Here is a 72,089-nt window from a genome sequence, read left to right as displayed (position 1 = left end):
AATCTTACTGAATGGGCCTTAAATTCAATCATAAAATAATTGGTTAGTTGTCAGAGTTCATAGCTGGGTAAAACTGTTAAATATGCTTCTGTTCTAAAGAATGTATGCCACCTCCTACTCCTGTGAAACATAGCCAGTAAGGTTCTTTCAGTTGAAACCTTACAGGCTTGCACTAGTTTGAGTTTTCCAAGTTCTTAGATTCAAGAGCAGGGTATCTTAATTATTCTCATGACTAATTTTGTGTTCTTTATCTTAAGTTTCAAAGTCCTTGAAAACTCAGATCTGCTGCACAAATTAAGCAAGTAAAAAACTTTTCCTTCTTTCCTTTCTTCCTTTCTTCTTTCTTTCCTTTTTCATTCTTTTGGTCTTCCTCCTCTTTCTTCTCATAGCTAGGATATTGAAGAATCTGAAAATCTAGGATGACTCTCCAACGTCACAAATACTCAAAACTAAGACAAGATAAAGTTGAGATTTGTTGCACTCAAGTAAAATGTGCTTTGTCTTTGGAGTTACTCAGGATTGAACTAATAAAATTCACTTGTGTGTTGGTGCAGCTTTGGTGTGTTCTGCTTATCATAAAACTTGGCCATATTTACAAAGTTCAATCTAGCCTAGAGTTCATGCTCTGACTGCATAAAAAAGTGGAAATAGAGCTATAAACCAATAATAAAATACATATAGACTGATTCAAAAATTATCTTTTCAAGAACTAAATGATTTTATTTCCTGAAAACGTAGTCACATTTCACCCAAGCCATACATTCATAAAAAGGATGAAAGCATCACACAGAGGACATTAAAACTTGTATCTAGCGAAGTCTGTATAATGCATACAAGCTAGTAACCTAGTTGTTCAGTGTTGACCATTCACATTTGTAAATCTCAAGTTCAAGGTCCACAACTTCTATACTACAAGCACTCTGATGAATTAAGATAATGTGAGCTATACTTGAAAATCTAACTCTCTTCACTATGTTTGGTCTTCATTATTTAGTCTCTAAATACCAATTACTCTGATTACAACTCAACTATTCCTAGATAAAGAAGCATATATTTGGAGAGTTGAGTTGCAATAACTGATGATAGCTTTGCTGTCTGTTTGGATCTGGAATGGCGTGAAAATTAAGCAAGGATGATTTCAGAAAAGTAAATACCAAACTTCAGGTATATTACTTAAAATCAGAACAATCAGACAACTCCTGCCTGTAGTCCTAATACGTGGAAAGAAGAGGTACGATGATCACAAGGTAGGCTGGTTATATCCAGGTCAATCAGAAAACAGAATTACAATTACAGAGTCAGACTGCCTCTCTTCTCTCTCTCTCTCTCTCTCTCTCTCTCTCTCTCTCTCTCTCTGTCTCTCTCTCCCTCTCTCCCTCTCTCTCTCTCTTTCTCTCTCTCAATAGATGATAGATAAACACATAATAGACAATAGATAGATGGATAGATAGATAGGTAGATAGATAGATAGATAGATAGATAGATAGATAGATAGATAGATAGACAGACAGACATTAGTACACACAATGAGTTAGATAAATGGTTTCAATGAAACATTTCATATACCTTTCAATCTCCAGTTTATTCAGCAAAAGAAAAACAAATAACTTCAGGTATGCCCAGCAGAAGGATAGAGAAAGAGAGAGAGAGATGGAGAGAGAAAGAGAGATTAGAAGAAAAGGTAGAAATGAAGAGAGAGAAGAAGAGAGACAGGCATAGAGACAGAGAAAGAGAGCTAAAGATAGAGGAGAGAGGTACATAGACACACACAAACACACACACATACACAGAGAGACAGAGAGAGAGACAGAGACAGAGACAAAGAGAGAGAGACAGAGAGAGAGAAACTTATTCAAAAGTACTTTAGTCCCATCTGAAAAATATAACATGGGAAAAATTGAACAAATTTTTTTTGCTCCAGACTTATGCACTAGATAATCTTTATCTACCCCAAGGCTTCCCAAGTGAATAGCGGCAGAACAGAAAAATAAAATCTGCAAGGATCTTCCTTCTAGCACAGCACAGGAATGAGAAGTTTAGAGAATGTGCGTTGTCTTGTTCTGGTATTGAAGGCTAGTTACAAAGACTGTCCAGAGATTTTCAATTTTATAACAAATAACTCCATTTCCTGAAATACATTCAAAGAAAGCTAATCTATGCAAATAGATATGGCATAATATGCTCATCTTAACAGTAGGAAAGGAAAATAGCAAAGCAGTAAGGGAAAGGAATATTATATGCTCACTGGCATGACTTACAAATGTTTTAATGAAAGAAAAGCTCAGACTGCAATAGTAATTATTTTAAAGACAACAAAATTAGATTCAATATAATCCCAATGAACTATTTAAATGTTTGTAAAAGCATAGATTCTAAAAAGTGGGCTAGTATTTTTTGATATATCTTTAAAATATTCTGCAAGAAGTGTATATTATCAATGTGATCATGAAAATTTTATTTTTTCCTGATTCTTTAATTTTTCCACATATTTAAATTCATTCTTTATCTTATAGTCTAACTTAATAAGATGAAAATTGCTCATACTCAAGTATCATTCTTTAATATATTAAATTAAAACAAAGCAAACCTTGTAACCTATACAGCATATTGTTATATACATAAAAGTAAATGTTCACATCTGTATAGACATACCCACTAATTTTATATCAGTGAGAAAGTAAATATATCCTACTGTAATTTATCTACAAAATTGAGACAAACGTCTAAAACACCTGTTGCTTCTATAGAATATTATCAACGATAAAATGAGCAAATGCTTTGAAAGATCTAGCAATATTCTTAATTATTCAGACAAAATGTAGTGGGCTCCATCAGATTTGAAATTCAAATTTGAAACAATTAACTTCTTTTCTTTCCCTATTCTCCTTCCATTCTTTTCTCTCTCCCTTTTTCCTCCCCTTTTTCCGTTCTTTCCTCCCTCTTCTTTTCATTTCTTCTTTCCTCCCTTTCTCCCTCCTTCCTTATCTCCCTCTCTTCCTCCCTTCCTTCCTTTCTTCTTTCCTTTCTTTCTTTTCACCTTCCTCCTTCCCTCCCTCCCTCCATCTCTTCCTCCTTTTGTTCCTTCCTCCTTTCTCTCTTTTCTTCTTTTCTTTTTTTTATAATCCTGCCAATCAATCTGAGGAATGCTAGAATACTGTTCTATCACCGACTTACACTTACACTCCACAATATTTTTTAAACTATGACTTTTGTTTTGAGTGGATAATGTAGTATTTGGGAACCAATTTTCTATGAAAGTTTTCTTATATATCTAGCATACTAATGTAGCCCCTGTGTGTGTGTGTGTGTGTGTGTGTGTGTGTGTGTGTGTGTGTGTGTGTAGAGCCAAATGATCTACCACTATGCTATATTCCAACTTCATCATCCTAAACTTATAAATATTAATCTGGCAACTTTCTTCATAATTTCCTTTCAAAACTACATTCTCTGCTCTGAATATCCAACACTTAAGTTCCTGCAGAGGACAGAACAATTGAATTAACCAGAAACCAGTTCATCAAGATAAAACTAGAGCTTTCTAATTCAAATGGAAACTCCCAGAGAGGGTACTTAAAGTGACTCCATGCTTGTAAAACTTATAATGTTTGCCACACTGTAATTGCTTTTGTGGGGCTCTCCAGACTCCCATCCCTGCTGCACAGTCTCAGATAAACCAAGAGCAGCAGGGAATCCAAGTGTCCTCATTTCCAACTAACCCTAAAAGGGATGTCTCCAATCCCCCCTTGTTTGAGACCAGCCCCAATTGCACTGCTACATCAATGGACCAATGATAGTTATCAAAAGACACTAGGAACATGACTTACCAGAGCAGGGAAAGGAGCAGAAACAAAGTATTTCGATTGTGACTTTCTTTGCAGTGGGTAGTAAGGATGTGTCCAGGAGAGGCAATAGCCAGAGAGCAGACACTATAGAATGTACAAAGGCCACATGTACTCTATCATTATCATTCACAGATGAGCTGAGGGCAAAGGAAAGTCATGGAATCACTTGTGTCTCAGTAATATGGAGCAAATGTACAATAGAAAGTCAGTGAGACCAGAGGTTAACAGTAAATCCAAGTAGGAAAGCAGCATCAGAGAAGGGTAAGGGAAGGCCAAATTCTGGGTATAGTCTAATTGTAGAGATGCCATAACTTGAAATCCCATGGAAAGACACTGGCTAGGAGGTTAACTTCTTATTGAGCTTAGGGCTAGTACTTACTACAGTACGGAGAAGAACCAAGATCAAAGGCTGGTGCAAAATACTCTTCCCCATAATGCAGTGCAAACTAAACCTGCCTTCTCAGACCACCAAAAGTTCTCAGAACAGAGAAAAGTCAGCATCAGGAGACTCTTCTTTAGGTAAGAGCAAAAGCTGTGATTCGAAATCAATGCCTTATCTTAAAACAAGCCTTTTAACAATATGTTATAGGCACCAAACAGATATGTTACACTGAGAAAAAGATAGCATGTTGGTATTTTCAGTTTGTTTATATTTCTTCTAAAGAAGAACACAGTTCTCCTCTCCATAAAAGCCCCTTCCAATCAATAATGTGGTTAGCTTCAACTTTAAGAAGGTTTTAAAATTAACACAGGATTCCCTAGTTCATTTGTCCTGGAGAAGTCCCACAGAGTGACTTTCTAAATATTGCTTTTGTCTGGGCCAAATCAACTCACCATGCCAGAAAGACATTACCACGAGGTTGCATTATGAGACAGCACCATCATAACAAAACAGTGCACAGCAGAGCGAGTTTTTATTAATAACAGCAGAATGTAATTTCGTTGGTTTTAATTTACCATTTTCACATTTTACTATGACATTATCCAGATATAAACTGTTATGATGAGAAACCATTCACTAGGGACCAAAGAAAGTTACAACTCTGCTTTTGAGAAAAAGACTTTGCATATATCAGTGAAGGACAAAGTAATAAAGATTGGTCTGGAACTCTTCTCTTTATGACGATTGACTTATCAGCAATAGTTCTTGCAGCACAGTTGGAAATTAAATAATTGCCAGAAACTGTAGATATTTGACTTGGCAAAAACCCTAGGTTTATCTGATTTATTTTTGTTAGAATTGGGCCCTGTGGATATTTAGAAATGTTTCATGAAAGAACAGTAGAATATAAATGAAACAAGCAAAAATCCTCTTTCAAAGGCTGCCTTTAACTCCATCCTCACTGTTGTGATAACACAAATAAACCAAAGACAAACCTTTGGTGATGGTGTTGGGTAAAAACACTACTCTAAATTAAAACATTATGGGTTGCCGACATCTGGATATTTTCTCCCTCTTCGTAATCATTCTCACCCATTCGATGTGTGCTCTTTGTCAGTGGGCACTATGGAGTGACACGGAATCTTGGAACACATGCCTCATATATATATGGCTACAAAACAGGAAGAGCCTTACCCTAGTAGGCAGGCTTTCCCGACCTCTGCCTGCACTCTGAGACAAAGCCATCCATTGTCTACTGAAAGCAGGAGACAAGTACTCTGCTAAGATCCTGGCTCACTTTAGTAAGGATGAGGCTTATAGTTTTAAGTTTTGAAATTTTGTGCTTTAAAAGTAGACACTGGGGCATAAAATGGGCTAAGCACTGTGGGAAATTCAAGGACATGAAGATTCATGGAATTCTACAGTTTTATTTGAAAGGAGAAAAATCTTGTAGACATTTGTAGTAATACAGATAGGTTTGAAAAATAGTTATAATTTTTATGAAACATGTAGCTCATGTTTAAGTCTTCTATAATGACTTTCCCTGATAGTGTTTAATTTGTAAAAATTTTGAAGATTGACGTATATTTTATGGGTGCATGTGAGTGCCTTCATGAATGTATCCATGGCATGTATGTACCTGGTGCTATAGAAGCCAGAAAGGGAGTCACGGATGGTTGTAAGCTGCCATATGGATGCTGGGAAATAAACTCAGGTCTCTAAAAAGGCATCAAGGGTACTTAACATCTCCAGTACTGAATTCATTAACATTTTGAGGAATTTTCTTCACATTCCTAAAAACATTAGAACTCCATTAGACAAAAGTATTTGGTCATGAGAGTAACCTCAGGAAACTGATTCTGATCGTTCCTAGATCTACACTTACTCAGATATTCCTTTGTATTCTTTAGGACAATTTGATAACTATATCAAGAATTTTTAAAAGGCACATTCTTTAAGAATATGACAACATACATGATGAGGTATGCAATACATGAACCTCCTCTGCAATCCATGAACCTTTATTCTAGTCAACCAGATCTGATGGATGTGTTCTATTTCATTAGATGGCACTAACAAAAATAATCAAAGCAGAACTTACTACAAGGCAAGGAAGCCAGAAGCAGGCAATATTTGATCTTTCTGGAATACATTGCTAAATGTTCCCAGAGCAGGTAATAATAGAATTATTATTTGGGGGATGAGTAGATTAGATCAAACAGAGACAAGTAATAGCCTCCTTGAAATTGAGAAGTGGTGAAAAGAAGAATAATTCAAGGGAAGGCAAAAAATGCACAAGTCATAGGTACTCATTGTGGGTTGTTCAGAAATGGTGGGAAGTCTGGTATCCTCAAAACCTCAATAAGAAGAAGATAGCAGAAAGCTTATATTTAGTTAGTAGAGGACCAATGCTATAATAAAAGACATGGAGTGTGTTTAAACAGGTGAGTTGTAATGGCAAAATTGAAAGGTTGTTCTGGTATGCATGTGGAGGTAAGACACTGGGAAAGATATATTAGATGCAGTGAGAGAAGGAAGTTCTTAGCTTACTCTGAAAAATCTCATGGTACAGATGTTCTTATCTCATGTGCACCTTTGGAGTAAAGCCAAAAGAAGGAAATTAGAAGTATGAAAACAAGGAATATTTTAGTGAACACTGTATAGCTGGACTTCAGGTGGAGATACAAGTATAAAGTCATGGCTTTTATTGCCACAAACTAATAAGTACACAATAAGATACAGAAATGATAAGATTCTCTTTTTCTCCATGTTTGCATGTGCATGCCTGTGTATGTGTGTTTGATCAAAAAAGTATATCTATCTGTTTAATATATCCATCTACCAATACATCAAATTATCTCAGCATAATTAGAGATTTAATAAGATAAAGTATAAACAATAAACAAATATACATAAAAATTTCCAAGAGTTTGTTTCATTGTTAGTTTTAAATTATACTTTAAAAAAAATGAAGTGTATTGTGCATGTATGGAATTTCTTGTTCCCAATAACACATGGTCATACAAAAAGAAAGACATTTAAATAAATACCTAAGACCTAATGTGTTAATGAAATTTTACTCACACCACATTAGCCACCCAAAATAATCTTCTTCTGAAGTCTGCATCCAATGTAGATGTCTCTGTTGATGTGAGGAGAGGAAGAATAAGTAGCAAAGGAAGGGAGGTAATGGTGTCATTAAGAGACCTGAGCGACCCAGTGACTGTCCGATCTGGAAGAGGCTTTATAAGACCCTCTTGTCCCTGCTCAGGGCTCCCTGAGACAACAAATGTAGAACAAAAAGATTTTGTGGGGCCCCCAAATAAGTCCATTTTGAATCATATCAAGCTTCAGGTATCTTCAGTCATGAGGTATGCTCATCCTTAAGTTTCTTTAGAAGGGCTATTATTTTGCTATTCTGAGTACACTAATCAATTACTGAGGATATTTTGGCTGACAGTTTTAAAAAGTACAAATGGCAAATAATAAAATAAGATTGAAGGCTTTTTCAGGTCTGAAAAAATCCCTCCTCAAACCTCCATCTGCTCTCTGACAGAGACTTTCAAGTGAGAAGCATAGTATTTTATATTTATTTTTTAATGACAGATTTTTCTCTGGGTATCTCAGGCTAGGATTATAGACATGCACCAACATTTCAAAGCCAAAAACCTAAACTATTTCACTAAATATACATTTGCTCATTTGTAACACCAAATTACAAAATCTAAGAGGGACTAGATTCAGGACTCCAACCTGAGATAGGCTGCAGTCAGAGGCATTCATCACAGACTGACACTTTGTAGTTATGTCAGTGGGTAGTAAGGTGACCTCAAGAGTAAGCTGCTTGCTCCTCAAATAGCAAGCACACATATTTTCTCACCATGGAGGGGGCCGTTGCTAGGAAATCACACAGACCAAGAATTAAAAACAGGCCAAAGAAAAACAGAGAACATATTCCCTGTCTTTTGTCCATAGGTTACTGGGGTTCAGAGCAAGGCCCTCTGTAGGTGGCCTTGGAATTCAGAGGAAAACCCAGCCACAGCCCCTGAAACATATTTACACTTCCCTTGTCTCTTTTCCCTTCTGAAGTCAGGATCATTCTCATTCCTGTTTTATAAAGGTGGAAATGTGAAGTGAGAGTAAGAAACTTACCCAGACATATAGCAAGAAACAAGCTATAATGCTGCTTCATTCCTTCACTACATGTCACTCAAGGAGGTGATCAGTGTCACCTAGGAGGTCACTCTTCCTAGAAGTGAGGGCCACTGCCATGCAGAAACTAACTTAGTGACAGTGAGGACACAGCATGTTGAGCTCTGTCCATGTGCTGATGACTCAAATTCTCTGCATCTTTCTCTGAAAGCTGTCTAATATAGAGACCATTTTATCTCCCCTGATTCCTTCTTAGATCATAGGTCTCCCTATTACATTAGTAAAATACCGATCAGGCCAGAAGGCATTGCCCAATATTGTTCTACTAAAAGCTTGCTTAGAAAACCAAAGCATTAGGGTGTCACGTAGAATGGGTCTACATACAGACCAACTTCAAGGACACATGTCTATCTGTCTATATATACTGTATTTCCAGTGTATATACATAAGTCCCATTTAGCACTTGCTCAACTGGCCAGCCTGAGTAGGAAACCCCCACCCCTGGATGAGGCATATAGCAAGTTGATTAATGATGTGAGGTAGGATTGGCTGAGGAGGGAAGTGCTTCACATGCTTTTTTGAAGAGAGCTGTAACTGGAATGAGGAAATAAAGGTGTGCTTTGTAAGTAGGAGGTGGCAGGCAACACTTAATTAGGGTTTTCTTAAGGCTGCTGGGTGTTGAATATTCCTGCTAATGGCTGTTACTAATGGGAGAAATGGGATCATTTGTTAATTTTACTTATGAGAGTAGATATTGAAGGCAAGATGGAAAGGGGAAAAAAGGTGAATATGGACCATTTGGGCTAAACTGAATGAAAGTGGAAAAAACAGGTCAGGATTTTTTTTTTTTAAGGAACAAGACACCAATTTCACACAGGGACCAAGCTGTCTTGTCTTTATGTAAACATGGTCACTGACTTCTATATAGCCAGGCAGATTTCCAAGCCCTTTGGCTGTCTTCCAATTGATCTGTAGATAGATTTTAAATACTGCTTGTCTTGAAAGTTTGTGTTATTAAGAATGTCTAGGCTGGGGATGTAGGCCATTGATAGAATGTTTGTTTAGTATTTGACTTTTGAACAGATACTCTGGTTTAAAAAAAAAAATCTGTGAACTCCTATGTATTTTTATTTCCATGACTACATTAGCTATCAGAGTGGTGTGTGTGTGTGTGTGTGTGTGTGTGTGTTTGTGTGTTTGTATTTGTGTGTGAGAGAGAGAGAAAGAGACTGAGACAGAGAGACAGAGAGACAGAGAGACAGAAAGAATGGGAGTTTAATTTCTATTTTATAAGTGGGGGGATTATGAATATTACTTTTTTTAAAGTTTTATATTTTATAGAACATCTTCACATTTGAGATCTCCCCTTTGGTAGAATATTTTTAAATTATCAGTGTTTTGCATTAAATAAACAAACAAAAAAATAAAATGAACTATCTTAGTACATCAAAGGCAGGCCATCTCAGTGTTCTTAGCCAGAGTTCTTTGGCTCTCTGACTCCATGGTAACTCCTGAGTGTATAAATAACTAGTATGGACTGAATCAAGAACTGTGAACTTCAAAGACAACTGATTGTTCACTTGGGATTTCTGAAGAGCACACTCACCTCTCTGGATAGGCTCCTTAGAACTTATATTTCATAGCCTTGGTCTACATAAGCGTAAAGTTGATGTCACCATGATTTAAGATGAGACTGGTGTAGACACATTGGCCTTCAGTCAAAGTTTTAGACAAGAAATTTCCACTTGCCAGCTTTTGGCAACAATATTCTGCAAATGTGCTGAAACAGGGACCATACGAGAGGCTTCTCCTTAATAGTACCCTGAGATTCAGAGAGACACAGCAGCATTGGTAAAGTTCCTACTTGGAAATTGCAAATAGGTCTAATCCGATTCTTTAGTCTCTCTATCTACCCTGGATTTCACATGCCTTCACGTGATGACTGATAGAGAGGACAAGGCTACTGGAGAAGAGAAAAGATGGTTAAAAATGACAACCACTATAATTATTAGAGGCCTATAGAATCCTGACTCCACCAATTGTCACTTGGGAACCTCAAGAAAATTGTGTTGCTCTATCCTGCTGGGCAATATTTTTTTAAAAAATGGAAAACAGTGTGAGCTATGTACATGTCTTCATATGTTTAAGGTTTCTTGTGCTCGCTGTCCATATTTTCTCAGCCATGAATGTTTCAGCCCAAATTCAGGGTAACATTCCCTGGGTTAAAGCACTCAAGTACTTGCTGTGAATCCCTAAGGGCTTCAAGGAATCTTGTTACCTCGCTCCCTAGAAACCTGACCAACTAGATATAATAATGTCTGTTTTATAGAACACACACACACACACATACACACACACACACAAATGAGACTCCTAGATTTACCATGTAGATAGTAGCAGTTTTTTGTTTGTTTGTTTGTCCTCAGAACCATTAGATTTTAAAAGACATAATATTAAATTGGATAAACTGTGTATGGTGATGTGAACCTATAATCCTGCACATCAGAGTAGAAGACAGGAGGATAGAAAAACTGAGGCTAATCTGGCCACATAGTGAGATCCCGTCTAGAACAAGGAGACTGCAGGGTTTCAGAGATTTTTGGAGAGCAACCATGAGAGGTAACTCCATTTATACAGAAAGCAACTAATAAGAATATATTATTTTTATATTTAATTTTGGAAGTATTCAAAAACTATCTTTGCTATGTAAATTAGGTATAAAGGATTCCTTTAGGTTTAAAGAAACATTTAGACCTATTTAATTCCAGTCTGGACAAAAATGACCTCAGAGGAGGCAGGAGACAGGAGAAGACATACAAATAAGTCCAAAGACATCCAAATAGAAGAATCTAAAGGACTTAAGTATGTGCTTCAAAACTTCTGTACATATTTCCTTTCTTAGGCCATCCTCTTAAAAAGGAGTAGCATCTTCAAGTCAAGTACCCAGACTTCTTTTTATTTACTGAATTAATAGTGATCATCATTGATTTCAACCCTAAGCGTTTTTTAAGTAGTTCTCTACTTTAAAAGCTCAAAAAGGTAAAGTCAATTGAAGAAGTATGTGGTAACATCTTGTAACAGTGTACAGCAATACCACAGCTAGGATACTATCATTGATAGAATCAAGGTACCAAAACAGATCGTCCATGTTATTTGGTTATAGCTACATCCACTTGCCCTGACTTACTTTTGAACCCTAGCAACTACAAGTCTGTTCTCTATTTCTACTGCTTGGTATTTTAACAATGGTATTCAAATGTAATCACACAGTCTACTACTTTTAAAGATTTAAATTTTTTCTCTAGAAAGTCACCTAGGTTACTGGCTGTATTAGTGGTTTGCTCTTTTAATTATTGACTAGCACTCCATGCAGATATGTCATAGTTAAACTATTAATTAACATATAGCAATCTTATTTTATAGGTTCTCCAGGTAATCTTCTATGTCTTCTCTAGTATGATAATGACTAAACTCTGGATAGCTTGCTTACAAAAGTAAGTGAGAAAAAGAAGTATAGCGAAGAGTGGTAGAAGAAGGAGATACAGGAGAACCATGAGATCAAGGCCAGCCTGGACTAAATACACATTTAGAAGCCAGAGAGATTAACTCAGTGATTAAGATCAGTTATCTTCCAAAGGACCAGAGTTTGATTCCCAGAATTTATGTCATACAACTCAATAACCAGTTATAATTCAAGATACAGGGAAGTCTGATACCTCTGACCTCCTAGGCATCACACACACATACACACACACACACACACACACACACACAGACACACACAGACACACACACACACACAGAGTCTTCCCCCCCAAAAAACACTAATTCTCTTATTTCATACCCTGTACACTACTGTCACTTTTCTGAAGCACAAGAAAATGACTTCTCTTTTTCACCTGCCCCACTACTGTTAGCATAAGCCTCTGTTCCTTTCTCACCATTGATAAATAATGCACTTTTTAAAGAGATCAATGTGTCCATTAAAAAATCATTTAGTAAAGTACCTGCTACTAATTGTTCTGAAACATGAACTATCAACTGTGAGAAAGGTATGCAAGTTAGGTCATTTCTCAAAAGTTGCTTTTACTCCAGTGAGACCAGGAAAGGTGATCAATAAATACAATCTCGTGAAATAGAGTCAAGTCAAAATAATAAAGATAAGACAGGCTGAGGGTTCTAGAATGAATGAAAGGTGGGTGCCTATTTTAATGACAGAGACTTTTGTGATATTTCACAGGTACAGAAATCCAGCTGAAGTGAGCAGTTGTGCCATGCAAATGTATGAAGAACATTAGCATACAGAGTAGTAAGTTTAAGTGTCTTAACTTGGTTTGGAAATACTCTTAATTCATAGATCTAGAGACAGTAAAAAAAAAAAGAGAACGCTGCAGGATATGAGATGAGAGCTATCTGTAATGGACTTTGAGCTTGCTTATGTGCATTTGGGGAAATAGTATTTTGAGTACAATTCAATTCACTGGATTACTAAGTCATTGCTTTTGTTGTCTTAGAGTAGGAAAGAATGCATGTGAGAAACCAGTGACCTACTGAGGCACCTGTCTAGGTAAAAGCTGATGAAATTAGTTCAAATCAGGTAGTGATATTTATGGTAATGAGTGGCTGAACTGAATATATTTAGAAAGCAAAGTAGTCATGATTGACTAAAGAGTTTAATAGTATGAGCATAGTAGACTCAAAGACAGAGCTAAGATTTACAGTCTTGAAAATGGCTGGGATATCATACATGGACATGGCAAAGCAAGTTGAAAAGATTAAATCAAGCTGGTCTCTGTAATATGCCAAGTTGAAGATGCTGTAGCTACCTATTGGAATTACTAGTGTGAATAGACTTCATACTTCAAAATTTTTACTCTGGTTAAACAAAGAAGCAAGGAAGAAACATAAAAGGAAGAAAAGTTGGAGATGCCCTCAAAATTCATGCAAGGAAAATCATTATGTAAATTATTGTGTCTTCAGGCAGGCAGAAAGTGACAATATGAAAATTATACTTAATATTATGAAAGAAAAATACTGAATTACATATGCTATCTAATTTTTGCAGTATCTGACAGAAAGGTTAAGTGAGATAAATAAAATCTACTAACTAAATTAATATAGAAAATTGAACATTGTTTCCTTTTTATAGGTCTGATTATTTTGTCATCTCATAGTATTTACTTTATGGTCTTTGATTCTTTATTTTTTAAGTAAGCTCTTTTGATGACAATTCCATGTGTGTTTATAATGCATTTTGGCTGACCACTCTTTCTACCCACACTTTTTCTTTTCTTCTGCCTGTGCTTCTCCATCTACCTTTAAAAATTGCAACACATTTAAGCCTGTGTTTGTACATCTATGAAAGCACTGTAAAATAACAATGAATACTGTTGACATTTTTTATGTGTTCTTGTGTCTTTAGACTCAGTAAAGTGTGTAGATTTGTGACAAAAAAACAACCATTAAAGCAATAAAGCACGTCTCACAATGTTGATTTCTACAGAACTGAATGAAACAAAAGAAAATGTGCCTTTGATGTCTTCCCTGAATGGCAATTCCTAGTTGTAAGTCTCAATCTTTCCCTTGCACTTTGAAAACCTCCAGACTAACCAATAGTCTCCTAACATCTCCAAAATTGTCAAGTGATATCACTATTGTCCCTGAAAATAAGAATTAGAGAGAGTATGGCCAAGTGGAAACTATATCCCAGAAAACGGTTTTAAATACCGTGCTAAGCAGAACAGTGCCAACACAAAGGGTAGATCATCTTTGTACCCATGGCAAGAACTAAAAAGTATTTTCTCCAAATAGATGAAGAATGCAGATTTACAACTATCCATATTTGTGGTTTTCCAACATTCCTTTCCAATCCTTTTATGGATCTCTTTTAAAAATTATATACAACTAAAACTGGCAATGGCAATTAAATCATTAAAACCAGTCTGAGGTAGTCTTCAAAGGCCACACCCAAAAAAAAAATGCCATAATGATGTTTTAATTTGCCTTTATGAGCAAGGTCAATGTCTAGAGACAGTGATCCAAGCCAAATAAATTACTTAACTCCTATACAAGTGTGTTTTTCCATGCTCTATAGAGAACTTATAGAGTAGAGAAGAATAAGGAATAAGAATAAATAAAGAAATCTGAAAATAAGCACAAAAGAACTCTTTAATGTCACCATCAGAACTTGAAACAAAAGAATGTAGCTATATATTGAGATCTCAACTCATAAAATAATTTTAGGTACTTATTAGAATCCTATTCCCTTCTATGTATGTAATATTGGAAATATTTAATATTTGGCTGGTGGGGTACAGAAGAGATCAGACAAGCTGGTTTTAGATATGTTTTAGAAAGGTCAATGAGAGAGCAAACTGGTTTAAACTCTCATCTCTGTAACATCTTCCTTCTTTATTCTGTAGAATGTAGGTCAGAGCTTTCCTAGCGTTTGTCCATGTCAGCTGTCTACTTCAATCTGCTTGTACCACTAAGTCTACCCAGTAGGCAATGGGGCAAATCACAAGACTGAGAATTGGTTATTTATAAATCTTTATCAACAACAAGTATTCCTGTTCTTACAACTATATTTCAGTAGTCTCTAAATTATTTAAAATTACTTAAGGAGCAAAGATTATGAACAAAATGAGTAGTTAATGTTTATTACTAAGTTACAATTCAGTTACTTCAACAATTACATTAAATTTGTGTGTGTGTGGAGGGGTCTTCACTGACAAGAGTAATGGTAGAGACTGAAGGTCATCGTTGGGATGTTTTCTTCAATTGCTTCTCCACCTTATGTTTTGTTTTATTTTTCTTATTTTCTTGTTTTTGTTTTGGGGTTTGTCATCATTGTTGATGGTGGCTTGAGTTTTTGTTTGTTTGTATTGGTTTGATTTTTTACTTTTCAGGGATTTTTAACAGTCAAATGCAGAGGTCTGGTTCATATCAGCTCCTTCAGCTGGTGGTAGGAACTGCTTCAGCTTTGCTGTCTTCTCCTTGTCTGTGATAACAGGGTGTAAAGGCACCTGCTACAGCAAACTCTGAACTTTACATTATCCTTGTTCTTCTTGATCTTGACAGATTTGGCATCCTTCTGCCGGGCTGTGAGCAGAAAGTTCTTGGTTTCTTCAATTTTCTGAGACAAGGAGACAGGTGCCCAGCTCTGGCACCTGCACAGTGGGAAGAATTAGAATCCTATTCCCTTCTATGTATGTAATATTGGAACAGAAAAGGTTCCATCTTATGCTTTGAGACAGGGTTTCTCAATGAAATCTGTTGCATTTCACCTAGACAGGCTAACATGCCCTCAGAAATGGCCTGATTTTGCCCTGCTCGGTGCTGAGGTTAAGGTGTCCCCACTCCATCTGGCTCCTTACTGTAGTGCTGAAGATTTGAGCTGAGATCTTCTTGCTTATCCAGCAAACACTTCACTCACTCAATTCATCTTGCCAGCTCCCACAATATATTTTTAAATGTTTTTCCAATTAATATCTAAATATTTTTTCCATTTTGTAATGGAGAAAATTAAGATCATGAAAATTAGCCAAATGCTCTGAGGTTGCAGAAAGGTATTGTGGTAGAGAGTGGTGGCATAAAAGAATTGAAAACTAATGCCCGAATAATATACACAGAAAAAGATTATTTAGGAAACCTGTACTAGTCAGACTTGACAATCAGTGATTTCTAGGAAGGTCAGAAGCCTACTGTATCTCTCTCTTTTATGGTTTCAACAGCTAGGACTGGCAGAACACATGTATCTTACCTACATTTGCATTAAGTTTAAAATCTGAACAAAAACATAGAATATGGTCTGAATCTATAAACCAGAGTCTGGGGCCTGTTTTTGATATAGTGCTCTCTACACAATAGGGGAAATGTATATCTCAAGGGTTAAGGGTTGGGTTAACATGAGGAAAGATAGACATAGATAGTACAGGCAATAATCCACTCTGTCCAGGCATAGGCAACAGCTTTGATAATGATAAGAGTCTTTGCCACTGTGAAAGAAATCACACACACACACACACACACACACACACACACACACACACACACTAATGCAAAGCTCAAAGCCAAACTCTACTAGAACGAACTCTCAGCTGTCAAGAAGTCTATGAAACTCCAGACAAAAGCAAGTACCTGGACACACAAATACGTTTGCATTCATTTCAATCAGAAGATGGACAAAGCTGAGGAGAATAGGTATGATGTGTGACAGGGTATAGGGATAATGAATCTGTAAAATTAATATTGCTGCATAATGAACATCTAAGCAATTTACACGTCAATTCCTACATTTTGCAAGAGATGGCAATACATTAATATGCTGGAACAGGAAAGGCTACTGCTCTCTTCAAAACAACAACAACAACAAAACACTAAGTATATATGTGTGGCGTCAGTTAGTTACCATGGAATCACACATGATGTCATAAATTTGACATTCTAAATTCAGAGCTAGACTGAGCCAGCGAAGTGATAGGAAATGGAGCTGGGGAGATGAAGACCATCATAACAAGAAACAAATTCCATCAGTTGAAGAAATGAGTCAAACATCCTTGAAACAAAAAAAGAAAGTGAGTGAGTGAGTGAACCATCCTAAAATCTTACCAGAAAGCTGAAGACTTGTAAACATTAGTCCATTTTTACTCTTTGAAAATGCTCTGCAAGAGCAAATAAGTCTAGACCACAGAGACATGTAAAAGGGAGTAGACGTAACAGAAGAATGGGGTGGAGTAGGAGAATGTAGGTCAACCTAGTATGTTGGCCTTTGTTGAGCATGTGTTCATAGTTCATATGAAGGAGTAAATAAAATGGCTCCATAGGAGAGAGGAATAAACAGTACATTTCAGTGCTCAGTGAGATTTGTACAAAGACAAAGGTGAGCGTTTGCCTGTGGTATTGCACCAAGATTGGGATGAGCTGAGTTTTGGAGATTATTGAAGAGAAAGTGGCTTACCAAAAAGAGACACAGCGGCTGAGTATAGGAATAGGAAGTAGTGGGTTCATCCTGATGCTCCTGGTCTGTTTGGGTGAAGATAGAGTTGACCCAGGAATAAAGTTTAACTATGCTTACATTCAACAAAAGAGACAACTTTGGAAATATGAGGGCTTTAAAAGCCATGAATGATGTCTGGAGTCCTAACACAGAGATAAAGGTTGGTTAGATTTAAATATTTTTGGGAGCTAGAAGTGACAGAATATTATGGTGCCTGAAATGAGGGCATGGGGAGTTGGTGGAGAGAATGCAGGTCCATTCAATAGTTATGCAACTAAGCCATTCCTTGAAGTCACATTCTCATTCAACTAACATGGAGATGATGATTCCTGGGCATGCACAAGGAGTAAATGGATAGATATAGAAGTTTCTGAAAGGACTTTGGTCTAATTTATGTATGTATGGCACATCATAAATAGACACTTAACACTAATATTAATCACAGTACACACCTGAATTAACATGAAACAAATAGTCTTCTGGTAGGTATTTCCCAATCAAAATGCAAACATCGATATTTGATTAGGTTTCCACAAAATACAGGGTCATCCTCTCTGTTCTTGATTTTTACCTATTAGTTTGTAAGTAGGAAATCCCCTTTTTTAAGTTAGATGCTGAGAGAAATTTGACATTAAGAATTGTTGTTGTGCCAATAAATCTGTACAAAATTAAAGTCCTTGATGTAAAAATCAAATTAATACTGGTTAGGGTCAGTTATATGAATTTCTGTTCTATATAGAAAATGAAAAGTTTCATAATTTGCAGTCTTCAGTAAAACATAGGGAAGAAAGAGTTATCCTACATAGGGAACTTTATACTTAAATGGTGATGCTGTTGACCCCTGGGAGACTCTCATTACATTCCTCATGTTATCATTTTTAATGATAAGTGCTGCTCATATCCTGAACCTATGGAATGATTGAGTCATATAACAACACGATTGTGTAATTGTTTTTATTTATAAAATGTGTCCTTTTCTTAAACTTGTTAGGCTGGGAGAGGAGTCATAGCTAAAATTCACATGTTTTTGATGTTGGCCAAGGGACAAAGTTTAGGTTTTATTTACCCTGTTTTAACTTCCAAACCCAAGGTTTCTAAATGTCTCTGAGAATATACATTAATAAACATTCTTTGTTTCCATATTAAGAATGAGCCTGGGATGAGGTATTCAAAAGAGAGTCTAGATGCAGAGAAAAGAAAGGATTCTGACAAAACTGGAGCTCGTCTGAGCACTCAGGTGAGCTACCCTGCATAGCACAGCTGAAAGAAAGCAGAAAACACAATGGGGAAAAAACAACTGGGGGAGCTCCGGAAAAGACATATGAGCCCTCCAGGTCTGCACCAAGGGGTAACTAAGGAAGAGGTCCTGTTGAAGAGGTTAGGGATACACTCAGGAGAAGCTGGCCCTTGCCCTCCCTCCAGTCCACGGCCTCCATGTTCAGGCAGAATGAGAAGTGTAGAAATACAGTCTCCTCCACTCGGCCAACAGGAGGAGACCTGTCCTTTTAGATCAGGGAGGGAAGGGAAGTCTGGCCATCACATTGACCCATTTTCTGCACAATCTTTCAGATGAGGCGTGCGGGCTATCCGAGTCACTCGCTGAGATGTTGCCCCATGCGGTATCACCACTCCTGTAGACGCTGCCTTTGTGCAGCTGAGGGAACTAGCCCCTGTCGCACAATACGTATTTATATTCACATGTGCCTGTTGTGGGAGCAGGGCCGGCAGATCACCATGATCAGGGTGAGCAGAGATCGCATGACTAATTTGGGAGGGGAGCCCCAGTCATCTTGGGTAGGGGAAGGATATGGGACAGAAAATAGTCCACTTGCCTCTCCAAGGTGTCATCATGAAACAAAGGTTGGCAGGTTGTATCCACTTATGTTTAGCTGTCACAAAGCCCTGCTGCAAAGCTGTGGTTTGAGTACTGGCTGCCCTCAATTTACAGCACAGTAACATCATAGATATATAATTTTGACCTATAGTAGTAGGCTTATCTTTAAGCAAGGATGTTGTGGAAAGGAGAAGATATGACTAAAGAGTCATAGGTGGAAGATTCTGAGCTACTACAAGAGTTTCTTTTTTTGGTTTATATTTTATATATTTTTTGAATTTTTTATTGGATATTTTTTTATTTACATTTCAAATGTTATCCCCTTTCCTTCAAAAGCCTCCTATCCCATACCCCTTCCCCCTGATTCTATGAGGGTGTTCCCTCTACCCACCCACCCACTCCTGACTCTCTGTCCTGACATTCCCCTACACTGGGGCATTGAGCTTTCACAGGGATCAAGCGCCTCTCCTCCCATTGATGTCCCACAAGGCCATCCTCTGCTACATATGCAGCTGGAGCCTATGGGTTGCTCCATGTGTACTCTTTGGTTGATGGTTTAGTCTCTGGGGGGCTCTGGGGACTCTGGTTGGTTCATATTATTGTTTTTCCTTAGGGTCTGCAAACCCCTTCAGCTCCTTCAATCTTTTCTCTAACTCCTCCATTGGAGATCCAGTGCTCAGCCCAATGGTTGGCTGCTAGCATCTACCTCTATATTTGTCAGGCTCTGGAAGAGCCTCTCAGGGGATAACTATAACAGGCTCCTGTCAGCAAGCACTTCTTGGCATGTACAATAATGTCTGAGTTTGATAACTATATGGGATGGATCCCCAGGTGGGGTAGTCTCTGGATGGCCTTTCTTTCCCTCAGGCTCTGCTCCACACTTGGTCTCTGTATCTCCTCCTGTTGGTATTTTGTTCCCCCCTTCTAAGAAGGACCTAAGCATCCACACTTTGTTCTTCCTTCTTCTTGAGCTTCATGTGGTCTGTTAGTTGTATCCAAGCTTTTGGGCTAATATCCACTTATCAGTGAGTGCATACCATGTGTGTTCTTTAGAGATTGGGTTACCTCACTCAGGATAATATTTTCTAGTTCCATCTATTCGCTTAAGAATTTCATGAAGTCATTGTTTTTAATAGCTGAGTAGTACCCCATTGCATAAATGTACCACATTTTCTGTATCCATTCCTCTGTTGAAGGACATCTGGGGTTTTTCCAGCTTCTGGATATTATAAGTAAGGCTGCTATGAACATAGTGGAGCATATGTCCTTGTTACATGTTGAAGCATCATTTGGGTATATGCCTAGGTGTGGTATAACTGGGTCCTCAGGTAGCACTATGTCTAATATTTTTGGGAACTGCCAGACTTATTTCCACAGTTGTTGTACCAGCTTGCAATCCCATCAACAATAAAGAAGTGTTCCTCTTTCTGCACATCCTCACCAGCATCTGTTGTCACCTGAGGTTTTGATCTTAGCCATTCTAATTGGTGTGAGTTGGAATCTCAAGGTTGTTTTGATTTGCACTTTCCTGATGACTAAGGATGTTGAACATTTCTTTGGGTGTTTCTCAGCCACTTATTAATCCTCAATTGAGAATTCTTTTTTAGATTTGTACACCATTTTTAATAGAGTTATTTGAATCTCTGCAGTCTAACTTCTTGAGTTCTTTGTATATATTGGATATTAGCCCTCTATCAGATGTAAGATTGGTAATGATCTTTTCCCAATCTGTTGGCTGCCATTTTGTCCTATTGACAGTGTCCTTTGCCTTACAGAAGCTTTGCAATTTTATGAGGTCCCATTTGTCAAGTCTTGATCTTAAAGCATAAGTCATTGGTGTTCTGCTCAGGAAAATTTCCCCTGTGCCCATGTGTTAGAGGCTCTTCCCCACTTTCTCTTCTAGTAGTTTAAGTGTATCTGGCTTTATGCAGAGGTCCTTGATCTACTTGCACTTGAGCTTTGTACAAGGAGATATGAATGGATTGATTTGCATTCTTCTATATGCTGACCTCCAGTTGAACCAGCACCATTTGTTGAAAATGTTGTCTTTTTTCCACTGGATGGTTTTAGCTCCTTTGTCAAAGATCAAGTGAACATAGGTGTGTGGGTTCATTTCTGGGTCTTCAGTTCTGTTCCATTGATCTACTTGCCTGTCTCTGTACCAATACCATGCAGTTTTTTTTTATCACTACTGCTTTGTAATACAACTTGAGGTCAGGGATGGTGATTCCCACAGAAGTACTTTTAATTGTTGAGAATAGTTTTTGCTATCCTGGGTTTCTTTTTTATTATTTCAGATGAATTTGCAAATTGTTCTTTCTAACTCTACGAAGAATTGAGATGGAATTTTGATGGGGGAATGCATTGAGTCTGTAGATTGCTTTCAGCAAGATGGCCGTTTATACAGTATTAATCCTGCTAATCAACAAGCATGGGAGATCGTTCCATCTCTGAAATCTTCATTGATTTTGTTCTTCAGAGACTTGAAGTTCTTGTCATACAGATCTTTCACTCACTTGGTTAGAGTCATACCAAGCTATTCTGTATTATTTGTGACTATTGTGAAGGGTGTCATCTCCCTAATTTCTTTCTTAGCCTTTATATCCTTTGAGTAGAGGAAGGCTACTGATTTGTTTGAGTTAATTTAGTATCCAGCCACTTTGCTGAAGTTGCTTATCAGGTTTAGGAGTTCTCTGGTGGAAGTTTTGGGGTCACGCAAGTATACTATCATACCATCTGCAAATGTGATATTTTGACTTCCTCCTTTCCTATTTGTATCTCTTTGACTTCTTTTTGTTGTCTAATTGCTCTGGCTAGGACTTCCAGTACTATATTAAATAGGTAAGGAAAGAGTGGGCAGCCTGTCTAGTCCCTGATTTTAGTGGAATTGCTTCAAGTTTCTCTCCATTTAGTTTGATGTTGGCTACTGGATTGCTGTATATTGCATTTACTATGTTTAGGTACGGGCCTCAAATTCCTGATCTTTCCAAGACTTATAAAGAGGTGTTGGATTTTCTTCAAATGCTTTTTCAGCATGTAATAAAATGATCATGTCGGTTATTTTTTTCTTTGAATTGGTTTATAGAGTGGATTACATTGATGGATTTCCATCCATCCTGGGATGAAGCCTACTTGATCATGATGGATGATCATTTTGATGTGTTCTTGGGTTCAGTTTGCAAGAATTTTATTGAGTATTTTTGCATTGATATTCATAAGGGAAATTGGTCTGAAGTTCTCTTTCTTTGTTGGGTCTTTGTGTGGTTTAGGTAGAAGCATAATTGTGGCTTCATAGAATAAATTGGATAGTGTTCATTATGTTTCTATTTTGTGGAATAGTTTGAAGATTATTGGTATTAGGTCTTCTTTGAAGATCTGATAGAATTCTGCACTAAACCCATCTGGCCCTGGGATGTTTTTAGTTGGGAGACTATTAATGACTGCTTCTATTTCTTCAGGAGTTACCGGACTGTTTAGATGGTTTATCTAATCCTGATTTAACTTTGGTACCTGGTATCTGTCTAGAAAATTGTCCGTTTCATCCAGATTTTCCAGTTTGGTTGAGTATAGGCTTTTGTAGTAGAATCTGATGGTTTTTTGGATTTCCTTGGTTTCTGTTGTTATGTTTCACTACAAAAGTTGCTTAATGTTGAATGCTCATGCTTTTCTTGGTGAGCGTCTACTTTGTTACTTCATCCTGTAATAAAAATTGAGCCAAAGGAAGAACAGCACAACCAGGACTTAGACTGAATCAAGGATCATAGAAACAGGGCTGGGGGAACATCTTTCCATTGGTGGCTGCTGTTTTTAGCCTGACATGGTTCTCCTGTGGGCACATACACACAAAGAATGGATGGTTAAGAATTAAATATTTGGGTTTTTTTCTCTTACACAGGGATCCCAAGAATTACCCTTGCATACTTCAGACTCCCGAGGGTACGTTGTGCGAAATCAGTGGTCCAGAACATCACGGAGCCCATCCACTAGGGCTCCATCAGTGGATGAGCCCAGAAGCAGGAATACCGTTGTCAAGGTAGAGCTAGTGGTGAAAGAGAGGAGTGGATGATAAATGATGACTTATATCTATTGGTACTTATTTTTCAAAGCATTTAGACCCTGTTCTGGATAAGTGGCTTCTTGGTAGTTAATTTAGCTCTTCCAGAAACACCCAGGTATGCCTAAACTTACCACCGAGATAACAAAAGCACAGAGCAATATGCCCAGGTTTTCATACTACAAAGCCAGCAGTTTTAAATACAGCCTTTAGGTCTAGCTGTATGTTCTCTGTCCTTCATCCAAATAACAAACACAATTGAGCACCCATGGCTCTCAAAAGAGGAAAGAGAAGAAAACAATCAAATCAAAAGAAAAAATTTAAATGTCATTGTATGGGTTTTAGGCTCTCAACTAGGCCTGAACATATAAGCGAATTTATAAAATTCTTTTCAGATGCATAGAAAAGAAGAGATTCTCTGTACAAATATATAAACACATCTCATATACCGATATTTTGTTGGGTTTGGTTCAATAATCTCACCAAGGATGGCCATACATGTGAAACAAACATAAATTGAGTGTCATATGAAATTTGCTAATGTTTAATAGCATCTTGCAGAGCTGTGTCAGTAATGTCTTCTTTCTCTAGAATTCCCCCTCTCTTATTTAGAAAGATAATTAATTCTGCTGTTATCTACAAGACCGTAGACATGTGACTCCCCAGCCCTCCCAATAATCACACACATAGTCACTGGGCAAAAGGAGTCATAGAGGATCAGGATAAAGTAGAGCTTTCTAATGCCAGTGTCTTACCCAGTTTGCACATGAAACTCACTCGAATCACTGAGGGAGGCGAGGTTTATGACCAATGCTTCTTAAGGATACAAGAACTTGATCCTATTTATTCAAAGCCAAGCAGGGGCTGCAATGAGTGCATGTGATACACATGCGTGAGGTGCTGGTAGAAGGGTTGGTGGATGAGAGTACAACCAGCACTCTATTTTAACAGAACTATCCGAAGTCTGGAGACAAGAAACGCTTGGATGCTTTTCAGTCTAGTTAAAGGGAGCTAGAATGAACTAGAATTCATTCAAGATCTAGGAATAGGCTAGAGCTAGGCAGTGCAGTTGTGGGAGATAGGGATGTGAATCCCCATGGGCCTGAACTTCAACCTCCATTTTTTCAGCCAGCCCCCAACAGCTCTGCTACCTCTCGAACTTCCTCTGCCTCCGCCAGTCAACGCGAGACCTCGCCTCCACCTCAGGTATCAGAAGAGAAGCCCTCCATTCAACAGACCCCACAGAACAGACCTATCACCCAGCTTGACTCACAACCTCCCACACCCCCAGAAACAGAACCCAACACCAGACGGACAGCGAAGATGTATTCGGGCAGTGATCCATGGGCTCCCAGGGAAACCAGAGAGCCTAGAGATCTGCAATTGAGAGAGTACCCACACAGCTGTGACTCCCGAGAAGGGATACCTAAGACTCGAGAGTATCCGCGCACTCCTCCTACTGAGTGGAAGTCTTATGTCCAGCGCCGCCTGCAGTATGGCACCTCTGTGGACATAGACCAGGAATGCTCTGATGGCCAGCAGCGACAGAGACAGCAGATAGAGGAAGACGAGGTGGATGAGGCCTATTGGTCATCTGTGAGCATGCTGTATGAGAAGATCCCCAGCTGTGCCCGACCCAGGCCGGTGAGGGTGCCTGGCTTCCACTCCTAGGCTCCCTTCTTCTTATCCCTCAACCCCACCCCACTTATTGGGTAGAGAAGTTCTTCCCAGCCTTCCCAACTTAGTTCTCTATCCCATCTCAGCTGCATCCCTACCCCTTTATATATGTGTTGACTCTCCTTTCCTTGACCTTCTCCACAGCCCAAACCCAAGCATGCCATCACCATTGCTGTCTCTTCCCGTGCACTTTTCAATATGGTGGATGACAGAAAAATCTATGAAGAAGAGGGTCTGGAAAAATACATGGAGTATCAGCTCACCAATGAGAATGTCATCCTAACACCAGGGCCAGCATTTCGGTTTGTCAAGGTACTGTGAGAACTGCCTTTCGCTCCCATCAGGGACTCTGAATAAGAAGAAAAAGAACCCAGGTGGACCTCTTGGAGTTTGTCAATTCTCCCCCAATAATCCCTTTGCCATCTTTATAATTCTTGTCCCATTCCAGTTGACCAAGTCCCAAAGATATCTGGAATTATTGAGAAAAGGATTTTTCATCCTGAACCTACCATTATGGATCATGGCTTTCTTAAATGGAGCTCTAGTCATCTGACCTTTAAACAAAAGCCTGTTTCCTCCATACAGGGGTTAGGTAGGAAGTAACAAGGAGTTCATGGTGCTGAGTAGTGGAAAGAAAATGCCTTTTTCAAATGATGGGATTTACTTGAGCTAGTCTGACCCCAAATATATTAAGATCAAGACTATCCCAACACTTAATATCAGGAATGTATACTAAAACATGTAACACTCCTAACTAATCTCCTGCATACGTTTTTGGATTATTACACAATCAATCATATAACCATGTGAAAGCAAATGGCACCTCTATGAGTTTGGGGTAAAATAGACTTGCAGAACATTTAGAACCATGGAACAAAACCACTAGACTATGAAAAACATTTTAAATGTTTTTAAATAGATTAAAGGGCTAGAAAGAAGAATGTGGTATTTAAAGCTGGCAGTGTACTTGAAGAGGACGTGACTTGGTTCCCAATACCCTCATAGGGCAGCTCACAACCGTCTCCAGCTTCTAGACCAATGGTTCACAATGTTTGGGTCATGTCCTCTTTGGCAACCCTCTCCCTTCAAAATATTTACCTTACAAATATGAGTAGCAAATTTTTAGTTATGAAGTATTAAAAAAATAATTTTGTGGTTGGGGGTCACCATAATATGAGGAAGTGTATTAAAGGGTCTCAGCATAAGGAAGGTTGAGAACCACTGTTCTAGACTCTGTGGGCACCTTCTTTCTTGCATATGCACACACACACACACACACACACACACACAATTTAAAAATAAATTAAATTCTAACATTAAAATAAATAAATCACCATCTATGATTTTTCCATAGAACATATAAAAACAGAAAAAAGTGAGATTATCAATTTGCCTCAATCTGCTTTCTGCATGAGTGACATGTAAAATCCCAAATCATTACAAATTTCTCACAATAAAATCAGGATTTACAAAGTTAAACAAATAGACAAACGAGAAGGCATGCCATTAAATGTATACGCTGATCTTTTTCTATACCTACTGCTGAGATAATTCTTATTAGTTATTTTATTTATATTACATTTCAAATGCTGTCCCCTTTCCCAGTTTCTCCTCCACAACCCTCCTATCCCATCCAATCTCCCAAGATAATTCTATTAAAGAGAATGTTATAATTCCATCCTGTAGACATTTTCATTTTGCCATGGGCATTAATGGAGGCTTATGTGTGGGAGTCAGAAAACATAGGAAAGGTGACATCATCATGTCACCTTTTAAAGAAGCAGTGGTTTTTCAGTCAGAACTCTGTGAAGCTTGATTCTGACCCTGATGAGGTGTTTTTCCTCTTGCTTCCTAACACCCTCCACCTTGCCTGCCCTTTTTTTATACATCCGCGTTTGCAACCTGCAGGCACTGCAGCATGTCAACTCTAGACTCCGTGATCTGTATCCTGACGAACAGGACTTATTTGATATAGTACTGATGACTAATAACCATGCTCAAGTGGGAGTACGGCTTATAAACAGCGTCAATCACTACGGTAAGTAAAATAAATACCATGTGGAAGACCAGCTCTCAGCCCTGCAAAAAAGAGACCATGCTATTTTGCTAACTGTGGCTTAAACCATTGCAATGTCTTTGATACCAACACCCCCTTCTGCATGGGGAATGTTTATTTGCCTATGTCAGAACAAGAAAGGCCATGTTCATTTTTAACTTCAGCACAGAGTTGGGCTCAAAGCTCTGGACTTAACTTGTCAAGTGTGAATTTCAAAGTCTTAATCCCAGGTCCTCAATATATTTCTCTGCTTTATGTTTTTCACTTCTGAACTTGACTTCAAGGAGCCGTCAGCCCAGAGGCATTTTCTATGGGATCAAACTTTTTCCTCACCACAGATCCATGTTAAGGGTTTAAAGGTTTTCACATCCCCTTCCAGCTCTTAAAATTGGATGCTCCTGGTTTCTCTCTCTCTCTCTCTCTCTCTCTCTCTCTCTCTCTCTCTCTCTCTCTCTCACACACACACACACACACACACACACACACACACACACACACACACACACACAAGTCCATATTTTTACCAAAAACTTTACATAGAAGATTGCACTGGTGCTGGTCTTCCTAGCATTGGCACTAATGTACCTTTCTTGTAAAATTTCCTTTTGTTTTTCTACTATGAAATGACCTAACAATCTCTTTGGGATGTCATTGTCTTGTTTTCTAGTAATGGGTCTAGTTGTAAGTCACATCAAAATCAGTTTTAAATTATGCACATAGAGATTTTAGGTTTAAATTAGGAATATTTATAAGTAAACAAGGTGTATTATAAGTTATTGAGTTTTATTTTATTTCACATAATCCTGGATCATCTTGCCTCAGCTTCTTAGAACTGGACTACAGGTGTACACCATTGCAATCTTATTGATTTAGTAAGTGATACTCTTGTGTCTGTCCTGAAGCATCTTAAACACAATGAGATTTCCAGCCTCGGGTATCAGCTACTTATATATGGATTCTGTTGATTAAACAATTTGAACACCTTTCCATCTGGTCTTTTCCATGGAATTACAACCTTTCCATTAAATGACCTTGAAAGAGTTGGTTATTTCCCTCTTTAGGGTAGAGAAGGCAATCTTTGCCTAGCTCTACTGTGGTCTTAGTTACTATGCTCATACCTGGCTCTTCAGTAAATGGGAATCACTTTGAGAAAAAAGTCAATGTTTTCATCCAGTTTTAAAATCCTAGTACAAATACATATTTTCTAGAACATTATAGTTATGTTATTTAATGGTTTATAAGATCCACTTTTGAGTCACTTAAAGTCAACATTGGATCAAATGAAAATTTTATATTTTTTTGACACTAAAGCATTGTACCCACATTGGTGACCTTTGTCCTTAATTCTTCGGAAAACAGCTGACCAGACTCCACATGTTGCTTTATCTAGCATAGTTACCCAGTTTATCATAAATTTAAACACAATTTTGAATAAACACATAGATTCTTATCATATGCATGAGTCTCACATTGATGAATACATTTTTTTCAAATATAATCCTGAGCTTAGATTTTTATACTTAAATCCTTACAAAAATTTTGTACATGCCTTAAAATAATACTGTCAGAAAAGGAATTCTATGTTAAAAAGTATAACTCTCTAAAAACTCTTAATAGATACCATTAAATCAATTATTTTGCATAAAGGTTGGATCTTAGACCTCATGGGAGCAGGTCTATAGTCAACCACTGAGCTTATAATAGCTTTCAGCTCATTAAATTTCTTTCAAGACAACTTATGAACCAATTCATTCTTTTATTTATTGTATATGTGGGTGCTGGCTTTACAAGATCTTCTGAACAGTCAATTTTTCTTCTTTTAATTATTGGGAGATATTGAAAAGTGTATTAATTGAAGCCTAAGAGCATAGGCTTATCATGCTCACTATTCAGAAAACTACAGCAAGAGATGAGAGGGTTACCTTGGATTCAAGACCTACCTAGGCTACACAGTAACACAGAAAGTTGAAAACCAGTATGGACAATTTAGATATACAGTAATAGATCATTTTTGCAAGTTAAATGGATGTTCATTTACTATCAGCTAATATTCTATTTGCTAATAGCTATAATCAAATATTCTAGTCAATGAGGAGTGAAATTTTTAGATTAGTTTTAGAAAATAGTTTAAATCCTGGAGTGACTTATTACTAAGTATTGCATTAAAGAAATGCAGAACTAGTATTTAAAGTAGGGCCATACCTTAAAATCTCCTTTCAATAAGCAAGGAGAAAGCTGTATTATAAGGAAAAGAATTATCTTAATGCAGATATAGTTAAACATGTGGGCTGAAGATTGCCCTATGTCTTTGAACTAGTAGGTTGGGCAAGTCTTTTCAGCATCATTTTCTGTAAGGAGAATCATACATGCCATGCTGTTTTGAGTAAATTGACATGGTTTGTATGAATATGCTACATAAACTATAGTGTGCCAAAAGAATATGAAGTATCTCAGAGGTTTTTATAATATTGGTGTTGTGAAAGTCATTTTTAATTTTCAAAAATTTATCATTCCAAATGCTTACAAATGAACTCACAAGCATTTACTAATATAACACCTTACTCCTACATTAAGTTTTATTTGGATCAATGTTGTATCCTTTGGTCATAACACAGCCCTTCTCACCTGTCAATAGGTCTACTGATTGACCGCTTCTGTTTGACGGGTGGGAAAAGCCCCATTGGCTATTTGAAGGCATATCTTACCAACTTGTATCTTTCTGCGGATTCTGAAAAAGTACAAGAAGCAATAAAAGAAGGTAGAGACCTGAGTTTACTCTCCTAGATCATAAGGTTTGAGCTGATGGTCAGTTGTCCTGGGCTTCACACAGCTTTAGCTGGCTTACTTCTTACTGAATCCTCTGCTGAGGCTTTTACACATGTGGCATTCCTTACTTATGTTCAATAAGGATTTGACCTTACTGGAAGGGAACATTTTCTGGGATTATTACACAACTCATTTTCACCTCCCATTCTTGTATGAACTGAGTCTGTGCATATTCTGAGATTTGTAGTTGAAGACAGGGGAAGAATTATGTGGCAATAGCTAGAGAAGAAACATCACTTTGGGGAAAAAAGATTTTACTAGGAGAAACTAAAACCCATAGGCTTAAGAAAAGTACTAATCTATCCCTATGATGTTAGGCATTGCCTCTGCAACCATGTTTGATGGAGCCAAAGACATGGCTTATTGTGACACACAGCTCCGCGTGGCCTTTGATGGGGATGCTGTCCTCTTCTCAGATGAGTCTGAACATATTGCCAAGGACCACGGTTTGGATAAATTCTTCCAACATGAAACACTATTTGAAAATAAGCCTCTTGCTCAGGTAAGATCACCAACTTCAATTTTCATCTGCTTTTCTTCCAACATGTGAATATAGATGCTGCTCCTTGTGGTGACTTGCAACCTATTTCAGGTGGCCTCTTCCTCTCTCTTCACATATTGTGCTCCTTTGTTTGTAAATTCTTCCTTAATTTGAACATGTACTACTGACAATTCTGCTTGTGAATTTTATCATTCTTTTATATACCCTCTTGAAAACACTTCTGTGATTTTCTGTCACTTATGAGTTAACTTCCTTCAGGTTATTAGTGACATACAGGACAGTGTACCAATAAGCCATTTCAATATCATAAGCCCCCAAAACCATAAAGTCATGTCCAATAAACTCTCTACTCTGTAAACATTTACTTGGTCTGTCAGACTGTGACTTCAAGTTCAAGAAAGACACTTTAATTGAGAAGAGCTTCAAAACTGAGAATCTAGGTCCAAATAAATAATTAGCCTTCAACATCCTTTACAAACCAAAAGCAAGTTCTAGGGCATTGTGTGTATTGGTTTGTATGTTTTTTTTTTTTTTTCATTCTTAAAAAATCCATTTCATGAAGTATTAAAAATTATGATCTAGATCTAAAAGGGGCATCTGAACAGAAGAAAATTGGAAACTTGAAAATGGATTCCAAACTGAATCTGACCTGATGGATGACCCAGTTTTTACTCTGAATCTGCTCCATATAATGTGCAGTAGCAACCATGAATATGGTCCTGCTGGCCTTGCTCCCTTTCCTTCAAAGGATGTTCAGCCTTCCAGTCTTAAGTAATGTATCTACAGGATCTTTTCAGATATTCTTTGTCAAGTTAAGGTGCTATCAATCACTATGCATGTTTGAGGATTTATGGAATGGATGATGGGTTTTGATTGATGCCTTTGTATTATTCATTGAGAAAATCCATTGGTTCAGGAGGACATTCACATGTAATTCACTGAAGGATCTTAACTTGTTGAGGCAGTTCTGCACTGCGTGTACACTGGAGAAGGTCATAGAGTGTCATGACCTTTTTAGACATTCCTGGATTTAGTCTGAGAACTTGTCTACATGCATATATATATATATATATATATATATATATATATATATATATTAGCCTATAGTTTCGTTGCTATATCTCACTTGAGTAGTAGAGTAATAATGATTAATGATTTCATAAAATGCATGAAAGCTAGGTAAATGTTTGATAAGCCTTTCTAGATAAGCTACCTAGACACAGATACCATTTAAAAAACGTTTTAATACGTATATTAATTTAGTATATACTCTACATATTTTAAGTGTGTGTGTCTGTGTGTGTCTGTGTGTGTGTGTGTGTGTGTGTGTGTGTGTATGTGTGTGTGTGTGTGTTGTATGTGTGATGAGGTTGGAGCACAGGCGCCATGTCATGCATGCGGAGGATAGGAGACAACTTTGTGAACTCAATGTTAGCATTCCTTCTAGGCTCTGCCCCACAGTTACTTGGCAATACCCAGGTATGTCTCGCTTACTATAAAAGAAGCTGCCCCCCTTCAAGCTTTCTTTTACCCTCTTACTCTCTGCTCCTTTTTTTCTGACCACTTTCTCCCTTTTCCCCTTCCCCTTCCTCACCTTTCTCCTCTGTTCCTGGCTGGCATCTTCCCTCTCCATCCTCTCTCTCTCTCTTTCTCTCTCTCCCTCTCTTTCTCTCACTCTCTCTCTCCCCTCCCTTGCCAACTCCCCTTCATATGTCCTAAATAAATTCTATTCCACATTATACCCATTGTGTGGCTGGTACCTGAGGGGGAAGGCATGGGCCCACAGAAGCACCACCCCCTTCAGCCTCACCAGACTTGGCTCTAGCAAACATGTCTTTGTCCCTTTCTCTTTTTATAATAGACAACACTCAGTCTCTCATTTCACCTTTATGTGGGTTCTAGGAATTTAACTCTGGTCTTCAGGCTTGTACAAAAAGTACTTTTTTCTCCTGAATCATCTTGCCAGACCTTGAAAGGCTCTTCTCCTGTGTAGCCATTTTTGTTCTTCACTTCATTTCTTTCTTCTATTTATTGTTTGTGTTCCTCAAAACTCATTTATCATTTTTATAACCATAAACTTGTAAATATTTTCCTGTAGGTTTTTTTAATGTTTGTAGAATAGTTAGTGATGTCTCTAATTTCATGTCCAATATTAGTAATTATTGTCATTTTGCTTTGTTTTATTTCATTTTATTTTATTTTTTGTCACTATGGGCAGTAATTTACCAATTTCATGTATCTATCCCACAAGGTAACTTTCCTAACACTTTTAGGTCACTGATTTTGTGTGATTTGGTCTTTTTTTTTTTTGTAAATTAATCTACCAGATGTTTAAAAGTGATATAATTTTATTTCAATTCAAAATATATTTGAATTTCTTTATGACTTCCTCGTTATTAGGTGGATTGTTTGCAGTTAAGGTAAATTAACTTCCAAATATTTGATGAGGGTTTTTTCCCCACATAGCTCTATTACACTTCACATGTGACCAGAAAACCTATTTTTGTATTTTATGTTGTTTGTTATTGTGTATTTTGTTCTGAGGTTATAACCTGCTGAGTGTGTCCTGTGTGTTGTGAGAATAATATATTGCTGATGGTCCATTCTACAAATATAAACTAGATTAATCACATTAATTAAAGTCATGCTGCTAGCATGAAAGTGTGTGTGTGTGTGTGTGTGTGTGTGTGTGTGTGTATAGAAGCAAGAGATGGGTGTCAACTGTTTTCTCCTATCACTCTCTTTGTATTTTGAGACAGTCTCTGGAGTCTCTGTAGCTTGAATTCACCAGATTAGCTAGACAGCAAACTCTGCCCATCCTCTAGTCTCTGCCTCCCTAGTGCTAGAATTAAAGTCTTACACTACCAGCACTTTGTCTTTTTTTTTTTTTTTTTTTTTTTTTTTTTTTTTTTTTTTTTTTTTTTTTATGTGTAGTGTTCTGCCTGCATGTATGCCTGCAGGCCAAAAGAGGGCACCAGATCTCATTATAGATGGTTATAACCACCACGTGGTTGCTGGGAATTGAACTCAGGATCTCTGGAAAAGCAGCCAGTGCTCTTAACCGCTGAGCCATCCCTCCAACCCCCACACCTGGATTTTGATGTGGTTGCTATAGATACAAACTTGAGTCCTTGTACTGGAAAGCACTTTACTACCTACACCACCACTCTAGATCATGTTCAAGATGCTCAGTTCTTTTTGTTTGTTTGCTGTCTTCCGAACAAGAAGGCAGTATTGACGTACAGAAATATTGCTGGGGATTTTTTGTTTGACTGAGACAGGATCTAACTATGTAACTGTTTTACTTGCTGTTTCTATTACTGTGATGAAACATCGTGACCAAAAAGCAAGTTAGAGAAGCATAGGTTTATCTGGCATCACTTCCACAGCACTGTTCATCTTGAAGGAAGTCAGGAAAGGAACTAAAATGGCAGGATCCTGGAGCAGAAGCTGATCCAGAGATCACGGAGGTGTGCTGCTTATTCAGCCTGCTTTCCTATAGAACCAGGAACATCAGTCCAGGAATGGGACCACCCACAATAGGCTGGGCCCTGCCCCATCAATGACTAATTAAGGAATGCTAAATGGATCTTAATGGAGGCATTTTATCAAGTGAGTTGCCCTTCTTTCAGATAACTCTAGCTAACTCTAGCTTGTGTCAGGTTGACATAAGGCTAGTCAGCTTGACACACAAGCACAGACATCACTATTAAGCCATGAACCCTTTTTCCTTGTCTCTAAGATCTCACATTAAAATTATAAGTAACGTTAAAAGTCCCACAGTCTTTATAAATTCAAGCACATTAAAATTTCAATCCTTTTGAAATAGCCAATCTCTTTTAACATCCAAAGTCTTAAAATTCAAAGTTTCTCAGCTGTAGGCTCCAGCAAAATAAAAAATAAATAATTTCTTTCTTTAAGAGGGAAGATCTAGGACACACTCACAATCCGAACTTGCAAAACCAAACTCCAACAGTTACCCAAATGAGCATAAAAGAATGTCCAGTGTTTAGGATCCACTTGAGATTTTCTGGGCTCCTCCAAAAGGTTTGGATCACTTCTCCAGCTCTGTCCTCTGCAGCACAAACAGCTTGAGTTCTAGTCTCCAGCTGGCTCCACTTCACTGCTGCTGTTCTTCTTGCCCTGTTCATGGTACTGGTTTCTCCAAAACATTGAGGTCTTCTACTATAACTGGGCTAAACTTTCACCATTAGGTTTTATTTATGGCGCCAAGCCTCAGCTTCTTTACAATGATCCTTTCAGTCTTGGGCCTTTGACTACCACTGAGGCTGCACTTTTACCAATGACCTCTCCTGGCCTCTCCAATGCCAAGCCTTAGCTGCTCTCCATGACCCCTTCATACCTTCAAAACCAAGACTACCTGGATGACTCTTAGACTACAAAGTTCTGCTGCCACCACAAGGTACAATATCAGAGCCACCTCTATAACACAGCTGGTGTGTGATGACTCTCAGGAAACACTTTCCAGAAGATTTTGCCTCAAAAATGTCAGTCTTTACTTAATCACTGCTAAATTCTCAGCTCCAGAAGACCAGTATCAAGTATCCCAGCAAAGCAAAGATGTCACTCTAGTAGTTCTGGTATCTTGTTAATCACAGCTAATTCTTCAGGCCCAGCTAATTAGAACCACAGGATCTTAAATCAAAATAGCAAATGGCCCTGATAAAGTCGTTAAACTTCCCTCTGAAATTCCACAGTCAAGGCCCCCACCCTCTATAATGCTCCCTTTTTAAAAGATTTTTTAATTGATTTTTATATCCCAATCACAGGCCCCTCCATCCTCCCCTTCTAGTCTTACCCTTATACCCTTACAACTTCCCCATTTCCCACTACCCTTCTCTTTAGAGAAGGGAGAGCCCCCCCCCTTGGGTACCATCCCACTCTGGGACAACTAGTCCCAGCAGGACTCAGGACATTCTCTCCCACTGAGGCCCAACCAGGCAGTCCAGGAATCCAAGGACAGGGAACAGAGATTAAGACAGCCCCTCTTCTACTTGTTAGGGGTACCACATGAAGACAAAGCTACACATTTGCTACAAATGTGGGGGCCTAGTCTTTGTGAGTCCACCAGGTCCCAGGTTAGTTGACTCTGAAAGTCTTATGATGTTGTTGACCCCTCCCCCAACTCTGGCTTGCTTAATTCTCTCTCCCACTCTTCCACAAGACTGTTCAAGTTCTTCCTGATGTTTGGTCTTGGGTCTCTGCACCTGCCGTCTTCTGGTGCTGGATGAGGCTTTTCAGGAATCAGTTATGCTAAGTTCCTGTCTGCAAGCACAACAGAGTATCATTAATAGTGTCAGGGATTGGCTCTCTCATATGGGATAAGTCTCAAGTTGGTGCAGTCATTGGTTGGTTGTTCCCTCAGTTGTCTGCTCTCTTTATTCCTGCTCATCTTGTAGGTAAGACAGATTTGGGGTTGAAGTCTTTGTGAGTGGTTTTAACTTGAGAATGTTGTCATGAATCAGGTAACCAAGAGCCAGAAAGACACATGTGGTATGTACTTACTTATAAGTGGGCATTAGCCATAAAGTGCAAGATAATCAGGCTACAGCCTACAGACCCAAAGAAACTGGGTAATAAGGAGGTTCCAAAAGAGGATGCATGAATCTCCCTCATAAGGGGAAACTTAATGGTCATCAGAAGTGGATGGAAAGAAGGAACTGGGTAGGAGAGGGTGTGAGGAGGGGAAAGGCGATGGTGATCAGGTATGGGGATGGGGGTGGGACATGGATGAGAGTGAGAATGGACACAGGTCAGAGGCATCTCTGAGATAAGCTGCAAGCCTGGGACAGAAGAGGATACTACAATGGAGGAAGATAAGGGGAGTCTATGGGAATGAGCCTATCTGAGATTCTTACCAGAAGGAGATAATAGAGACTAAAGTGGCCACCTCTTGTAGCCAGGCAGGACTTCCAGGGGAGGGAGGGGGCATCAATCCACCCACAAAACCCTCTGTGCTGTTCTTATCATTCTTACCTTCCAAGCTCCCACAGAACATCCAACTAAGCTCTCAACATTAAATGGCTTTCCTAGCCCAAACTTCTAAGATCCTTCCACAATTCTCCCCAAAACACGGTCAGGTACCAGGTATTTGCCTTAGGTATTTTTGTTTGTTTGTTTAGTTGGTTGGTTGGTTAGTTGGTTTATGTTATTGTTGTTTTTGTTTTGTTTGGGTTTTTGTTGTTTTTTGTTTGTTTGTTTGCTTGCTTCGATGAAGGACCATGACCAAAAGCAAGTTAGGGAGGAATGGGTTTATTTGCCGTACACATCCATATTACTGTTCGTCTTCAAAGGAGCAAGAGCAGAGCAAGAACTCAAACAGGGTAGATCCTGGAAGCAAGAGCTGCTAGAGGTCATGGAGGGGTGCTGCTTACCGACTTGCTTCCCCTGTCTTGCTTAAGCTGCTTTCTTATAAAACCCATGACCACCAGCCCAGAGTTGGCACTAATCACAATAGACTGGGCCCTCAGTCATCAGTCATTAACTAAGAAAATGTCTACAGCTGGATTTACAGGGGCATTTCCTCAATGTAGGCTCTCTTCTCAGATAATTCCTATTTGTGTCAAGTTGTATCAAGCTGACAAGTAGCCAGCATGGTAACTAAGGCTTTCCTTGAGCTCTGTGATGGTATGTATATGCTTGGCCCAGCCAAGCACTATTAGGAGGCATAGCCTTGTTGGAGTAGATGTGTCGCTGTGGGCATTGGCTTTAATACCCTCATCCTTGCTGCCTGAAAGTCAGTCTTCTCCTAGCAGCCTTCAGATGAAGATGTAAAACTCTCAGCTCTGACAGCACCATGACTGCCTGAATGCTGCCACGCTCCCATCTTGATGAAAATAGACTGAACTTCTGAACCTGTAAGGCATCCCCAGTTAAATGTTGTCCTTATAAGAGTTACCTTGGTCATAGTGTCTGTTCACAGCAGTAAAATCCTAAGACAAGCTCATTACCTCCTGACTGAGTTTCTCAGATGGTGGGATTATAAGTGAGTTCCACCACACACAGCCATTTTGATCAGTTTTGTATATTTTGAATACCACATATTTAGGATAATTGTATATATTCTTCATCATATGTCAACTCCTGTTTCTCATACAATGCCTGTCTGATATTCATATATTCCTGATTTTTAGAATAATGCTATATGTGTTGTATATTTTTCTGTTCTTTTACCTTCAACCAGCCATGTCTTTCTATTTATCTTGATTGTATATTTAATCATGTGTTACCTTTGAACCCATGCACACATACTATAAGTAAACATGGTTTTAAAATGGGCCAGTGAGGTGGCTTAGAGGATAAAGAGTGCTTGCTTGTCACCAAGCCCGATGATCTGCATTCCATCTTATTCAGAGAAAATATAAATCATGGAATCTATTTCCAGGCAAAACCTCACTCAGGTAGAGAGGACAGTAAGCGGTATGTTGATAATACAGTGTTTTCAAACAATATTTCCACAAGCATTTCCTTGAGAAGACTAGTTCTATGGAACAAATGTCGGAGACCATAACAATGGCTGTGTGCACATAAAAGACATAAATAAGTATAAAATAGTTACTCATGGATGTAAACATAAAACAGTGATAAAGACCAGAATAACATAAAAGAAGCAAATATTATGTCTTTATGTAGAAACGACAAAGCTATAAAGACATATAGCTTTAAGACAGGGCTGGACCCGGGCCAAACGAATAACTAGCTAGACAAAGTAACAGTAATTTCAAAGGTAAAACGTGCAACCAACCAACAATGGGGTAAAATGATGCTTTTGGTGATCAACTGAAGCGTATCTCCCTGATACTGGGGATAGTTTATGCCTATTGCCCTGGCTTATTATTTATAGAACATTCTTTCACACTTAAAATATCTTTGTCTGGATGATAAATGATGTGGTTATCCTAGATTTATTCCAGGCATGCAAGGGATGGTTATGTATCAGGAAATATCTTCACATAAATTTGTGCTGTCGGCCCAGAATCAATGTATGTCAGTCAGCAACTTGGTGGATTCTAAGGTCATATAAGACCCTGTTTTGTTTTGTTTTAGTAATCGCTTCTCTTTGCTCACCCATGCACAGCTGACACATATGTTCTCTTTTCCAGGGTCCTCTTAAAGGCTTTCTGGAAGATTTAGGGAAACTGCAGAAAAAATTCTATGCCAAAGACGAACGATTGCTTTGTCCCATCAGGACCTACTTGGTTACTGCTCGGAGTGCAGCGAGTTCAGGGGCCCGTGTGCTGAAGACCCTTCGCCGCTGGGGTCTAGAGATAGATGAAGCTCTTTTCCTGGCTGGAGCCCCTAAAGGTCCCATCTTAGTGAAGATTCGGCCCCACATCTTCTTTGATGACCAAATGTTCCACATCGAATCAGCACAGAAATTTGGTACTATCACTGCCCATGTGCCTTATGGCATTGCTCAAAAACGCAACTAGGGATGGGGAGGAAAAATAAACAGTCTGGTATTACAAATGTCACGAGTTCTGTATGTGTAGAGTAACTAGGTATTTCTGAGAATTTGGCCACCAAGCCTAGCTTGTTGTTTTTCTTTGTCTTTTGGAAAATATTTTGAGCTGTCAAGCTATGGTCGAGCAAGCTATGTTTCTATAAACTAGGGAGGGATGTTGGATCTCATTGTACCTATCTGTGTAAGTTGTAATGGTGCCTCTTTAGACAAGCTTGGAACTTTGATACTTAAGTTTTTTCACAAGAAGCTTAATTAATTTCCAAAAGGCATTGCTCATTTTTTAATGTTAGACAGCTGAATGAATCTCTATGCTGCATCACCTAGAAAAGGTATATTTAGGATGGAATGAGTACATTCAAGAACACTACTGATAACTGGGGCTGTGTCCTTTGTTATCTCTGTGTGGCAAGCATTTTACCAAATCAAAATGAGAAATGTCATTTTTGTCTGCAGGCGTATACCAATTTTAACACTGTCCACTTCCAAATACATCCGCTGGTGCTTTCATGTGTAGTTCCTAAGATGAACTCTCTGGCAAGTCAGCCTCAAGGGGAAAACTACATGTTCCAGCAAGCCCCGCGCGCACTAACCCAGGACAGCAGGTGGCGCCCCAGAGTCCTTCGCGTGTAGGTGGCCCCCACCCAGTACTCCGGAACTTTTGCGTTAGGTTTCTTGCACCCGGCCGGCAAGGCTATGGCAGTGGCTAGTGTGGCCGCAGCGCTTCTGGCCGCACTGGGCGGGGCGCTGTGGCTGGCGGCCCGACGGTTCTCTGGGTCAAGAGGCCAGCGGCGGCAGGGAGGCGGGGACAAGGGCCTCATGCACGGGAAGACAGTGCTGATCACCGGAGCAAACAGCGGCCTGGGCCGTGCTACGGCCGCGGAGCTGCTACGCCTGGGGGCGCGGGTCATCATGGGATGTCGGGACCGCGCTCGAGCAGAGGAGGCGGCGGGTCAGCTCAGGCAGGAGCTCGGTCAGACTGGAGGGCCCGGGCCCGACGCCACCGATGGCCAGTTGGTCGTTAAGGAGCTGGACCTCGCCTCGCTGAGCTCAGTGCGAGCCTTCTGCCAAGAACTGCTACAGGTGTGGGTCTAAGGGAGCCCAGCCACCCTCGGGGAGGGGCCTCTGAGGCCTGGTGTGACCTTGAGAGTGGCCACGACCAAGTAGGAAAGACCTGCTTGCCTGGGACCCAGCTAGGAGGAGGGGCAGGTCTGAGAAGGAATTCCTGGGAGGTCTTCAGAAGTGAATAAATAAGCCAGTGTCTGGACATTTCGTTTTGTTAGGCAAGGACAGTCCAGGAATCACCGGCTGATCTTTGAATTGTTCCCCCCACCCACCCCCCACCCCCCGTCAGAAGTGAAATGTGTGCCAAATCTTACGGTGTCACTAAAGGACTTAGAACACCACACCGTAGGAGAAAAGCTAGCCAAGAACTTTGATTAGACCCTTCATAAAACGTTCTGTTTTTCTTTCTCATTTCCATTTCCTGGTTTTGTTTGTTTTTTGTTTGTTTGTTTGTTTTGTCCTGCTGAAGTAGGAGGAGGTGTCACTTGCTGACTGACACCCTGCATCATCCCTAAACTTGGAATCCCATTAACTGCCAGAAAAGGGACAGGAATAAAAGTAATTTAATGCTTAGCTTTATGGAAGGTTTAATATATGCCAGAGGATGTGCTAAGGACATTTTTAAATATCTTGGGCTGTTGTCAGATCTTGACTAACTCTTTTAAAGCAAGAAATAATATCTCTACTTCATAATAGGAAACTGAGGCATAGGAAGCATAGGTAACTTAACGTGTCTGTCTTCAGACTTCTGTCTTTAATCTCCTGCTCTGTATTCCTGGTGCTTGAAAGCTGAGGTGTGTGATTTCCTTGGGTATACAGTAAATATTCTACTCAAGTAGAAAGTCTGGCTAAGATGACTTTCCAGAGGTAGATCTAAAGGCAGGACACAGTAGGGTGCTTGTCTCTTTTGGAATTTCTTGAATCTAAATCAGCAGTTCTAAATGTGTTTTTTTTTTTTTTTTTTCTTTTCCATGATGTACTTAGACCAAAAGAAATATCCGTAAGTTCATTTGTTAACATTTAGATAGTTAACTCTTACAGTTATTATTAATGGAACTGTATGCATGTTGGACATTGTAGTAACTTTTCCAACCTCTAAGTCAGATGGACAAAGCCACCTTCATTCTTGTTCAACAAAGACATTTTTTTTGTTTGTTTTTAGCTTTTCACTTGCATTCAAGACAGTAGCTGTTAATAACTGGTAAAAGCACAGCTGTACAAAGAAACCATCTCATCAGAAGAGACCATATTGAACCACCTGGAGCTGGTAGTTATTGAGATAACAAGTAGAGTATCACTCTTTCCCTCAAAGCTTAGGCCATTGTCCACCATGCCTCTGTTGTGTTTTTGGGGCATCGTGTTGCTTACTAAGAGCCAGGTAGATAGAGAAGTTGGTAGTTTGTTTTGTTGTTAGCATTTCATTTGCATGTAGCAGATCAAGTAACAATGAGTGTCTGGGAGATTTTGAAAGCATAGGAAGCAAGTCTTCCTGTCTCACTGATGTGTAAATAGGATTGGTCATGCTCATTCCTCATATCATTGTTGCTTTGGTATCTTGGGGTAGAACCAATACAAAAGTCAGAATACAAAGAGGTACCTAAATATGCTGTCGTAAGTATTTACATTCATGCTTGGCTCTGAAGTTCAGTGTTTATAATTAGAAAAAAAAAGGAATAGAAGTTTTGACATTCTACTGTTTGGTATTCTTGGAATTTATACTATTTATCTCCTAGAATTTAAGAAATAGAAAATGATAAAGTCTTAAACCCAGCAAAGAATGATAGCTCAGAAATGATTAATTTTGGAAACCTTCCCAGAGGATTAGTGAAGATGAACACTCCTCTCTTGTCATATCAGTTGCCTTCTTTTTGAAGTGACTGTTGGAAAACTTGAAGTCTTTTCAACAGGCCAGAATGAGAAAGTTACCCTGACAGGTAGCCTTTGATAACAGTTATAAAATTTAACACATTTTTCTTTCACTTACACTTGGCAAAAAATACCATTAAAAGTTGAAATTTGACCTGAAATTAATTTAATGATAGGTCATCACCATGACTTTACACCTGGAACATGTTGTACATTTGTTTTCCTCTATCATCAGGAGAGACAGAGGAGCCAGGAAAGGGCCAAAGAAAAACAAATTCTATAAGGGAGGAAAAGGCTGTCCGTGAGAACAGTACAATGTAGGACTTCAATTCTGGAAGATGTAGAGGTATATGATCAAAGTACTAAGCTGACTATATAGGTCCTGAAATTTGGGAACCCCTTGATCCTTAAGGAAGAATGGACGGTTCCAAAATCACAGAGAAGGTTAATGGTGTCTGTTAATGCTCTCTTACTTCCTGTACTATTGTGACACTTGAGTAACAGTCTCTGTTGTCAGTAATATTTTTTTTTTGATTAACCACTCAATGATTGTATTAACTTTTCTATCTTGATTTAGTCACAATTTTCGCTAGTCCAAAGTTTGCACCTATGACTTACTCTTTGTACTAGTTTTAGGGACGTGCACTTAGTTATTCTATCTTATACAGTTACAGACTTACAGATTAAAGCATCTTCATTTACTACTGATGGTGATACCAGTAAGATGGGAGTCACATTATCAGCCCTCTGCTGGATATGTTTGCCCTGCTTATGCTCTCAAGCTCTGTTTTAAACATCTCAATTGGAAGGCCAGACTAGGTTACTAATTGTGAGAATGGACTTTGGAATCTAAGAATTTCATCTTCAGACTGAATATGACATGCCTCTTAGGAGCTTGTTGACACTGAGCAAGTCACCTTGGTTTACCTTGAAATTAGACTATTATTGGAAGTAGATAAGGTTATCTGAGAAAGGAACCAAATAGGCCCTATTAATCATGCAACATCACTTTAAAAACATATTTTTTCATATTGCAAGTCTTTTAAGTTTATCATAGGGACATATAAGTTTGATATGATAATACCAAACTTCACATGGTAATACCAAAATTGATATTTTTCAAGTCCACCTGAAATTAAGGGAAGACATGGAATCCTAGGATTCTGTCATTCCCAAATTTGCTATATTTGTTTTTAAAGAAAGACCATGGTGATTAACATATGATAACATCTGAGTGAAATGTGAAAATCTACATACTCATAATTACTAAGTTGCAAAAAGCATGACAGTGCTTCAAGTAGTTCCCAGATATAGCCACTAAAACTAAAGATTAGCTTTAGTCTCAAAATCTTGTTAGTAAAACATACATGAATAAACGATATGAAAAATGTGTGCTCATCTCATAATTTTGCATTCTCTTCCTGATTTCAAAGGAGGAGCCCAGGCTAGACGTCCTGATCAATAATGCAGGGATTTTCCAGTGCCCGTATATGAAGACTGAAGATGGGTTTGAGATGCAGTTTGGAGTGAACCATCTTGGCCACTTCCTACTCACCAACCTTCTCCTTGGACTCCTCAAAAGTTCAGCTCCCAGCCGAATTGTAGTTGTTTCTTCCAAACTTTATAAATATGGAGACATCAACTTTGAAGACTTGAATAGTGAACAAAGCTATGATAAAAGGTTCTGTTATAGTCGAAGCAAATTGGCTAACATTCTTTTCACGAGAGAACTAGCCCGTCGCTTAGAAGGAACAAATGTGACTGTCAATGTGCTGCATCCTGGTATTGTGCGAACAAACCTGGGGAGGCATATACACATCCCACTGCTGGCAAGACCACTTTTCAATTTGGTATCCTGGGCTTTTTTCAAAACTCCATTAGAAGGTGCCCAGACCTCCATCTACTTAGCCTCTTCACCTGATGTAGAAGGTGTGTCAGGAAGGTACTTTGGTGATTGTAAGGAAGAAGAACTCTTGCCCAAAGCTATGGATGAATCATTGGCAAGAAAACTGTGGGATATCAGTGAAGTGATGGTTGGCATTCTAAAATAGGAGTAAAGAGAACACAACTATTTATAAGATGCTCCATTACACCCTTGGTCAGGAATGGCATCTTGTGAGCATTTGCTACTTGTGAAGAGTCTTGCAGCAATCCTGCTGAGAGGTGTACATGGGTCTTTGAAGGACACTGCTACTATTTAGGGTCAATACAAAGTTATAAATGTGGATCATAACTAGAATGTAACAATTCTGTTTTATTAAATATAATTGGGCAATTATAACTGTTAAAGATACTGGTAAATTAAAAGACATCTTAAGAGGGTTTTCAAAATTTTTGAGTTTCATGGCAAAAATGTTCAGAATTTTTACTACAGTGCTTGTTTTGTGGAAATGCTATGCCTAATGTGTGCACATAAATCATCACTTGGAATAAACATTTAATGTAGTTTTTTCAGTGTGCATTTGTTTAAAAGCAACTGAATGTAGTCCTTTAGTTTTTCCTCATTAGCCATTCTTGGTCTTGCTGTACCAGGTTTTTCCTGTCACATTTTGCACATTACTCTGTTTCCAAACCTGCAATCTATGACCTGGGGTCCTGACACATAATCCTGTGATGGTTTTCCAGTTTTCATTTTGTTTTGTTGTTTTCCGTTTCTAGCTGCAGAATTATTCAAAGAACTCAAACATAATGTTGAGTATATAAATATAGCAGTAATGTAGGGCTGGAATCCTCCAAAGGGACATTACAGAATGTTATAGTTGATAAATCATCCTTACTTAAGCTCTTTAATTCACACTACAGACACTTCATGAACTGTGCACATGCCTTGTACTCAGTGCTGTTGGATGGAAGGAATTCTATCACAGCCCCAATACAGTGGACTAGATATGTAGAAACAGACTATATGAAATTTATATTCTTATTTATACTCTTTAAACTCAAACTTTACTCGTTATACTCAAATTTATACCCTTTATACAGGTAAATGTCTGGTGGCTACCACTGTTTATCACTGTCAGTGCTCAGCTTTGGATGTAGAAGAGCAACCAGTGCCCCTTCCTTTAGATCATTATCTCTTGAGATGCCCCTTAAATCTGGACCACCCTTTTCAAGGACGAAACTGGCCTGTGTCCAACAGGTGTACCTATAGACAGAATCAATTCTTTTTCCTTCCTTTCATTTGAATTTGGTAGTTTGCTAAAGTGAACTAATTATTCACATCAGGTCCAATTAGACAGTTTAAAACCATTATACAGAGAAAGAAAGTGGTTTTTCTTCAAGAATTGGAGTGTAGCTGGCAGGTAGTGGAAAAGTACAACAAAGAATGAAGGGGTGTTAGGCACAAAACAACAACAATAGCTAAACCAAATCGGCATACTGTTAGCATCTGTATTGTAACACCAGAAGTATCAGCTAAATCATTTCCATTGATTTTCTTGTCTTGACACCTCAGAATATTGGAAAAAGCAATGAAAACACCAAGTGAGAGGCAGCTCAATTTAGTTTAATGGCCATTTGGGCAGACTTAACTCTGTTATTTTTAAGAACATGTCATACCTGGCTACTAATATTGGCTCTTCTTCAGACTGGCAAGATCTTGGCAGATCATGCAAAAGGAATGTTTTCTTTTAGAGCACTGCTCAATGAATACAACAAATGTTCCTCTCATCACAGGTGTTTCTATGGGTATAGTAGGCAGAGCTACATCGTGTTCTTTGAAATGTATTTTAGAAGGTTATCCTACAAAGAGACCTGCTGAATTTGGAGATATGGACAGGAAGTACACAGAAAGCAGCTTGGAATGGAGGCTAATAAATCTGTCCTGCACCTTCACTTCATTAAAAAGGAGCTCCCTTTTTCATTTAATACCGTCGTCGTTTTCTGGCTGTGTTATGATATTTGATGCTTTTCAGGGGATTTGGACACTTTGAGCCTTTCAGAGTTCTTGTTTGTGGCACCACAATAAAATAGGATATATTAATTTATTGCGACGGGGGAAAATACTCATCTGCAAACACCAACTATTATGGTAAAATGAGCTGCCATTTGGAAGGTTTCTCACTACTCTGGCTGATGGAATCAAGAACCAACTGCACCAGACTACTAGGTACAATTGGAAGATTATTCCAGCTCTTTCTGTCGTAGCTCACCTCTGATCATTCTACCTAAAAAGGAATAGGGGAACAGTTCTGCTATCTTGATCATTTTACACTTGGCAAATAAATACTGGTAGAGCAACCCTGAGCCAGGTAATGAAATAAATGAAGTAAACCCCATCTTTTCCAATTTGAATCTTGAATTTGTTTTTGCTGTTTGTTTTTAACTGACCCATTCAAGTAGTTTGGTCCTAGAAGCAACACAATCACTGGCCTGCTGTTTCAACATCACCCACATTACTTAATCTAGGGGGGTTCTTTAATTACCATCTAACTGGAAAAGGGATTTCATTTCTTAGCATATCACTACATTGGGTTTAAGTAATTATCTTTCAACTGAACTCTACCAATAATCATGGGAAATTACTTAACTTTTCAAAATGTTGTTTTCCTAGATAATGTGCTAGATATATAATATCTACATTAAGTTTTATTGTTGTATATAAGAGAAAGTGCATATACATCTGAGCCACCGCATATATATATGAAGATCATAGAACAAATTTGTGGATTCAGTTCTCTCCTTCCACCTTCCCCTTGATACTGGAGATCAAACTCAGGTCAACAGGCATCTGTAGCAAACACTGAATTGTTTTGCTGCCTGATAACTATGTACATTAAAGGGCTGGTCAGTGAATGAGTGTGACAGAGAAAGCCAAGCATGTGGTAAAATGATAACATAGAAACATTTCAACTTTTTTTTCCCAAAAATGTGCCTAATAGTGACATTAGTAGTAGTAAGAACCAGGGATAGTGATGGTTCAGTGAGTACATCTGAAGAGCTCTAAGCCAAGAATCAGTAGCCCAGTTTCTGTAAAATGCTAGATGTGCATATTAAGATTAAGATGTGCATATTTAATGAGTCATTTCCAATTCATGTTATATAGTCTTACTATCTCTTTTATTTTTTCCAGTATTATAGAATTGTAAAACTATGTCTGCTAGTCCAGAACATTCTAACGTACTTCAGCAACTAGTGCCATCTTCCAAGGCTGGAACGTGCACAAACAATTCATCTTTATGCAGCAGTTGTAATAATGCAGCAACTCCTGCTCTATGAAGCTGCTTCTGTTTTTCTATATAATTTTTAATCTTGTATGATTATTTACTCAAAGACCCAGGAGGTCTAAAGAGTATATTTTTAAATCTATCTCCTGCTATAAATTCTGGTGTGAGGAATAGCAGTTATCTTCCTCCAACTCCTTCTCCACACAAACCTGCTGGGCCTGGCCAGAGATCTAAGAAAAATCTATATTTGAATATTTAATTGATTCCAAATGTCTCAAAGAACACTAAAGAGAACATGTTGCTAATCACCCTTCAGGAGCTGGGCCCCCACAGACAGCTTCAGATGTTCACAAGGCTTCTCTGGACAATGGGGAGTTAAATTAGCTATAGGTCAACATGGAGGAAGGTAGCTAGTTCCAAAGAGGAAAGTTGGAATGCATGCCTAGTTTTCTGCAAACAGCAAGGAAGAGGTTTTTGCCAAGCCAGATGTTTAATCAAAGTAGAATAGATTCACTCTTCAATAACCACTATGTACAAGCTTACTGTAAGACCAGAATCCCCATTCATTCTGAGAAACACTCATTCTCCCAGCCTGTGAAGGTGTTAGGTTGATGGCCTTCTCTTTAGCAACTTTTAGCCATTGCAAGAGTACTTTGGAAAGTTCATGTTGCAAAACGGAAACTAAATTTTATAAAAGTACAAAAAAGTTGTAATGTATTAAGTAAATTTACAATTTTGTGTTAGATGACATTCACTGGCACCTGGAAGTTCTTGTGTCCCACATACCATAGGTTGGACATGACTATGGGTCCTTTTCTCCTTTTCATCCTATCATGATTAAAACAAGCAAATTATGTATCATTCACTTGTTCAAATTAAGAAAATATTTGAGTGTCATTTATGTGTTAGAATTGGCCTGGTGTCTATCTACTGGGGATGCTGGAGGCACCAGAAAAAAAAAAAAGCCTGCCTTTTGTGAGTGTCCTTGTATGCTTGCTAGCTGGGTTTGCTGTTAATCACAGTACAATTTAATAGTAACACAAACTGGAATTATGAGGTCAAAGAAAAGTGAATTTCTGTGAAAATTAGCCTGAGTGCTCTCCTACAAGGAAATGAGGGCAGATTACTGGAGTTTACTGATGAATAAAATTATAAACAACTATCTTTTTCTAAAAATAAATGTTGTGAACACACCAACAATATCAGTACTCAGTCCCTTGCAAGTGACTTTTAACTCTGAGTCCAGAATTTTCTGCTTGTTTCCACTGTTTTTTTAATTTGTTTAATTTGTAGGATGACAAAACAGTGGGCTTTATTATGGTATTTTTATATGCACCCGGAATTGTAGTGTTCCTGTTGTTATCCCATCTACTGCACTGTACTCTTTAGTGAATGTTGAGTGCAAAGATACAATTCCAAGTAGATGTAACCTCAAAGAGCAGCAAGGAGGGTGATTAAACCCTTAGCCTCAAATGAGATGATGGGCTGATGAATGGATGTGCTCTGGTTCAAGTGCAGGTAATAGCTTCATGGTGTAGATGACTCACAATTATGGTTTCCATCTTTCCTAAGCCTGCTCATGTAACCAGCCAGATCCAAGTAAGAAGGCTTCTACTGTGTAAAATACAGTAATCGCTGCCATTTCAAAAGAATTTCAGTTCGATGCGATTTGTGATACATACATTCTGTGTGTGATTCATAGTTTTCCAAAGACTTCTAAATTTGGGGATAACTTTATTTTTCTAATGTACCAACGTGCTGAATTGATTATCTGATATAATTAGTGCGGCTCAAACATGTTTTTGCAGCTGCTGCTTCAGATTTAATTTCATTATCAGCTTTGTCTCCCTCTCCCTCATTTAAAAAGTGCCTACTAATTATGTTAAATAGCAAAGTTCCTGAATGCTTAAGATTTATTGTTTTAACACGTCATCTTGTATTCAGAAGTTGCTGTCTTATGTAGGATGGGTAACAGTCCCATTGCTGATATTTGAGTTTGTTTGAAGACATCAAAAGAAATATTCATTCTTTCATTTATAAATTCAAACTTACAGAAAAGTATTTGTAGCTTTTTTTGTTGTTGTTGTTGATGTCACCACATCACACAGATCTAATTAATTATCCAATCATTAGCGGAAAGATATGGGAAGCTCTTCTAATAACCCCCATTCTTTAAACTAGTGACATGTTTAAAGTCAAATATTTTATGGTAAACATATTAAATAGATGCAGATATTTTTATCTGTAAGACCTGTACACACAGTCTTTTAGCTGTACCTGGAGGTTGTATGTATGGTTTGAAGAAATTCTCAACCCTATCATTATTAGCTTGTTTAAAGAAAAAAAAAAAAAAAGCAGAACTAGTTTCTGCCACCAAGCCATGAAAGCACAGGAAATGGTTTCATGTAGTAGGTGTCCAGGTCTAAGCAATCTGTTGACAGAAGGGGATTCTACCCAAGGGTTTCTCGCTAATGTAATCAAACACTTCAGAGCCTTAGCCCAGCAAGAGCAGGTCCACCCACCTCTGAGTTTATCTTTAGCTCATCTGGAAGAGTTTATTTTAAACATTGAACATTGTTTGCTGCTGTTGAAATGAAAGTGAGAGAGTTACAAGCTTTATTCCACTGCCATCTGGCAGATTTACTGATGGATCGGGTTCTTTAATCCATGTAACCCCATGTGTGGGAGCTATTGTCTTTGTGTTGATCATGCAGCTGGCTTGGCTGAACTTTCAAATGCTCACACAAGGCTATCAAGAGCCATCCTATAGATAAATGAAGTCGGGGTTGTTGTAAAAGTCACGGTGGCCTTTTGGAGAAAGTGTGGATGTATATTATTTTTATTCTTCTTTGATTACACAGTTTTGCTCTTGTGACTCTCTTAGCGAATTGAGAAAGATGTGGGTATTTTAGAAAAAAAAATGGAAACTACAAAAACCTGACTGTGCTTAAAAAGAAAGGGAACAGCAGAGCAGAAAAGAAGGGAGTAACAGTCAAATAGGTGCTCTTTGCAGTGAGAATGTGTCTGGCTGCATGTCCATTCTCATTCTTTACATGATGTAGGCTTCTTCAGTGATATACATATTACATACCTTAATCATAGTACCCAGAATTCCAAGCAGTAACTTTCAGTAAGCACAGTTTGTAACCAACTCTGGGGAACACTCATAAATGTAAATGTACATAAGAATCAAGGCATTGCATGCAGAGTAGTGTGATAGCTAAGCAGGTAAGGACACCGACTACCATCGCCTATGGCCTGGGTCCAATCGCTCATATCCACATGGTGGAGAGAACCAGTTCCCACAAGTTGCCCCCTAACTTCCATAAGATTGACATGCGTGTGTATCCACAGGAGTAAATAAGTTAATTTAAGACATTGTATGCAAACGATAGGATTTGTAGAAGATGGACCTTGCATGAACATATATAAAATTTATAGGAACATGGTCAGACAGAGAATGTTAAACATTCAGATATAATCAATTGGTACTGGATTTTATTCTTACCTGAAAACACTTTGGGCTTTGTCTTTGGCTCTTTCTTATTTCTTCTGTTTCTTTGTTTTATCCTATTCCAATTTGTCGTTTTCATTTTATTTTGTTATGTTTATATATTATTAGATGTCTGTTTATACTCTAATGAGAGAAAGAAAGGGTATGGATTCGGGTGAGTGAACAAGTAAGAAGGATATGAGAAGAGTTGGAGGAATGGAAAGTATAATCAAAATATATTGTTTGGAAAAATATATTTCTATTAGACAAAACTGATATTGAAAAAAACGTCTTACGAACAGTTGCATTTAAAAAACAAAAAACAGGAAGAGTAGTTCAGTCAGTAAACTTGCCTTGAATGCATGAAGCCCAAAGTTCTACCTCCGGCCTCACATAAACTGGGGATGGCAATGTGCCAGTAGTCTTCCTTTTGAAGTGGAGGTAAGAGGGTCAGAAATTCTAGTTCCTCTTTAGCTGCATAGCTATAGCTATAGCTGTAGCCTGGGATAGGTAAGACCCTCTAAAATGTTTTTTATAAATCCAACCCAGAAAGAACCGCATTGCCTATATTGTGGATAGAAACATGTCATCCCAAATGGACAACCCTAAAGAGAGAAACGTGGAGAAAAAAAGACTTCTTCCTGCCCCTACTGCATATTTCCCATTGGCAAAAAGAGATCATCGGAACATTCACTCCATTGGCTCAGCTTTGTTTCCTGTGTTTGTCTGTTTGTTTTGATGACAAGAAGGCCTTGGGGCATACCACTGGTGATTCTGGACACTCTCATGACTAAAGGCATTGAGAGACATGACGGTGTTGGTGATATCCTGATCCCATATCCTGATCCTGGTGCAGAGTTCTGATCACCCAAGTTCTAATTTGTTATTCCAGCAGAAGCCTCCAGCTTCCTTGCCTTCCTCATTATGGTAAAAGTAGCAACATCTCCTCAATGATTAGTTCTTGTCATATTCTCTGTAACTTATCCCATCCTTATAGACTTTTCCATTATTTTATTAGTACTTAATGTATTTTTGTTCTTAAAATATTCAAAATGGACTCTGCTTCCAACAAATAAAATAGACCACCAGGATTACTGAACTTGTCAATGACTAAATGGCCCTATTTTAGATAGATGCCACAAGTACAGAAATTGAGTGTTTTTACAGCTTGAATAGGAAGGAGTCATTGAGCTTGGGAGAAAGGCAGCTAGCATGGCAATTCTTTGGTGAATTAAAATTGTGTAATGTATAAACCGAGCTTAGCAGTTTTGAGTGTTTAAATTTGTTGATATTTGTTGATGGTGACAAACAAAAAGGAGAGAAAGGAGAAAAACTGTTTTTAATTCTAATGAAAAAATGTGTTTAGAAAATCAGATGGTGATAAGAATCTGTTAGCTATAAATCAGAGCGTAGAAAGTGAGTTCTTTTTTTATCTTTTATAAATATGTACATTTATTTATTTATTTATTTATTTATTTATTTATTTATTTATATTTTATATTCCAAATGTTGCTCCCTTTTGTGGTCCCCCCTCCAAGAGTTCTTCACCCCATCCCTCCTCCCCTTTGCCTCTGAGAGGGTGCCCCCACCCACTCACCCACTTTTTTACCTACCCCCCACCTCACCCCCCATCCTCCTTCCCTGGGGCATCAAGTTTCTACAGGATTAAGCACATCCTCTCCCACTGAGTCCAGACAAGGCATTCCTCTGCTACATATGTGCCAGGGGTGTAGACCAGCCTATGTATGCTCTTTGGTTGGTGGCTTTGTCTCTGGGAGCTCTGAGGGGTCCGGGTTAGTTGATACTGTTGTTCTTACTATGGGGTTGCCATCCCCTTCAGCTCCTTCAATATTTCTCTTAACTCTTCCATAGGGGTCCTGACCTCAGTCCAATGGTTCTGTATAAGTATTTGTATCTGTCTTAGTAGGCTTCTGGTAGAGCCTCTCAGAGGACAGCTATGCTAGGCTCCTGTCTAGGACAGCCATGCTAGACTCCTGTCTGCAAGTACAACATTGCATCAGTAATAGTTTCAGGGTTTGGTGCCCACTCATGGGATAGATAGATAGATAGATAGATAGATAGATAGATAGATAGATAGATTCAATCCCACTTAGAAGGGAAACAAAATAATCACTGGAGGCAGAGGGAGGGAGGGACCTGAGTGGGAGAGAGGAGAGGGAGGGGAAAAGGGGAAGGAACAGGATCAGATATTGGGGGAGACTGAAGAAAATCCCGGAGGGCCAGGAAAATGAACGGAAATATGCAGCTGTGAGAAGTGGCAGTCAGGAAGCGAGGAGACCTCTAGAAAGTCCCAGAGACCTGGGATGTGACATGCTCCCAGGAGATGACCTTAGCCAAAACGCCCAACAGTGGAGATAGAACCGGAAGAGACTACGTCCAGTAAATAGACAGGGCCCCCAGTGGACAGATCTCCTTCAAAATTTTCAACTCAGAATTGTTCCTGTCTAAAAGAAACATAGAGGCAAAAATGCAGCAGAAATTGAAGGAAAGGAAGTGAGTTCTTAATTGAATGTTTGATGGCATAACCGATAATATTTGCATTAGGTGAATCCCTGACCACAAAGTGTGCTCTAGCAGTGGCTCGTCAGAAGCCCCTGGACTCATGAACACTGCCTTGTTGGCTGTTGACTTTACTGTGACTTTTTTTCTCTTTCAATCCCTTTCACCTTACATTTTATCATTCTGTATATTTTTCAGAGACACAAAGGCATCCATATTTTTAAAAATAAGTAAGAATACAGAGGATATTCACAATGGGATAGGCTGACACTTGGAAGAATATCCATACATACACCACACACCTATCTATAGAACTATATTCATGCCTAAGGTAAGATGTCTGCTTGAGCTGACTGTTTTATTACAGCTTTTATCCATCCAAGAAACATGTGCCACACCACAGGCTTCCTTCCCAGTAATGAGGTTGAGGTTGCAGAATGACGTGTGGTGGATCTCCCTGTAGATTGCTGTCTGTAAGCAGGTGAAGGCAGGTGAAAGATAAGGCTAGAGCCTGTGATTGGGCAGTGGAAAAAGAAGGGGTGCTGAGAATTTTAAAGATGAGTGCAGAGAGACAGAGGGACAGAGGGACAGAGGAGGAGTCGGGGAGGAGGAGACAAAATAGAACCTATAGGAGAGGAAAAGGAGCCAGAACCACACAGTCCTGGGAGCCCTAAGTATTAGGGATTTCTTAGATAGATGATTAAATAAGAAGTAGGGTGTGTTTGCTCCATCTAGGCATGTAGCTTTTGTTTATATAAATTGAGTTTTGAGTTCATTGTGCAGGCATTTTGTGGGTTGAGAATTTACTAATATAAATATGACTGATAAATTACAAACCTCGATAGTTTTGATTTTACCAGGTTATAAGGATTTGTGACAGATAACCACCAGAGGTGGATGGGGCTGGGAATGTGAATAGGATCTGCAGCAAAAAAAAACCCAGCTGGTTGGGTGGCCGCTGCATGGAGAAACTGTGATATGAGAAATTAGCCAGCGCTAGGGTGGGTGATACACACACACACACACACACACACACATATATATATAATTTCACCCTACATATCCCTGCATAAGTGTTTGAAATATTGAGAAGAACATTCATAATGAAATCATCAGGAATATTTAATTCTACTTTTCTGCTTCAAATAAAAGCAGCGAAGTCAAAGTCAAGAAGTGAGTCAAACATTAGACTAGAACAAAGAAGTAATTTCAGATAGGAATCTAAATATTAGGCTACAACAAAGAAGTAATCTCAGGCGGGAATCTAAATATTAGGAGAGAACAAAGAAGTAATTACAGAAAGGAATTTAAATTTTAGGCTAGAACAAGGAAGTAGGCTTCAGACATGAAAATGACCTTGGGCTAGGACAGGGAAGTAGGCTCAGATACTTTGGTCATTCTGATGAGTCCTTAGAAACAGTGATCATGGGAGTGTTCATGTAACTGGGTTTAATGCCTTGCTTCTTCTTTGACTATTTGTTTATTGTCTTGCTTGTTCCCTGACTATTTGCATCTATTGTGTTGCTAGACTCTCAACCTAGAACTGACCTTAATACGTGCATGTAATCAAAATGGTATAAAAGCATTAAGGAAAATGGGGTATAGGGTAGGGGGTTATAGGGAGGGGAAACGGGGAAAGGCGATGACATCTGTATTGTAAATAAATAAAATATCCAATAAAAAGAAAGAAGTCAAAGACCAGAGAAAGTAGAACACTGTGACTACATGAAAGTCACGTACTTGACTGAGTCATTTCTGTCCCCTTATTCTGGCATGAGTGACCTTAAGTCAATTATAAAACACTGGGTTATTTTTTTAATAGTGGGTTATTTATTAATTAATCAGTAACCTGAAAGGTAAAATGCATACTGCCTCACTGATGCTCAGGAACAAGTTGCCCTGGTGGCAAAGCAGTGTGTTTTACACTCTCAACAATACGTTAGTGTTTAGTGTTCAGTGTCTGAAAAGAGTAGAGAACCCTTCTGCTAGAACAGGCACAGATGGGTTCTCTGGAACAGCCCTATTCAACAGTGTGAGGGAACTAGAGAACAGCTTTCATTGATTTTTGGCAACGATATCAGTGGTAATTAAGAGTTGATATGAGGGAAGCAGGAATGTCTATGGAGAAGCCATATAAGAGAAGTCATGCAAGCTGAAAAAGTATTTCAAATCCTTCCACCAATTTCTCTGCATGCCTCTGTGTGTCAAACTATTGGTTCCCTCAATCTTAAAGTTTTTGGGGATCTTAAGTGTTGCAGTGAGCAGTCTGCTTTTCCTTGATTAAACAGGACATTCTAAGGCCAACATAATTGTTTCTGCAATATCCAGTGTGCATTAATCTCATCCCTTAATGAATTTCCATATGAAATAACAGATGAAGAAACTTGAGGGATTTTTATTCTTCTTACAATAATAAAACATACTTTGTGAACCTCTAGACCAAAGGTCATCACTTAATAACACAAAAACAACAGTGATCAAACGAACGCACTGACAACAGCCCTCTAGTCTAACAACCATTTTTATGAGAGATCTTTCTTGTATCACTGATGATACTAACAGCAACATGGTGTGCAAGGAATTTTTATTCCTTTATTATGGCTAAGAAATTGGAATTCAGGAAACTAGTAATTTACCTAACCAAAGCTTGATGAGCCAAAGGTTTAACTAAACTCTTTCAGGATTTAGTTTGTGGCTGCTTTAACATAATAGCATATGCTTCTTTTAGGTCATCAAATATGTTACATAAAACAAATTAAATTTTCTTCTAAATTAAAAACAATAACATATATATTTAATTCTCATGCTTATAACTATTATTTTTCTATTTTTCTCCTAAATATATGCCTTTTCCAGAAAGGGCATTATTTTAGATAAGATTATTTCTGCCTGGCAAGTCAAGAATGTGTTAATTTTTTTCACCAAGTATACTATATTTAGTTTCTCTGTCAACACAAGCTAATTGAAACGGTTTCTGCATAATATCCCAAGTGTAAATTATTTATCAGAGTGGTTAAATAACCCAGTGCCCAGCAGAATGTTCGTTTTCTGCCAGAGGGAAATATATCATCTTTCATGGTTTCAGAGAAATTGAACAAACAATGAAGATGTCTGAACTAAATCATAATGCAATGATCAAAAGAACCACATTATAGTACTTTATAGTAAATACATTTATTTCTCTTTCAATGAAGCCCTTTTAACTCTCCAACATCTGCTGAGAAGTCGGACATTAGGCACACCCTATTAGTGAAATTGCGACTAATTAAAGCCTGCACTTATTTAGAATACCTTTCCTATTCTGTAACTGATAACACACCTGGCAGAGCAATATTATGTCACATTAGTTTTCTAAATAAAGTGAAAAGTGACAGAGAAAAGATTTTTGTTTGTTTGTTTCCTAAAAAAATAGTTAAAGGGTCATTGGCATTAGGATATAATATGCTAAGTTACACAGACTAATTCCTGTTTAAGGACAACTCTGGATGAAATCTCATGTGCTTTTAAAACTTCGAAGATCTGTAAGATTTTTTTTAGATTAAAATCAGGTAAATTTGAATAAATGAACTCATATGGACTGAAAAAAATTACTTTTATCAAGAAGGTCTCTGCCAATCTAGAAAAAAAAATTATACAAACTTTTGGCATTTGAAGAATGATAGAAGTGAAAATTTACACAAAATCAGACAACTACAGAGTTCACATTAAACTGGATTTTGAATGTCTATTGATACCTAACACTAAGAATTTAGGCACAGGAATGATCCTTTGATATTCTGCTCAGAGTTTAGACAAAAGAACCAAAAGATGCAAATAGTAAAGTAATGAAAGATACTGTAACAAAATTAAGGTGTCACACCAAACAGAAACCTGTGGAAGAGATAGATCTGAGTAATAATGAAATACAAGCTCTATAAATGAAAACGGAACTGAAGAGGCTCAGAGATGGGGTCAGTTCCCCACAGCAGAAGGCAGAAATGGCAACTGGCAGGATGACCAGGAAACATTTCCAAAATACCATGAAAGACACAGAGGACAGAAACAGAGGGAAAATATACAAAGAAATATAGTGGGACAATTAAGTAATGAAAGTACTGAATATAGAGAAATAAAATGATAGGGCATGAGAACAGAGGCAACATTTGTATTGACAGTAAGAACAAATATTCCAGAAGTGATGAAAACAAAGACTAATTTAAAATAGGAACAGTAAAAAGTTACATCTTAAAACACTAAACACATAGAGAGAGGGGAGGGAGAGAGGGAGAGAGAGGACAAGGAGGGGAGAGACATGACATTCACAGATATTACAACTGTTTTAATCATGACAGTCCACACCTGGAACCGTTGAGGTGAACACATGAATGGATTGCAAACTGTATATGGTACATCTGATCAATGAACCAGATTTCACTGCTAACAAAATGTGCCCTGCTCAGCCTATGCTGGGGCCATAAGATGTACTCAGCAAAAAATGCCACCCAGTAAGCTTTCTGCAAAATACAAAACCACAGAGGCAGCAGAATGACCAGTGGTCACCAGAGATCGAGAAGTATGAATACACAGAGGGCAGGCAAGTTTCAGGGCTTTCTAGCTGTACATAATAGTTATTTGTCAAAAGCCATGGAAGCTCACCAAGGGTGAATTGTATTAATAGTATCAAAGAAAATATTCATATCTAAATATACAATGAAGAAATGTCCAGAAACAGGAGATCAAGAAAGCATAAGAAGCTACTGAAATGACTAGACAGATCACCTTTAAGGAATGGGCAGCTACCTTCTCAACAGCAGTCATTTGAACCAGAGGCCACAACACATCCAACAAAAAATAACTGAGAGCCTACTGCCTACTCCAGTTAAGCTGTATGTCCACAGTAGATATGAAATTAAATGTTAACTGATATATCAAAACAGGAATGGCTACAACTGAACCCCATCAGAAGAATCCTCAGTGATTCACTTCTGGCCTAAGGAAGGTCATCATTTCAGATGGAAGATCCATGTTATCTAAAATAGAGGACTACGCAGAGAATGCTGAATCTAAAACCCAGATGTATATTAGAAAATAAGAATGTAAAATAATGTGTTGGTGTCTGAGTGTGTGTGTGTGTGTGTGTGTGTGTGTGTGTGTGTGTGTGTGTAAATGGCAAACAAAATGTTTAACAATATTTAAACATAAACAGTTTTCTGGATAATAAAAATCTTGAGTTCAAGGGTTTTAACATTTTCCCCATTATCCCAAAATCAGATAAATGTAACGATTGATATTAAAATTTGCTAAGACCCCATGATGTAATACAGGTGATCACTGCATCAATAAATAAGAAAGAACACTCTCCAACCTCACATAGCAGAAAATCAAATGATGACATGACCTGAGGATAAACAAGAAATAAGAGAAAAAGTAGAATATGCAGAGTATAGAAGATCTTGGTGGATTTAAATGAAAATGTGATAAATGGCAGTGATAGGAAACTACTGTGTAAAACTATCCAGGAAACATGGCAGTGTGCAGGCTGACAGGGAGCTGGAGGAGCTGAGATTTGTCCATGTTGACCCAACTGAATCCAGGAGGGACTGACTCCAGGCAGCTAGGAGGAGGGTCTCAAAGCCCACCCCTCAGTGGCTCACTTCCTCCAACAAGGCCACACCTCCTAATAGTGCCATTCCATAGCCCAAGCATATTCAGACCACCACAGTATCTGTCAAGAAATTAGTAGTTAAATGAAAACCAGCACAGCTTCATGAAGGCATACTCAAACCAAGTCCAAAAGAATTACTGTCAGAGATGATATCGGGATAATCAAATTCTTAATTTGCCCATTTCTTAACTGTTTCATAAACTTACTTCTATAAAAACTGAAATAATATATTCTTAAAACATTAAAAATCCAAGAAGACCCAATTACTGTATTTACCCAGGGGATTGCTGTATTTATCATCAGAATGAATATTTTACACATCAGTTCTTGAGAACTATGACAAAATAGAAGTTATAATAGAGAAGATTTAAGCAATAATTTAACAAAGTTTACTGGATGGACAGACATAGTTTATTGGATGGAAATTGCCTATATTGATTGAAGAATATATTATCCATCAAGCTCCTAAAAGATATCAGAAGGTAACTTTGTATCATTTATAGAGCAAGCTTTAACTTACACCATAGGTTTGGGAGTGTATGGAAAGTCTCCTAAATCACAATTCAGCCAAAAAAAGAAAAAAAAAACATAAAAAGCTAAATAACAACTGAGTCTTTTCCTGGGGAGACACAGCACACATATCTACTCACTCCAGATAAGGAACCCACAACAGACCCAAGTACCAATGCCATCAAACTCCAAATTGATGAACCATGAGTTTTATTGGGGTTACCATGAAAGATATGGGTGAGAGGTTACTTAACAGGAGCAAAAATGACTCAAAGGCAGCTGCATTTACAAAGCCCAGCCAAGCATGGATGACAGCTCACAAAAGCTGGGAAACTCCAACAGGTTGGAGAATATCTTCCAAGTGACTCATTTGTTCTAAACCTCTTCCAGGCAGCAGGCTGGTTTCTGCTTCATCGGAGCAGCTGGTGTTATCTCAGAGTCTTCTTTGGAGCCACCACGTCTGAGAGTAAGTCTCAACAGCCTTTATTGCTTACTGGGATAGGGAGGTGCCTAGTGAATCTGGCCAGTTTCAGGGACTTCCTGGAGCTATTCTGAGTTGTTTACCTTGTGTTAAGGAGACACCCTGAGAAATGGAATGTTTCAATCTCAGAGGAAAGTGTTACACAATATTAGTAAACTTGTACATTTGAAAATTAAGAAGCATTTTTCTAAATCACTGAGTCAAATGAGAAAGAAAAAATGTAAGTTTAAAGATATTTTGATACAATGATAATGAGATAATAGCCACAATAAATAAATTAGAAACAAATATTAAGGAGAAATCATGTGTTAGAAGTTAAATAGAATATATTTTAAAAAATCCTTCATGTACAGGAAACTAAAATAACAATTTAAAGAAGCAGATGGTTCATCTAACATTCACTTCCACTACCAAATATACGGAGTTTATTTTCTCAAACCAAGTATTTTCCCAACGCTCTATAGTGTTCAGTGATTCAGTACTGAATCAATTTTTCAGTCAAGCCTTCCCAATTAAGTCTGTCCAAAATTATAGGTCTGAATTACAAACCATGGGTCACCATACTAGTCACACTGTTTCAAAATTGATCACAGATTAGATACTCCATCCTCAGTTTACTGTAATATCTCACAGCACTCAGAAATCTTCACCTATTGCCAACATTTTATCATAAAGGATATATTAAAAGACAGAAATGAGGAACCAGATGGTAAGGTACAAGCCTTATCTGTGTGCAAGGCTGTTTTTGTCTAGTTGAGGGTATTATCATCCAAACATGTAGATTTATCACCAACCCAGAAGCACTGAACCCAATTATTTGAAGGATTTATGAAAGTTACATTATATAAGTAGGCATGACTGACTCAATTATTGGCTACAGGCCATTAAACTTAATCTTCATTTCTTCCTTCCCCATAGGATGAGAAGTGGCACTCAATATTCCAGCCTTCGAACCACAGGCTGGTTCCTCTGGCAAAAAGACTTTACCCTCATTAGCATAAACTTGTGTACACTGAGAGAGACTTTTAAAAATATTGTAAGCTGTTCTTTTCATTCTTATCAGAAACTTGCAAAGGTTATAAAGCTCAGAGTCATGAGTGATGAAGACCAGATATCTACCTTGTATTAACAACAAAATCTTACACACACACACACACACACACACCCCAATGGCAGATTATTCATGAAAAAGAAACAAAAAAGTCAACAGAGATTCAAATAATTGATGTTGCTCTTTGAAAAAGTCCATGAAACTGGAGAAAACACAGTAGCATCACACACTGCCATCATACCCTTATAGACATATCCTTAGAACTGGCCCTGCTATTCTTGAATCCTGTTCAAGCTCCTGCAGGCTACTTGGTCCCATCTTTGTTTTAATCATCATTCTACTTCAAGTGATTAGATTTTTCCCTACTTCTCCTTGATAGTAAGACAAAGCACTCCATAACTGAGTTGCGTAATACCATAGCAATGTATACTGATGGGCAACCATAAGCCTGTTGTTTGTGTCTACATATCCTCTGATCTCTTTTCCCCTAGTACCAGCTGAGGGCAAATCTGTGCATCTGCCTGGGTACTCATTCTCATTCAAGAGCCAGTGTTTGGGTTTTAATGCTCTGCTGGTTCTGTTTTCAATCTCTAATACCTTTACCTTTGATTTTGTGCTTTGCAATGCAGTCTGGTAGGACAATAGAGCATTCAGTAAAGCTGCACAGATAATCTAGCTGTATCATACCTATTGTTCTTTTAGGATGGGTTCCTAAATACCTGGTGCCTGCCCTTACCTTTCTGTCCCATTACTCCTGAAGGTCCTTTTGAGTCTGTAATCACTTGCCATATATGTGTCTTTGAATATTACTATACTGAAAGTCAAAAACTCAACAAACCAATTGTAAAGAGAACACAGAGGAAAGGGAAAAGGCAACTGAGGCAGGAGAATTTTTGTGAGTTTTAGGTCAGTTTAAGATTTGTATTGAGTATATGGTTATCACTCTAGATTACATAATAAATTCCAGACTAGCTTTGGATACTTAAGCAAACCCTGTAAAAACAAGGAGGGAAGAATGGAGGAAGGAAGGGAGGGAGGAAGAGAGGGAAGTTTTTCTCCCAGCATAGGAGCACTGGTGTCTGTATTTTCATTTTGTACTGGATTCCACAAATTAGGTAGCCAGTCCCAAACTGGCAGCATGGCTAAGTTGAGGGAACAGCTTACAGAATGATTTGTGTACCTGCTAGATATCCGATGCTGGCTCCAGCTGCTCACTTAACCAGGGCTGTTGCCCGGAGGATTTGATTCCTCTGGATGTGATCTTTGGCATGAACATGAGCTTCTTGGAGCCTGGCATCTGTGCTTCCAGAGCAAGTATTTTGGGGACAGCTAGTCATTTCCTTGGGTCTGGACCTGGAAACATGTAGCATCATTTTTGACAGGTGCTATAGCTGAAATCAGTCACCGGGTCCAATCAGGTACAAGCACAGGGACCAAAACACCCTGCACTCTCTGAAGAGTTTCAAGAGCTCTGTGATCATCCACAGTCTTCCATAGAGACATGGGTGGTAGAGCAACATGGGGAGGCAGGAAGAGGGATGACTATCACTGTCAAGTAGGCAGTGGGGATCAGGAAAAAGTCTGTGGGGATGCAGGAATGTGACCTCTTGAAGACCAGAACTCTTTCTTTCCTTTTTATTTTTTGTCATTTTTTTTGAAAATATAAAAATAACACAGCTTCCACGTTTTAAAATTTATAGGATAACAAAGAAGAGACCAGAAATTAAATGAGCTAGCACCCTGTAATCTTATTTCTAAGATATATTTTGGACCTTATATATATGTACTTAAATCATTTTTGTAAGCACTATGATTTTTATTTGTATTTATATCATTTTGAAGTTGAAAAGTGAAAAGAAAAGCTATTGAACTCAGGATCATATTTTTATATGCTCCTGGTCATGCTATAATAGAGCTAAATATTCCCATATGTGTCTTAGAACTGTCTCTGATGTTATAACTGGAGATTGGGTAAAACTTTACCATTGAGCCTTACTTGGGACTCTGTGGTGGCATAATTGGAGATGAAATGAGTGACCACAGACTGTCTGAAGCAGTACTTCTTCACCTGCAACACTCTAACAGAGTTCCTTTTTTGGTGACCCTGGACCACAAAATTCTTTTTGTTGCTACTTCATTTTTAACTGTAATTTTGCCACTATTATAAATTATAATTTAAATATATGTGTTTTCTGATGGCCTTAGGCCACCCCTATGAAAAGGGTCATACCCACAGGTTGACAATCACTGGTCTAATGTCAAGGGATACCTAGAAAATGAAACTGCAAGAGTGTTTCAGCTGCCCAAGTGAAATGGTTTTGACCCAAAGCAAAAATCAACATGGCCTCCTAGACCCATTCTGTCTTTCATGCCTGCTGGCAGGACTGTCCCAACCATGCATCCATGATCCATGATGCACGGATATGACCCCTTTTGGGGTAGAACTATCCTTTCATAGAGGTGGCCTAAGATCATCATAAAACACAGATATTTAAATTATAATTGATAGTAGTGGCAAAATTACAGTTAAAAAATGAAGTAGCCAGGATCAAGGACAAATTAGTTGATGCTGAATTATATGCAGGTTTGTCGTGCCTCTTCCATGGTGGGCGCTCAAGAGGGATCCTCAATGGAGAGGAGCTCCCAAGGCCCCACCCACAACTGAGGAGCTACAGATAGTTGTTGGCTACTGGAGGAAGTAGAATCACTTTTCATTGGATATGTGGCCATTGATAGGTTGCTCAATTCCCTAAAGGATGGCCCCACACCTGTGCATAATTGGACTCGGTAGACGTTTTTTTTAATTATTAAAGACATGAAATAGGAAGGAAAACTCGATGAAAGGTCGGGAGAGTGGGGGAGCCCGAATGGATTGATAAAGATGTGGTAGATATATCGATGAAAATTTCAAAGAATAAACAAAGATTGCTTTCAAAAGAAGGCGTGATAACAAGCAGTTCAGAAGTCGTTGCACATACATATTTTACTATGAACACTTTTTCCTATGTTTTACCCCAACAGTATGGCCTTCTCGCTCCATATTTTTGACTTCAGAGTTTCACTGTTCACAGGTTACATACATTGTTAACTTGGTATCTTTCCTTCTACACAAAGCTAAATCATCAGACACATTGCTGTGGAGCCAGGGGTCACAAAAAAATCTTGAGGCAGGTTTTGACCCAAATTTCCCCGCCTCATGTTCAGATACCATACCCAAGCAAGCCCCTGAGCCTGGCTTAGAGACTTCTCATGCCTGAGTCTTCAAACTTTCTTGAGACATTTCCCCCTTAGGTCCCAAGTCTGTTTGCTCCATCCACTCTGTTACTCTTGGTCCTTAGTTGCCATATATTAATGTTTATTTATATGTTGTTAAAGAATCTCTGGTTTCCATATACCCCCTTAAATTAGAGATTAGTAACCCCTAGACTTTGGCTCTCTCCCCTTCTCCCTGTCTCTTCTTTCTCTCCCTTTCCTACTCTTTCTACCTTTTCTCCCCTCCCCCTTTCCACATATCCACAGCACTCAGCAACAGCCGTCTTATTTTAGGGACTTTATAATAACTTCCCACAGACTTCTTGAACACCTGAGATATTGCATTTGTCAGTACATTTGCTTCTTACTTTCCCATCCCTATTCTCCAGAAGGGAAACTGCTAACAAATGTGTTGTTGCAGCAGATCACAAGCTAGCTGTGCCTCACCCACTTCCAGTAATGGAGTGCTTATTGGCCTCTGGAAAGGGGTTTAACTTGGAGCCAGGCAACACCTTCTAACAAAGACAATTTCGTGGTGAGAATCTCATCTGGGAATATCAGCAAACTGTGCTATTTTATAGACCATGTGTTGATCACCAGAAAAATACTGACATCAAGGAAGGGGACTAGAGGTAGCTTATCATAGAATCTGCCACCTTGTATTTCTCCTTTTGCTTTATTTTCATAGTGAGTTTGCAGTGATGAGAACCAATTCAAAGAGTGAGACATAAAGCTGATGAAAGTTGTCCCTGTAAAACTTCACACAAAGGCCTCTAAAAATAGTTGAAAATTATTGTGTTATATTTACTTGTAAAATATTTCTATAGTAGATTATTTATATAGTATTTACTTAAAATATGTATTTCAGTTTATTATTTATACTTAAATTCTCCTTTTCTTGTATTCATCTCTGGGGACACTAACATGTGGAGGTAAGGAGGAGGCAGTACTCTCCCTCCAACAGGTGGGTTTCAGAGAATTGAACTTAGATTGTCAGACTTGACAGCAGTCACCCTACCCAGGGAACTGTCTCAACCTCCTCATGCTTATTTTCAAAATGATTGAAGTGTTTCTTAAAAGCAGGAATATCTATAAAAAAGGGGGGATGTGAATGATTTGTGTTACAACAATATTGTATAATTCAACTATAACAATGTGAATATGTTGCTCACGATGTTATAGTTTAGTTAAACATTATTATCATTAGGGAAGATTAGTAAAGAGTATCTGGTATGTCTTTATATTATTAATTTAAAGTGAAGACGAGCCTGGGAGTCATGATATTTTTATTTCAAAGATATGTAACTTTACTTTGTTTTTTTGTTAGTTTGTTTGTTTATTTCTAGGCAAGGTCTCACTCTGTAGTCCTAGATGGCCTGTAATATTATCAAAGTTAGTCAGAAGATCTGGGAGTGTGCTGTGAGATTGTGTTACCTAGTAATGTTAGAAGTTACACTCATAAAACCTTATATACATGACTGTCTATAAACAGGATATGAACAAGAACTACACCACTGCACATGCCAACGTGGATAGGGAAAATCCTATGAGACCTAAAACCTACACAAAGACCTACAGGAAACTGAGGAAGGCTGACAGCAGGAGAAATAATCTTCCCAGGAAAGACACACCAAGAATTATACGATATCAAATAGTCCTGAAAACATCATACAAGTAACACTAAATAAACTGAGCAGGTTCTATTTAGGAATAGATATGTGTATACATATATGCATACAGTAACAGTTAATGGAAAAACAAGAAGCCATAAACTTAAAGGAGGGTTAGGAGTGGTATATGGGAGATTTTAGAAGAGGAAAGAGAAAATGTTATAATCATATTACAATATCATTTCTTTTAAAGTTAACCCAATAAAACATTCAGATACCTAAGAAATATTTCCAAGCTTCATTTGGTTTTTGAAGGGATGATCTGGGAGGCTTCATATGTCTCACCATTTCAGACTTCAGGCTTTCTCTTCTCATTGCCCTGGGTATATGAGCATTCAGAGACTAGAGATGGAAGTTCCTTGTTGCTGATTGTCATGTATCCTGGGAGTAGCTTGTCTTCTCTTGTTTTCTCCCATCCCTTCTTCCCCCAGCCTCTTCTAACCTAGCTCATTTAATTGTATGATGAGTTCTGTCAGACAATTCTGTCTGCCAATCATAGCATCCCTTATTAACAGTGATAAGCAATGAGGGACTTGAGGCTTAGAGATAAAGAGACAGCTAACTAGTATTTGTGCAGAAGGGCACTCTCAAGTGTGTACCCAGGCAGCCGTCATTCTCAAAACACACAAGCTTTTAGATCTTCCCCTCACCATTTGGAGATGAATTTTGGTGACTTTGGTCCAGTACATTTTACTGTAAGAGCCAGCACCTTCCTGGTTGTTTTAATTTTGAAGGAATTTGAAGAATCAGCAGAGAGATCATTGTCTGGTAGAACTTCAAGAACAAGGACACAAAGTTGAACTAAAAAGGTGGGTGGGCCACTCTCCGCCCATGAAACAAAGGCAGATTCTGTATCAGAGAATTAGGTTGTAGTCCGTTCCGAGAAGTGGGAAAGCTTTTTCAACAGATCACCTCATCTTAAGAGACTTCCAGAATTGAATAATACCTCCAGAATTAAATAGATTGCATGCGTGGTTATAAGAAAGCTGAGCCCTTCTTTATCCACATCATTAGTCACTGAAATTCCTGTAGGGAGGAACAGCCCAGCCCTGCAGGTCATCCACTCCATGTTTCCTTCACACTTCCACTGTTTTTTAAACACCCACTTCTTGATTTATGACTGCACTGTGGCCTCAGGCTGGGCCTAATAACGCAGCACGTACCACCCCATCAGAGTGACACACACATTCCCTCGCACCAATTTAAGTCATCCCATATGTGAGCTCACACTTTTTATTCTGCTATCTGGTAGTTCACGAAAACAGGTGACCTACGTGGCAAGCCAAAGTCCTTTACTTTGGTTCACAATTCTTACTTCTCAGGTTAACTTTAGCCATTTTGTATTCTTGTCCCTTTTTCCCCTCATTCAGTTTCCTCCAATCGGGGCACTTAATTCCATGGGAAATGTTTTTTTTCTTCTCCTTACATGGCATGGGATGAGAAAAAAGAGAAAAATTGCTCTTATATTAGGGTTCTCTAGAGAAAAAGAACCTGTTGTACCAATCTATATTAAAAGAGGATTTATTAGATTGGCTTATACAGTATGGCCTGAGTAGTCCAGCCATGGGTGTCTTTATACTGAAAAAGATAAGAGCTCAGTGTCTGCATAATCTATGGGGTTGAATGCCTGGCAGTCACAGTCTGGCCCTGGAGAATTCCTGGAGAAATCACTGATCTTCAAATCACATTAACAAGTGGAAGAAGCTGGGTTCTGATGTCAGGGAAGAATGACTGAGGCAGACATAGCAGCAACAGAGTAAGTCACCAGCAACACAAGCACAAGACAAATGAACTCACCAGAAGGTATGAAGGCAAGCAGGCAAAAAAGCAGTCTTCCTTATATTCAGGTTGCTGCTGAAAGATACCAGCTGTACTCAGGGTGGGTCCTTCCAGCCAGTTGATGTCATCAAGAAGAGCCACCAAGAAAAACCATAGTCATGTCGTTGGCAGGACAAGATGAGCAAGATTAAAGATGTAGTAGAGACTGAGGGAACAGCCAACCAATGACGTCCCCAATTTGAGACCCATCCCATGGGAGAGAGCCAACCCCTGACACTATTAATGATACTCTGAAGTGCTTGCAAACAGGAACTTAGCATAACTGTCTCATGAAAGGCCCACAGCTGAGCATCAGGCAGACTTTGTGAGGTCTTGTGGAAGAGTGGCCTATAGAATTGAGTAAGCCAGAGGGGTCAAGGACACCACAAGAAGACTTGATGAGTCAACTGCCTTGAGCCCATGGGGGGCTCAAAGAGACTAGACCACCAGCCAAAGAGCATGCAGGGACTGGACCTATGTCCTCTACACATTTGGAGGAGATCTACAGCCTGGTCTTCATGTGGGTTCCCTAACAATTGGAGCAGGGGCTGTCTTCAACTTTGTTGCGTGGTTTGGAGTCCCTTCCCCTAGCTGGACTGCCAGGCTGGGCCTTAGTAGAAGAGGATATGCTTAGTACTTCTGGGACTGGATGTCCCAGGGCAGGGTGGTACCTAAGGGGGCGGTTCCTCTTCTCTGAAGAGAAGGGGAAGGAGTAGTGGGGAGACTGGGAGGATAGGAGGGAGAGGGTCTGTGATCAGGATGTAAGGTGAATTAAGTAATTAATTAATTAAACAATGACAATTTAAAAAAGAAAAATCCATAGGCTTTTGCCTTAGTTGATTACAAATTTGGTCAAGGTGACAAAGAATGGAAATCATTACAACTCCCTTTATATAATTACTGCCCCTTCGGCAAGCCCCAGGCCACAGAATGTCATCCTTAAATAGGAAATATTCTCCTGTATTTGGCTTCACTTATCTTCCCTGTTTTGTCTTAACGTACTGGCTCATATACCCCAAACTACAGATATCATCAGAATCACCCTCTCTCCCCACAAGACATCATAAGTCTATATCCCATCTTCGACAGAATACACCATGTTGCCTGTTTTGGGGACCGATCAATATGTGTTTTAATACCTAGCATCAAGGATACACAGCATGGAAGAAATCACTGAGGACCTGGGAAAAGACAAGTATGAAAATTAAGCAGAAAGACTCAGAGGGAACAAACTTGCCACCACCTTCACCATGATTTCCAGCCTCCAAAATTGTGGGAACATAAGGTTCTCTCATTTAAGCCACCAGTCTGGAGCACTTCATATGCTAGCCGTGATAACAGAGCACCACAAAGAACTACAGTTTGTGGTTATAAGAAGTCAATAGAGCCAAACATCACAGAACCTGTGAAGGAAAGAAGTCATGAATAATTCAGCCTTGGGGATCCAGAACAGGAAAGAGTTCTTTGAGAAAGGCTTAGAAAGAAGAACATAAACTTACAGAACAAAGACTGAAGGAATACATGCAGGTTGAGAAATTCCCCCCTCAAGATTCTCAATAGCATTCTTTTCATTGGTGCCCTAGTCCATTTCCAAGACCTCACGTGCCTTTTCTCTCTTGGCCAGTCCCTACTGATAACTTGAACAGGAGTACAAGTTATTATTTCTTCAGGCTTTTCCTTTGCCTGACTCAGTTTCTTATTTTCCTCAAAAAATATTTTCCTGTCAGCATGATGTCTTCAAAACCTTATGTATTTTGACAATACGGCCCTCTAAGTGGCCACTCATCTACAGCAACCTAATCTAATCCCACAGGTCTGGAGCACAAACTGATCTGTGCCCTAGTACCTCCGTCTACACACCATCACCTCCATAAAGGTGGGATTCTCTGATTGGCCAGGCCAGTTTGTATAGTAAAGCAACCCCATGGCCACCAGAGTAGAGTGTGTTGAGTTTAGAAAAGGAGAGTCTGTTATTGGAGGCAAGAAGAAGCAATAAGCAGACCAAAGTAGCAGCTACTATTTCCATATATTTTTCCTTACCTAGAGGAGGAAAGTGAGACTTGACAAGTAAATGACTTATAAGTATCATGAACTCATGAATTCATTCACTTAACCACCATTTACTGAACATATGATAGAATTTACCTTGTGTATCTATCATAGATAAGGTGACAGAGGAAAATACACTTCACAGACTTATTGGAGCAGCAGCAGGATGAACCATTCAGAGCCCAGGTTCTGTATCTATGGGGGATTGCCTCATATATTAAGCTCCGTGCTAGTGTATGAGTTACTTTTGGACTCTGTATGAGTTACTTTTCTTATGGCTGTGATGAAAATATCTGGCCTGAGCACTTTAAGGGGAGAACGGTTTATTCTGGTTCATAGTTCCAGGAGCTAGTCTACCACAGCAGAAGACTGAAGCAGCTGCTCACATTTTGTCCATAGACCGGAAGCAGAGGGAGACTGACTTGCTCTCTCCTTTATGTTTGATCCAGGACTCCTGATAATAGAATGGGGCCATGTATGACTAAAGTAGGTCTTAAAGTAGGCTAATTAACCAAGTCTAGATCATCTCTGACAAGAATGCCTAAAAGCTTGCCTTGTAGGTGGTTTCAGATCCTGTCATGATGATAGTTAGAGTGAGTGAAGCATCGGCCTTCATTCACAGAGCTTGAATTGAATTAAAGAAGGCGTTGGTAAAGCATGAAATTAATCAAACCAATATAGCTGAGGTGATCGAGGAAAACAGGGATGGTAGTGCAGGGTTAGTAGAGATATGGAGAAACACAGAGGGTGAGGTTATAGGGACACATTATGCAAAAACACGAAGGACATAAACAGGTAGCTCATTCAGAGCAGGAGCTGTTTGCTTCCTTTTTTGGACCTTATCACTAGCCTCAATCAGTGAGGATTAAGTGTGGCACTGGATATAGGAGCTGTGTGGCCAAGGTTCTAATCTCAGTTTGGTTCTCCCTAGTGATGAGCCATGCGTCAGGTTACTTAATCTCTCTGAGCTTATCTCGACAGCATAAAAAGTAAGCATATATAGAGAACTGTGTAAAATCACTCAGTCAAGCTTGGCACAGTGTAAAACTCTGAAGATTAGCCATGTCAATATTCATTCAGATGCAGAAGACCTGAAGTCAAGCCTAACTCTGTGCCTTCTCAGTTTTATGAGCCTGGACATCTTTGAGACATCTCCAGAGGGAAGTTAATGACCCTTGACTACGGTCCAGCATTGTTTGGAGACTCTATGACATCACAGATGTGCAAGTGTCCATGCATTGTAAATTGTTGTACAGATATACAAGATTCTCATTGTTATGAAGCAAATAATCTCGGGGAGGCCCTATCTGGTTTCTGGATAAACTGACAGAGGAAAAAATATATTTCATGGATTTGGCCAAGTTGGAGCAGCAGCCAACTGAGATATTCAGAGACCAGGATCTGAAGAGACAAAGCATTCCATATGGAAAGCCTCACATAGGACCTCTTGCTCTTTTGCACCAGTTAAGTGGCTGCTGGTGGTACCCAAGACCACTAAATCCCACCTGGAACACATTTCCTTTCACTGACTCTGCTCAGTCAGGTCAGCTAGGACCCAGCATTATTTAGCAGAAAACTAAGGTCATGCAAGAAGGCAGAGAGCAGAGAAGACTTCCAGGATTCACAGCCAGCTAAGCATGTGTACTATCCTCATCAATTTCCTGGTGCTGTGGTAGGGTAAAAGAAACTACAGGCACATTAATAACAAAAATAACTGGGTTTGTATTGTTTTGGTCTTTTAATTATTTCATATTCTCTATATTTGAGTATGCACATGTGCAAAAAGGTATATGTGCATTCATACGGAGTGAGGGTACACACATGCTAGTGTGTGTGTGTGTGTGTGTGTGTGTGTGTGTGTGCGCGTGTGCCTGTGTGTGTGTGTGTGTGCGCGTGTGCCTGTGCGTGTGTGTGTGTGTGTGTGTGTGTGTGTGTGTGTGTGTGTGTGTGTAAAGTTGAAGAAAAACTTTAGGTGTCAGTACTCAGCTTCTACAATATTAGAGATACTTGAGGATTTTTTTCCCCTATTTGGTTGGCTGCTGCAAGTGCCAGGGTATCTAGCCTGCTAGTTTCTGAAAATTTTTCTTGTCTGATCCTCTTATCTCCCTGCAGAAGCACTGGGCTTACAGGCACACACTACTCCACCAAGTCTTTACACAGGTCCTCATGATTGTACAGACAATGTTCTATATACTGAGCCACCCTCACAACTGTGACTCTGGTAATTCTCAGACCTGGTCCCACTCCATAATACACGCTGGCCTTGATCAATTTATCCTCCTGCCTCAGCCTCCTGATCACTGGGATTATAGATATATTCTGCCACACCTGACTTACACATATCTAGGGCTTTTAGATCTGTTTAAATTATTTAAGGTGAGGCCAAACATTCTGTATCCCCTCTGTCCCAAATACTTTGCTCTGCACAGGTGCAAATGCTTCATCTTATTTAATCTTCAAGATATCAATAGAAGGTTAGCATTGCTGTCTGCACTTCACGAATGAAGAAGAAATGAAGTCTGGAGTATCCACATGGCCCTGCAGAGGTCACGGACTCCAGGCTCATTCCATTCTGCACAAAGGGGAAATGAAGCTCAGAGAGTTTGGAGAACTAGTTCTGGGATATTATGGTTAATAGAATGGGAGATGGATATGAAGGGGGGGATATCAGAAGCTAGGATGCTCAAGTCTTTCATCTTG

At 38.8% G+C, this 72,089-nt stretch overlaps 2 protein-coding genes across 5 annotated transcripts; both read left to right on the top strand.

Moving 5' to 3' along the window:
- Positions 1–16,829: 16,829 nt before the first annotated feature.
- Nt5c1b (5'-nucleotidase, cytosolic IB) lies at positions 16,830–38,817 on the top strand. 4 transcript variants are annotated; one of them, XM_034514492.2, is made up of 10 exons: positions 16,836–16,952; positions 18,522–18,611; positions 18,944–19,117; positions 23,104–23,241; positions 24,391–24,906; positions 25,084–25,251; positions 26,848–26,977; positions 29,631–29,753; positions 30,139–30,323; positions 38,447–38,817. In XM_034514492.2, the coding sequence occupies exons 1-10, from the start codon at positions 16,920–16,922 to the stop codon at positions 38,774–38,776; spliced, it is 1,887 nt and encodes a 628-aa protein (XP_034370383.1). In that variant the 5' UTR covers positions 16,836–16,919; the 3' UTR covers positions 38,777–38,817. The 4 variants fall into 4 exon arrangements, with proteins under 4 accessions (XP_076798239.1, XP_034370383.1, XP_076798238.1 ...); XM_076942123.1 differs by having other exon boundaries at positions 16,836–16,960; XM_076942124.1 differs by lacking the exon at positions 18,944–19,117 and having other exon boundaries at positions 16,830–16,960.
- Positions 38,818–39,428: 611 nt separating this feature from the next.
- On the top strand, positions 39,429–44,186 carry Rdh14 (retinol dehydrogenase 14). The gene is made up of 2 exons (XM_034514499.2): positions 39,429–39,888; positions 43,170–44,186. The coding sequence occupies exons 1-2, from the start codon at positions 39,502–39,504 to the stop codon at positions 43,785–43,787; spliced, it is 1,005 nt and encodes a 334-aa protein (XP_034370390.1). The 5' UTR covers positions 39,429–39,501; the 3' UTR covers positions 43,788–44,186.
- Positions 44,187–72,089: the final 27,903 nt, after the last annotated feature.

This window comes from Arvicanthis niloticus, chromosome 11 (assembly GCF_011762505.2).
Source record: "Arvicanthis niloticus isolate mArvNil1 chromosome 11, mArvNil1.pat.X, whole genome shotgun sequence".
Classification (NCBI taxonomy): domain Eukaryota; kingdom Metazoa; phylum Chordata; class Mammalia; order Rodentia; family Muridae; genus Arvicanthis; species Arvicanthis niloticus.
This window is presented reverse-complemented; position numbering and strand designations above follow the sequence as displayed.

What these genes read in the sequence shown, in the direction of transcription:
- Rdh14 (XM_034514499.2), top strand. Translation starts at nt 39,502, where the DNA reads ATGGCAGTGGCTAGTGTGGCCGCAGCGCTTCTGGCCGCACTGGGCGGG. An exon ending in TCTGCCAAGAACTGCTACAG is followed by an intron (nt 39,889 to 43,169) that starts GTGTGGGTCTAA and finishes CTGATTTCAAAG; the next exon opens with GAGGAGCCCAGGCTAGACGT.
- Nt5c1b (XM_034514492.2), top strand. Translation starts at nt 16,920, where the DNA reads ATGAGTCAAACATCCTTGAAACAAAAAAAGAAA. An exon ending in GCAGGAATACCGTTGTCAAG is followed by an intron (nt 23,242 to 24,390) that starts GTAGAGCTAGTG and finishes CCATTTTTTCAG; the next exon opens with CCAGCCCCCAACAGCTCTGC. An exon ending in AAACAGCGTCAATCACTACG is followed by an intron (nt 26,978 to 29,630) that starts GTAAGTAAAATA and finishes ACCTGTCAATAG; the next exon opens with GTCTACTGATTGACCGCTTC.